Source organism: Nothobranchius furzeri, chromosome 2 (genome assembly GCF_043380555.1).
Source record: "Nothobranchius furzeri strain GRZ-AD chromosome 2, NfurGRZ-RIMD1, whole genome shotgun sequence".
Taxonomy (NCBI): domain Eukaryota; kingdom Metazoa; phylum Chordata; class Actinopteri; order Cyprinodontiformes; family Nothobranchiidae; genus Nothobranchius; species Nothobranchius furzeri.
This window is the reverse complement of record NC_091742.1, coordinates 58,843,349-58,911,645: the sequence shown is the minus strand read 5'-3', so window position 1 is coordinate 58,911,645 and position 68,297 is coordinate 58,843,349. Positions and strand designations below refer to the sequence as shown.

Below are 68,297 nucleotides of genomic sequence, written 5' to 3'. Positions count from 1 at the left end.
GTACTTGGGATAATTATTATTATGATCTTTATTAGATAATTATTTTCCTTTTTATGTGTTTTATATGTATTGTTATGATGGAAAAATAAATACAAATATAAATACAAATTCTGAGTTGTGGCATTTTGCACTTTTTTCTAATTACTTGCACAAATTATGCGAATCACAACATCAGAATCTCTGTAGGTTTTTCAAATGTTTGTCTTAACTTTTTCTTCAGAATGGGGACGTTTTGTAGTTTCACATGGACAGTGAGTGAAGCAATTAGTAATTAAGTCACCTATATTTAATAATAATAATAAAACAAAATAAACCACAAGAGCAATTAAGAGTTAATTTTTTTTCATGAAATCAGAAATGCTTCTCATGTACATGAAAAGAGAAGTCACTCACATGATTAAAAGTCAGTGCATGCATTTTAAATTTTTATTATTTTCACTGAAGAAACAAGTGAAACTAGAAAAATAATCAAAATCTACTGGACAGAAAAGGATATTTACTCTCAGCTATTACGGTTATAAGCGGACTGTCCCAGAACTATTTGCTTGCTACAATAACCACTGTTGGACCTGAACCTGCATCTGGAACATCTGTAGATGTGAACTAGATCCACTTCAGTGGTTTAATAATTAATGTCTGATTATGAAAATATAAAGTTTAATTGAACAAATGCAAAAATCCAAACAGGGCGGGCAAATCTGAAGTTGAGTTTAATCTCAGTCAAAGAGCTAAAAAAACAGAACTAATTATTTAAATAACTGACTGAGTTTATTACAAATGGGTTTAAATACAATAAACTGGCTGATGTATACATATATCTATCTTGTTCTGGTTTTATGTCCTTAAAAGAAAACATGAGAAACTAGGTCCAAACATATTTTGTTTTTTGTGACTTCAAATGGGGTTTTCCTTTTTGGGACTCATGCAGTTTGTTGTAAAGTTGAAGTGGTAGCAGACGACTGTTTCTCCTTCTCTGATATTATAGAGACACAAACCTCTCACACCAGTAGTGTTCTGCTGTTAAATACGTGAGTCTGTAATAAATGGAGAACTCATGGAAGTGAGGAGGTTTGGCGAGAGACCAACAACCGGATTGCTTACAGCCCAAAACGTGTTATTGGCATAGATTAGAAAAATGCAATAGAGCCACTTTATTTTTTTACTCCACAATATATTTGTAGCTATATTATTTAAAAGAGGCAAATAAAAATAAACAAATTTATTTTTTATTTTTTCAAATTTGCCGTTGCAGCTTTAAATTAGATGTAGAATCAGATTATATGTTAAAATGTATAGCAGTATGTCTTAATAGCATATAAGGTAAGCATATTATTATTTACCAGTTGATAATGATCGAATTTAGATAATAGTTTTATTTTGTCATTAAATAAAGTTAAATAAAAACGCTTTACGTTCATTATTGAGTATTCTGTCCCTTTGCCTTTTCCGTAGCTTCCTTCTCCTTTCCAACATGGCTGCCATCGGGAGAGGGGTGACACCAAGCTGTTTAGCAAGATGTTTTCTGAGACAGACTGGGAAAGTGAGCCGGGGCAGCTTTCCAATTTCCAACATTCGGAACCAGGTGTGCTAGGTGTACCGGTACACTCGTGTTACTTTGTTTCTGTATCTAAAACTCAGACGTAAACACCGGCTTTCGGCAGCTAGCGTGCTAGCCGGTTAGTATCCTCGCTGTCTAACGAGACTGACTTTGACATTCACTTTGAGGAAAAATAAGACTTCAGGTTCCTGAATAAAACTAACAAATAAGCAGGAAATCAGCTAAATATTTTAGGGAATATTTTGTGAAAGTTTTTAAGTAATTTTCTTGGGTTAATTTTAGTTTTGAGGGGTATTTTATAATAGTGTGGTTCTTGGGTTAGGTAATATTTGTCCTAAAACGATATTGGCCTTCGAGGGTCTCCATCCTGCCTATTTTAGAGAGTTCTCAGGTTCTACACACGGTTAGGTTAACAGGCTTCTGTGTAAGCTAATGACGTGCTGAATAAGTGATTTTAATCAATGAATTAGGTGTGTTGGAAGAGGAAACAGTACGGTAGCCTACGAAGACCAGGCTGGACTATTCTGTTCTAAAAGCGCAAACACACAGATTTTTTTTCTATTTGTGAAATTAACATTTAGTTGTTTCTGATCTGGACTAATGTAGTAGCACATGGTTTAAATAAACCAGCTAACATGTAGGAAAGATGAATCAAACATTAACATTTATGTTAAAACAAAATGTCAGTCATTACATCCTTCTCCTGCATTGGTGCATAAGGTGTTTTGCTTTGATTGTCATTTTAAGACAGAAACGGAACTAATTGTGACTTTATAAGGGGACAGGGAATTGTTTCAGGATATATTTTTATTGAATTGGTTGATTCTGTCAGTACCTTGATAAAATATAAATTTAAGGGCAAATTTAATATAATCATTATGCAGCTACCGCATGGATTAGTGCAATGGAGCCACTGTCTTTGTAATGCAGCTTATCACAATAGCTAAAATTTATATGTTTGTAATTTTTTTATCGATTAGGTGGAACAAAAGTGGAAACAGTTCTGGTGATCGTTTGGCCTAACCTGCAAAATTTAAAAGTTATGGCTAACTGTCGGTTGTCATTTAATTAATTAATTTTTTTTTCCACTTCATGGTCTCATGCAAACATTTGTTTATTTTTCATATTATTGGAGAAAATATGCTGATTATTAACTGTTTTTGCATGTATGCAGGTGCTGCTGCTGCAGAGGTCTCATCTTCACACGCTGTTTGGGTCCAGCAGGACCCAGCTGAGCCGCAGACACCACGGGAAGATCGTGTGGATGAACGCTGCAGCCGTCAGACACAGCAGCTTGCAGGTGGGTCGTGAGGTTTCAGGAATTACAAAAGTTTTAGTTTTCTTCGTTTAAATTTTAAAATAATGTGAAAATTTGCAACTACAAATCTAATTTAAGCTGCTTTTAGTTTTTTACACAAAATAATCTTTAAAGTTTACAATTTATCTTGAGAATTTTTTTGATTCTCATCTAATAGCTCATATCTTTTACTCTGCTCTCCTCCATAAGCTCAATAATAACTAATCACTGACTTCTGAGGGGCAATGGCGGTGATTCAGAAAAATCAACCAGGTTTTCACTTTTTACTTAAGAAGTTTCTTCTTAAATTAGATTTCCTAGCTTTAGTGGTTCTGTTTCAAACCAGTAAACAAGTCACTGATGAGCTGAATCAGTCCTGTTAATTCCAGATCCCTCCAGATGAAGCATCAATAGCAGCTCCTGCAGCAGAAGCCCCCAGCAGCCCTCCTGTCCTCGAGTCGTCCTCCGTGTCCCCCCCTGTTGACCCGAGTCCCGTCATCACACAGTCTGTCTCTGAACCGGTAACCGAGACGACATATTTAAAAGAAGATCCCCTTCGGCCTTCATGAACTCAGCTTTTATCATTAATGTTTCTAGACGCCCCCTGAAGCAGTTTCCATGGTGACGTCATCGCCAGACCTCTCGTCTCCTCTGACTCAGCCGCTCGTAGAGCAGGCAGCTGAAGCTGCTCCGGCTGCAGCTGATATCCTGCAGAGCGTGGCTGCAGACGCCAGACTGGTGGACCTGGGACTGGGCGCCCACACACCAGTGGGTCTGGTCCAGAACCTGCTAGACTTCTTCCACCTGGATCTGGGTCTGCCCTGGTGGGGGGCTATTGTAGCAGGTCAACACAAGTACAGATGTAATTTTGCGTTGCAGCTCATTTTTCATCTCAGACATTTGAATCTGCGTCTCCTGCCGGTACAGGGACGATTCTGGCCCGTTTGGCCGTGTTTCCCGTCATGGTGAAGGGTCAGAGAGAGGCAGCCAAACTCAACAACGTCATGCCGGAGATCACGAAGCTCACCACCAAGATGAACGAGGCCAAACTGAGTGGGAACAAATATGAATGTGAGTTTAAACTCGTCTGTGTGTCACGTTCTCCTTTTTGCTGCTCCGCTCATCCTGAGCTTTCTCCTGTAGTTGCTAAAGCGTACTCTGATCTGAACCTGTTCCAGAAGAAGCACGACGTCAATCCTATCCGGGGCTTCCTGGTCCCTATGGTGCAGGTCCGTCTACAAGTTCATACTCTACAAAATATTCTTAAAAACCAGCAGGATTTTTATTTAAACCTCAGTCATTTTCCTAAATACCTTCACTAGAGGCTTAGATGGTCATCTGCTGGTGCTTTTTATCCTTCTGTTCTGCTCATCACATGTAATTTTGCTCCTCAGACACCAGTCTTCCTCTCCTTCTTCGTGGCTCTGAGAAAGATGGCGTACCTGCCGGTTCCCAGCCTGCAGACTGGAGGAGCTCTGTGGTTTATGGACCTAACAGCTGCAGATCCATTCTACATCCTTCCTCTGGCTACCACGGGAACCATGTTCTTCATTCTGGAGGTGACGCGGCGCCTCTTCACTCAGCAGATTTAGTTTAGTAGTTTAATTAGCTGATTTAATCAACGTTTCTTTCATCCAGAAAACTTGTAGCTGCATGGTACTCCATATTTGTTCTGATAAAAGCACAAGCTCTAATCGACTCTATATAGCTCAAGTCTGCCACCTGCTGACATAAATCTGTGCTGCAGGCTCCTTAACATGTAAACTAAGCTTCTGCTGGTAAACTTTGTGCTTTAAAGATCAGGTTTATTAGTGATTTAAGTATTTGTATTATCAGTTATTCAATTATTTAAAAAAAATGTATTCCCCCCCCAGCTCGGTGCAGAGTCTGGCGTTGATAACCCAAACCTGCGAACCATGAAGACCGTGTTCAGGATCATGCCTTTTGTCATCTTCCCTCTAACCGTCAACTTCCCCACGGTCGGTGTCTCCAGCTGCCTCCGCCCCGGGTCCAGCTCGTACACCTCTGATTCTCATGGGTTCTGTTAATATCTTTCTTTTCTCAGGCAGTTTTTACCTACTGGTTAACCTCCAACTGCTTCTCTCTGTGCCAAGTGGCTCTGCTCAGACATCCTGCTGTCAGACAGAAGCTGAAGATCCCAGAGAGGATCAAACACCCGGAGTCGGCAATGCCAAAGACTGACGGAGTGATCGAAAGCATGAGGAAAGGTGTGCAGAGCAGAAGTGGAATGGTTTATTCGCTGGAAAACCTCTGAAAATGTCGAACCTCATTTGTGTTGTAACTGGTTTTAAGGGTGGAAGAACGCCCAGCTGGCTCAACAGCTGCAAGAGAGAGAGAAGAGAATAAAGAACCACCTGGACCTCGCTGCTAAAGGTCAGTCAGGTCAATGTTTGTGTTTTAATCATCGACATATATGTACAATTTTAACTACGCTTTTTCTGACCGGTACTGAGAAAATAGTTTTAAATGAGACTGAAACAGGACAGTAGAGCAGTGGTTCCCAAACTTATTTAGCCGCGCACCCCCTTCTATGTCCCGATCACGTTGACGCACCCCCCAGCCCCACATCAGGGCATGGCTATGTGTATATATATATATATATATATATATATATATATATATATATATATATATATATATATATATATATATATATATATATATATATATATATATATATATATATATGTATATATATATATATATATGTATATATATATATATATATATATATATATATATATATATATTATATGAGACTGAAACAGGACAGTAGACCAGTGGTTATATATATATATATATACATATATATATATATATATATATATACATATATATATACATACATCACGCTAAACCAGGAGTCAACAACCTGTTCCCATCAAAGAGCCATTATTACCCGTTTCCCACAGTAAAGAAAACACTGGGAGCCACAGCAGCCGCGGCGTTGTGGGCGGGGCCTACCCTCAGACAGCAGAGCGCTGCTCACATCAGGTGACAGCAGCCGGTACCGGTCGCTCGTGTACGTCAAAGCTATCTTTCATAAAAAGATAATCAATAAAACGATTTATATAAAATGGATCCAGAAGTTGTAGCCCGTCTCTGCCTACAATATTTTGATATTTTTCACCCTGCTGGTTGTTTTACTGAGCAGGTGCCACTTTTGTCATACGTTTCTTTTTAAAACATGTTTAGACTGTTCAGAATACATAATCCAGGCTCTGTCACGTTTGATTGTTGTAATTATACTTTGTAGGTGGGGAAGGTCAGAAAAGGATCCGATCATTTTGTTTTCCCTCATTTACAGTGCGCCTGGCTCTGGTGGTAATCAAGTTAAATTTGCAACAATGTTCACAAGAAAACAGAACAGTTAAAAGCAGGGCTTGTGCTGACCGGATAGTTCCCGTATTTGGCCGTTTATTTTGACGGAGAAAGAATAGAAAGAATTACCCCGACTCATGCAGACGAACTGACACTTTATTCGTTTCGCAAATCTTCTTCATCTTCGTCTTCGTCTTCCTCCGCTTATCCGGGTCCGGGTCGCGGGGGCAGCATACCAATTAGGGAGCTCCAGGCCGTCCTCTCCCCGGCCTTGTCCACCAGCTCCTCCGGCAGGACCCCAAGGCGTTCCCGGACCAGATTGGAGATGTAACCTCTCCAACGTGTCCTGGGTCGACCCGGGGGCCTTCTGCCGGCAGGACATGCCCGAAACACCTCCCCGGGGAGGCGTCCAGGAGGCATCCTGACCAGATGCCCAAACCACCTCAACTGGCTCCTTTCGATCCGGAGGAGCAGCGGTTCTACTCCGAGTCCCTCCCGAATGTCCGAGCTCCTCACCCTATCTCTAAGGCTGAGCCCGGCCACCCTACGGAGGAAACTCATTTCGGCCGCTTGTGTCCGCGATCTCGTTCTTTCGGTCATTACCCAAAGCTCATGACCATAGGTGAGGATTGGGACGTAGATCGACCGGTAAATCGAGAGCCTGGCTTTCTGGCTCAGCTCCCTCTTCCCCACGACAGATCGGCTCAGTGTCCGCATCACTGCAGACGCCGAACCAATCCGCCTGTCGATCTCCTGATCCCTCCTACCCTCACTCGTGAACAAGACCCCGAGATACTTAAACTCCTTCACTTGAGGTAGGACCTCTCCCCCGACCCGGAGGTGGCAAGCCACCCTTTTCCGGTCGAGAACCATGGTCTCAGATTTGGAGGTGCTGATCCTCATCCCAGCCGCTTCACATTCGGCCGCGAACCTACCCAGCAAGAGCTGAAGGTCAGAGCTGGATGAAGCTAGGAGGACCACATCATCCGCAAAAAGCAGAGACGAGATTCTCCTGCTACCAAACTCGACACACTCCACACCACGGCTGCGTCTAGAAATTCTGTCCATAAAAGTGATGAACAGAACCGGTGACAAAGGGCAGCCCTGGCGGAGTCCAACCCTCACTGGGAACAGGTCCGACTTACTACCGGCTATGCGGACCAAACTCACGCTCTTCTGGTAAAGGGACTGAATGGCCCTTAACAGAAAGCCACCCACCCCATAATCCTGGAGCGTCCCCCACAGGGTGCCCCTGGGGACACGGTCATAAGCCTTCTCCAAATCCACAAAGCACATGTGGATTGGTTGGGCAAACTCCCATGCCCCCTCCATCACCCTTGCAAGGGTATAGAGCTGGTCCACGCAAATCACAGATGTAATTCAATCACCCAAGAAAAGATTTCCTTCTGAACATCTGAGCTGGACACTGCTCAGCGCAGCTCACTGTCAGCGCGTACATAAGGTACACAGCGAGCTGAAGATGTGGAGAGGGGCTTGGAGCGCGTTGCAGAACCAGAGCGCATGCGGGAAGATTCCTTCCACTGAAGCGAGAGTTTTCCAAACCCGGTCTCTCAGAGAGAATTGTCACTTAGAAAATGTTCCCTGATGATGAAACTTTGGCTGAATTGTGCTTGTTCCTGTCTCCAATGTGGCGTCTGAGGAGAGTCCCAGAATCTCACATCGTCTTCAGCTCAGAAAGCGCCTATATGATTACGCACAAGCGTGACGCGTCAACCCGGTCACACAGTAGACCGGGTTGGACCTGTTCAGGTTTACGCAGACAATCTTTACATTTAGAATTAGCTTACAGATGTAAAATTAATGCAGTAAAATATAAAGCATTTTATTTAAATATCCATTCATTATTTTACAAGCACAGAGAGCCGCATCAGATGGATGGAAGAGCCGCATGCGGCTCCAGAGCCGCGGATTGCCGACCCCTGAGCTAGGGCATGTGCGGAGGACACACACACACAAGCAAAATATACTTGTTTTCAATTACGTTTATTGGGCCCACTTACATTTTCTTAGGCCCAGCCACAAATGAGTTTCTGGCTACGCTAATGGTGACTTTTGACAGACTTCTCTGAGCTCCGCAGCCATTTCACTTTTCACCTCGAGCACCCCCTAGCGGCAGCTCGCGCACCACACCTCCAGGGGTGCGCGCACCACACTTTGGGAATCCCTGCAGTAGATGGGTTTTGAGCCAGAAAAATGTAGCTGAAAATTATTCTCAGAAGTTTAACAACTTGAAAAGAGGAGAGATGATTACAGTTTTAACAAAAACTCTTATTTAGGAGGGAGTTTAAACATTTTAGAACATAATTAATAATTGAGAACACTATTTCACACAATCAGTAGGTTTTAGTTCATTGACTTAAAGAAAAGTAAGAAAAACTACAAAAATGGTGAGAAGTTGCGTGGTGAGGTGCTCCCTCTTGTGGCCATTTTGCCACATTGCATCTGAACTGGGAGTTTAAGCTGTTAATTTGACCAGTTGTAAAAATTCATTAGCAATAGTAAACAGAAGTAAAAACTTGATTATTATGCTTAAAATTAGTCTTAGTTTGCTTTTTTTATTGCGGCTTTTTGGACCTAACTGCCATCTGTATGTACACTTAACTGGATTCTGTTAATTCAAAAAGGTATTAAAAAAGTTGCTCAAAGTCTAATTTTGAAAGCATCTCTTTCTATTTACGGTCCTGTCTATCATCGTGTGATGATCGTAGGTTGTGAGTCGTGATGGATGGCTGCATATACTGAGCCAGGGTCCTCTGGAGGTTTCTTCCTGTTAAAAGGGAGTTTTCCTCTCCACTGTCGCTATATGCTTGCTTAGTATGAGAATTGCTGTGGCTCTGACACTAGTCAGTGACTCGAGTGCCTTATGTAGGAAACATTTTACTGATAGGCTTAATGACCAGGGGTCTCATTTATCAAACATTGCGTAGAATCCTTATTAAAACCATACTTAAGCAAAGCATAAAAAATTACTTACGCCAAGCAGGTTTGTGATCTATCAAACATGGAGTACGCACAGATGCACGCAGTCTCCGCTTCATAAATCAGAGACTATCTAGAAAGTTTCTCAACTGCATTTTAGTCACATCCTGCCCTCACCACGCCCACTTACTGCCATAAATAGTCAGTGTAAAGTGCCTTGTGGATCTCATGCATATACATGAGCGGCTGTGGCAGCGCTCCGCCAATGACATGGCGACCGTAGATCAAGGCAGATCAAGGAAGCGCAATTTCACAGAAGCAGAAATTCAGGTACCTGTGGGTGAGGTGGAGAAATGAAAGGAAGTACTTTTGCAAAACAAATAAGAGAAAATCCACGGAGTGGCACAGCGTTGCTGAAGCCGTCAATGTTGTGAATTCTTCAGAGAGATCTGTGGCGGATGTAAAAAAATGATCCAAACAGGAATCGATCCCCAGACTCCCGGGTGAAAGTCACGTGCACTAAACAGTCACCCAAACGGAGATCTCCCTTGTCCAAGTAGCCAGGGCGCATAATCAATCAGGTCACAGTGACGGGACACACACACACACTGTCAGAGATGCATGACATTCTGTCTCAATCTGTCTCCCAGCTGATATTCTGCATTCCGTATTCTGCGCTTCAGGCTGTGTGTGTGTGCGCGCACACGTGTGTGTGTACGCGCGCATGTGGGAGGTCTTGTTCTGTGTGAAAACGAAGCAGTACAAGTGATAAAGCTGCAGGATTTCATAATTGTATCTTCTCAGCAGCAGTACTGCGGGTGCTCTCCATGTCCAATATGTGTGTAAGCCAGGTCCTTAGTCAACTTAAAGTTGCACACATTTTTCTGCTAAGTTTTCTTTCATAAATCCCGAAGTTTGCGTGGAAAGTTGCTTACGCAGTTTTCCGACCCCGTTTTGTGCGTAAGCAAGCCTGATAAATGAGGCCCCTGAACCTGTATTGGAACGTTTACCATGTGAAGTGCCTTGAGACAACTCTTGTCGTGATTTGGCGCTTTATAAATAAACTGAATTGAATCATATTTTTCTAGATGTATCTGCTTCAAGTTCAGTTAAGAAAGCCTAATGGGTCATAATTAGTTCTCCTCTAATGACTAAAAAACCAGGTGGTTTATCAACTCCACCAGTGTGAGTTTTTTTAAAGTTTATGTGTTTTATTTTTAAATTTTACTTTATTTTGTCTTATTTGATCAGAGGAACAAACCCAACCATTACTTCATCACACGTCTAGTGACCTGAATAAACTCTGAACACCTCGTCATGAGTCAAAGCTGGAGTCACTTTGATCAGCTGGTGTTGTGTTTATGGTCTGAGAGGAAGTGAATCCATCACATGTTGTTTAATTAATAAAAAGCCATGAATTTAAATGACAGGGTATAGATAATGGACGGAAAAGAGTTATTGTTTTAAAACCTCTTTAGTGTTTAGGAGACTTTTTAGAGATGACGTTGGTGTGGATTTCATTGTTCTATTGCAATAGAATCAGGATTATTTAGGTATTTTTCATTCATTTGCATAATTAATTCTCAGATTTGGGGTCAGAACGAGTTCTACATGGTCTAAATAACCTTTTAACAAGATCGCCGATGGAAAATCTGCCCATAATTATTACAAATAGGTCAGAGCTGCACTTAAAAAGGACAAAATAATATAACAAAACTCACTCATAATTCAGTTTCAAGTCTAAAAACAATTTCTTTGCTTATTTAGGGTGTCTGCGGGTCCTTAAAAAGTCTTAAAAAGTCTTAAATTAGCTTTTCCAAATTTAAGGCCTTAAAAATTACAAATAATCCTTAAATACAGTTCCCAGAGGTCTTAAATTATCAAAGACCCAATAAACAAGATTCTTTTATTTCTATAAAATTTTCGTGAGTTTCTAGTTAGTGTTCCGCATTTTTTGTGTACGATGTTGGCGTAAGCGGAACCGTACACATCCAGTTGGTTGTGAAAGGGGCTATTTGGTTAAGCTAGTGGGAGCTTGCGCCATGGGGAAGTGCAAGTTTAATGAAAAGAAGTCTGAGTTTACTGTTCTTGACCCCCGCAACCACCGTGGCTCTCACCCTGTTTGTGACCTTTTAACCCTCGACCCCAAACAGTGTGTGTCAAGTCTCGGGGTCAAGCTGGATGCTGGACTCACAATGGCCCCACAGATAAACTCCGTAGTGAGGTCCGGCTTTTATCAGCTTCGCCGCCTGACTCGCCTCAGACGAATCCTGAAACGGAGGTATTTGGAGTCCGTCATCCATGCCTTCATTACCTCTCGCCTGGACTACGCATACACCCTACTCGTTTGTGTTCCGGTCGCTGCCCTGAATCGGCTGCAGGTCGTCCAGGACGCTGCTGCCAGGTTCTTGACGAGTACACACCAACGTAGCCATATTACCCCCGTCCTGGAACATCTTCACTGGCTCCCTGTCATTTTCAGAGTGCAGTTTGTTATTGACTTTTGTATTTAAAGCGCTCAACGACCTGGCACCTCCCTATCTCTCTGACCTGCTCACTCCATGTGTACCCACGCGCACGTTGAGGTCGGCTGACCTTTTGCTGCTGTGTACGCCGCGGACACGATACAAATCGCGGGGTGAACGAGCATTTGTGCATGCTGCCCCAAAGCTGTGGAACTCGTTGCCCGTTGGAGTTCGGCAGGCTCCATCACTGGCGGTTTTTAAATCTCGTTTAAAGACCCACTTTTACGATGTGGCTTTTAGACAGTGACTCGTTTTAGTGTTTTAATGTGTTCTTAGTATTTATCTGCTTTGACTGGTATTTTTATCCTGTTTTAGTTCCTTAGAATGGTCGTGTTTTGTTTTAGCCTGTGCAGCACTTTGGGCAGCTCCCACGCTGCGTTTTAAACGTGCTATGTAAATAAACTGTGGTATGGTATGATAACTGGATGGCTAATCCCACGTTTGCGACGTGGTTAGCACCGGTTCCAGGCAATAGCTGGAAGTTATAGCTTAAATTTCATTTTTAAAATAACTTAAAGTCAAAGTGGCCTTAAAAAAGGACTTAAAAAGTCTTCAATTTGGCTCCCTTAAACCTACAAATACCGTTATTACTAACGTTTTTATTTTTCAAGTGCCAGACTATTAATGCCTGGTTTCTATCAAGCGATTTACTTTTATTGTCTTATTTTTTTCTCTTTCGTCTAATAGGTCCACTCAGGCAGACATTTACCCACAATCCATTGCAGCAGTCGCCCCAGATGTCCACAGCGTCGGCTAAACAGAAGGAAGCCGAGGTGAAGGTGAAGCCGTGGAAGGAAACGATTGGCTGAGTCCTCGCAGCTTTTAGCTCCACAGTCACAGTCGTGTACATATTTACGGGTGAAGCAAAGCTGTGATTGTGTTGTTCTAATTCTAACATAAACTCTGCCCTACGAGCTTTGTGGTTGTTGTTATTGGAAAATACAAACGAGTCGTTTACACTTGTGAAGTGGTTTTATTATAAATACATTTAAAGATGGATTTTTTTAAACTCTTAAACGTTTAACAGTCAGAGCCCTTTGCTTCAGCAGCAGGAAATATAAAACCTTTAGAAACCTCCCGTCTCTCTGTGCAAACGAAGTCGGCAGCGATTCCAGTTTAAGGTGCTTCCACAATTTGAGAGTGGTTTCATACCTTCAGATCAAATTAACGAGGTTTTTACGTGTTCATTTCACACTAAATGTATAACTCCAGTCAGGTGTGAAACACAAACAAGTCCACGACTTCTGCGGTGCATCTCCATCTTCTCCCTGAGGGCGCACAAGTGCCAAAACAAGTTCAGAGTTGTGACTGACGGGGTCAGAGCCTCGGGTTCAGACGCTGACGTGTCTCCTCCGGGGTCGGGTGTGTCGGCAGCGGAGGGTCGAGGTAAGATCAGGAGACTTTGGTTTGTGTCGTTCTGTAAAACTAACCGTCTCTAATCTGCCTTGTCCACGTCCATCTCCGTCAGAACGGAGTAGCAAACCTTCTGAATCAGAATCCCAGATTTAGCTGAAAGAAGCAGAACATCTCATGGTTAGAAAAACGTCTTTAGGTGTTTGTTTTAGGAAATAAAAATTCAAATAAAAAACAATAAAAGTGTTAAAAGGGAGAAAATTACAAAAATCAATGATCTTCAAATCCTTTAAATTCCACAGTTACTGATTCCAGTTTTCCTTTTCAGATTGGATCAAATGTTTAACTCGATGCTAAAAAGGTTAAATAAAAAACATGAACTAAATCACCTTAAGGTTTGTAAAATGATTGAATCTTAAAACACCAACATGGTTAACAGTAAAGCGTCCAGGTAAACCAAATCTAATGATATACCTACAGTCGGAGGTGGAAAGAGTACTAACATTTCCTACTTAATACGAGTACCAATACTTTGATACATTTTTACTCGAGTACAAAACCGGGACAGGGTGGCTTGCCAACTCCGGGTCGGGGGAGAGGTCCTACCTCAAGAGGAGGAGTTTAAGTATCTCGGGGTCTTGTTCACGAGTGAGGGTAGGAGGGATCGGGAGGTCGACAGGCGGATTGGTTCGGCGTCTGCAGTGATGCGGACGCTGAGCCGATCTGTCGTGGGGAAGAGGGAGCTGAGCCAGAAAGCCAGGCTCTCGATTTACCGGTCGATCTACGTCCCAATCCTCACCTATGGTCATGAGCTTTGGGTAATGACCGAAAGAACGAGATCGCGGACACAAGCGGCCGAAATGAGTTTCCTCCGTAGGGTGGCCGGGCTCAGCCTTAGAGACAGGGTGAGGAGCTCGGACAATCGGGAGGGACTCGGAGTAGAACCGCTGCTCCTCCGGATCGAAAGGAGTCAGTTGAGGTGGTTTGGGCATCTGGTCAGGATGCCTCCTGGACGCCTCCCCGGGGAGGTGTTTCGGGCATGTCCTGCTGGCAGGAGGCCCCCGGGTCGACCCAGGACACGTTGGAGAGGTTACATCTCCAATCTGGTCCAGGAACGCCTTGGGGTCCTGCCGGAGGAGCTGGTGGAGGTGGCCGGGGAGAGGACGGTCTGGAGCTCCCTAGTTGGGATGCTGCCCCCGCGACCCGGATAAGCGGAGGAAAACGACGATGACGAAGTACAAGTAAAAAGTATCGTAAATACAATGTACTCAAAGTAAAAGTTACTTAGTTACATTTTTGTCAGCGTAAGGATGGCTACATCTTAGTAGCGCAACATCACAACGCCAGTTCGCAATTCGCTCGTGCGCACACACACACACACTGCAGCATGTTAGAATCATGTGAATGACTAATCTAACTACACTGAACTGCTTTTGTAATAATTTAATCTCTTATTCTGGAGTAAACTAAAGAAACAAGCTAAATCATCACATATCTGTGGCATCAAGGAGCATCTGAGTTCAAACAGGGATGGAGCACAATGTTTACACCTGAACAGTATCAGGATGTTTTAACTCACAGAGGCCTGCAGGTCTTCTGTTTTATGAGTAAAGCGCTGAGAATCCGCTTGTTATGAGCGCTACGTTTCAAACACTGAACCGAGTCTGGCTACCGAACCGAGCAGAATTCTGATGCCGTCACACCGGTAGTGCGACTCCGGTTGCGAATGACCACAGTCGCCAATTCTAGAGTTGTGTGTACTGAAACTCTAATTTCCCTCTGGGATTAATAAAGTATGTTTGAATTTAATTGAAGGCGCATGTTTCAACCCACAGTAGGAGGGAAGCAGCGAGTGGATCACAGGGGCTGAACTGATGTTTTTGAGCAAAACTGCGGTAAAAATGGCTGTTTGTCCTCATCATCAAGTGTAAACCCCCCCACCGGTTTAGACGCGGCGCTCATGCAGTATTTTTAATTTACTAAGCCTACAATTTATTTTTACTCAACAAAAATGATTTAAAATGTAGCAAATTACTATTCTTTTTTTAAAACATCCTCAAGTAAAAGTACAGATTTTCTAAACGACTTAAAAAGTATAAATACACAAAAAGCTACTCAATTTCAGTAACGTGACTAAATGTAATTCGTTACTTTCCACCTGTGCCTACAGCGGGTACAGAAAGTATTCAGACCCCTGTCAGTTTTGCACTCTGTTATATTGCAGCCATTTGCAATATAACTCATTCATTTTTTTTTCTCTCATTAATGTTCACAAACCACCCCATATGGACGGTAAAACACAGAATTTTAGACATTAATGAAACTGAAGTATCACATGGCCGTAAGTATTCAGACCCTTTGCTCAGTTTTCGGTAGAAGCACCTTTTTGAGCTAATACAGCCATGAGTCTTCTTGGTAAAGATGCAACAAGTTTCTTATACCTGGGTTTGGGGATCCTCTCCAGGTCTGGCAGGTTGGATGGTGAACGTTGGTGGTTTTAGGTCTCTCCAGAGATGCTCAGTTGGGTATAAGTCAGGGCTCTAGCTGTGTCGTTCATGCTTAGGGTCATGGTCGTGTTAGAAGGTAAACCTTCGGCCCAGTCTGAGGTCCTGAGCACTCTGGAGAAGGTTATAGTCCAGGATATTCCTGTACTTGGCTGCATTCAGTGTTCTCTCGATTACAACCAGTCGTCTTGTCCCTGCAGCTGAAAAACCACCACAGCGTGATGCTGCCACTGCCGTGCTTCACTGTGATGAAGCATGTGCCTGGTTTTCTCCACACATTGTGCTTAGAATTAAGGCCAAAATGTTCTATCTTGGCCTCATCAGACCAGAGAATCTTATTTCTCACCCTCTTGGGGTCCTTCAGGTGTCTTTTAGCAAACTCTATTCAGGCTTTCATGTGTCTTGCACTGAGGAGAGGCTTCCAACGGGCCACTCTGCCATAAAGCCCTGACTGGTGGAGGGCTGCAGTTATGGTTGACTTTCTACAACTTACTTCCATCTCCTGACTGCATCTCTCGAGCTTAGCCACAGTGCCTTCTTTACCTCTCTCACCAAGGTTCTCCCCCGGTAGATCAGTTTGGCCAGACAGCTGGCTCTAGGAAGGGTTCTGGTCATCCCAAACGTCTGCCGTTTATGTATTATAGAGGCCACTCTGCTTTTAGGAACCTTAAGTGCAGCAGAGATGTTTTTGTAACCTTGGCCAGATGCGTGCCTCTACAAGTCTCTGAGCTCTCCAGGCAGTTCCTTTGACCTCATGATTGTCATTTGCGCTGACGTGCATTGGGAGCTGTAAGGTCTTATATAGACAGGTGTGGCTCTCCTAATCAAGTCCAGTCAGCTTAATCAAACACAGCTGGACTCCAATGAAGGTGTAGGACCATCTCAAGGATGATCAGAAGAAATGGAAAGCACCTGAGTTGAATAGGAGTGCCACAGCAAAAGGTCTGAATGCTTAAGACCATGTGATATTTCAGTTTGTCTTTTTAATAAATCTGCAGAAATGTCTAAAATTCTGTGTTTTTCTATCAATACGGGGTGCTGCGTGTTCATTAATGAGGAACAAATAAATTTAACTGATTTTAGTAAATGGCTAAAAGCAAAGATTGAAAATTGGCAGGGGTCTGAATACTTTTCGTACCCGCTGTACCTTGTCGATGCTACAATCCATATTTGACTCAACTTCATAGTATTTACCTTTAAATGTGGGATGTTTGGTATTATCGGCTGATATTGGCATTAAAATGTAACATGGGAAATTATCAGTATTGATTTTACTATTAATTACGTAACCTTTGCATCCCATACACATACCAGACATCAGACTGTTGAGCTATGCTCTCTCTCTCAAAATGTCAAAATCTGACAGATCCAAGGTCTAGTTTTTGAGATTTCTTCAGCATACCTGCCTCCGGGGACTACCTGTACACACTGTACGCTATAAAAAAAAAAGGTCCCTGACTGAGGAATCAATTTGAAAAGTGCCAGTATTGCGTAGCAGCCCACTTAAGGTCCACCTAACGTCTCAAAGAGAGCCTTGAGTTTTACCGATGAAGCTGCGCAGCCACATGGGCCTCTTGTTGGCCGAAGTGTAGCAGCAGAGGAAGTAGACGGGCACTCCTGAGAGGGCGATGCCGATACCGATCAGGGAGTTTACGGTGTCGCTGTAGAGGGGCACCACCACCAGGAACACGGTGAGCAAGCAGAAAACGATGGGGAAGAACAAGCTCATCTGTGGGTGTAAGAAGAAGATGAGACAATATAATGGCGAGGGAACTTTTTAACCACATTTTCTAATTTAAATGACTTCACCTTTAGAGGTCTATCTCTGTCTGGCTGCTTCCAGCGCAGATACAGCTGCCCTAAAATGGACAAACCCACGAAGAACCAGTAGCTGAAGCTGTAGTAGTTGATGAGCCTGAAGACGTCCTCCACACACAGGTATATGAGAGCCATGAAACCCTGCAGAAAAGAGCAAACTTCAGTCAAACACAGGCGTGATGTCATCTAAATGAGACGGTTTAGATGAAGAGGACTGACGTTAAAGAGTAAAGCGGGGATGGGAGTGTAGCGATGGACATGGATCATACACAGGAAGTCTGGCAGGTGGCCTTCTCTAGAGCCCACGAAGAAGAGCCTTCAGAAGCACAAATAGAAGGTGATGATGATCCAGACGGTTGAGGTTTGATCCCTGTGGAAGGTAGAATCGCTCACCTGGAGGCAGCCACGATGGAGGCGTTGAGTCCGCCGAAGCACGACAGAGCCACAGCAAAGGGAATGGTCCAGTTCATCACCCCAAACACCTGGTCTGCAAACGTCTGCAGAGAAACAACCACAGATTTTAAAACGTCGATCATGTAAAGTTTTATTTATAGAATATCAGAGGAACGCACCACGGCGACGGCGTCACTGTCTAAGATGGCGTTGATGGGTAGGACGGTGTAGTACGCCACGTTGGTCAGGATGTAGATCACCGTCACGATGGGCATGGAGATGGCTATGGCTAGAGGCAGGTTCCTGTAGTTCACAAACACAACCAGCAGGGGGAGGCAGAGTGGAGACGCGTTAGGATGGGGATGATGGGAAGGTGAAGTTGTTTTTCATCGAATCCACCTGGGAACTTGGAGACTTGTGATCCAGTCGCACCTGATCAGTGTTTGTCTGACACAAACACACGGCTCTGTTTTCTACAGAGGAATCTTAATGTGTTTTTTTGATTAGAAATTCAAACTAAGGTAGGTTTAAAGAGATACTTGATCGAAGAATTGATTATTTTTTGTGAAACAGATTCTACTTCCCATCCGTATGGTGCCTGTAAGCACTTCCAGTTAATCTGAGCACTTTGTGCTTCCGGGTATAAGATAAATTAGGATTGAGAAACAAGGAAGTCACTGCTCACAGACTGCACATGCTTTGTCTCTTACACACATTGATAAAAAGTCAGCTTGTCAACAGAGATGAGATGATTTGTAAGGATGTCTCTAACTGATGCTGTTCTCACCCCCCACCCCCCCCACCCCCCCACAAAATAAGAAATCTGGAGAACTGAGAATATCCTTGATTTCTAAATCATGTCACTTTCCAAGATAGTGAAAAGATATAAAAGAAATCAAGAACATTTATTATTACAGTCCCATTACCCCTTTTCTTTCTGATATGCCTTAATTCTTCATCTCATGGTTCAAATAAGAAGTGTCTGGTCTGGGTTGACATGACGGCATCACACAGTCACATGTATGATGAGAATCCCCCGTTCCACCAAAGGTTCTGGACTGGACTGAGATCTGGTGACCGTGGAGGTGGTTGGGGTCCACTGAGCCCATCATCATAGTCTAGAAACCAGTTAGAGATGACCTGAGCTTTGGACCGTGCCACACCAGTGAGGTGAATGGATGATCTCCACAAGGGAGACTCACTCACTCACCCAGGTGTAGACCGATTTGTGAAACAACAACAGTGTGTACTTCTGTGGTGATTTCGCGAGTTTTTATTTGAGATTACACTTTCCGTCCCAGGGCCATGTGTCCTCTGCTGCTCACCTCTCGGGGTTTTTGATTTCTTCTGTGACGAAGTTTAGCGTGTCCCATCCAGAGTAGGAGAAAAGAGCAGAGTACAGAGCCAGAGCGATGTGTCCAGGATCCTGAGAGGAGCCTTCAAACAAGCTATCAAAGTTCTGAGTGTAACCTGGAAAACAGTAAAGGGGCAGTTTGGATCATTTGAAGTTTGTTTCTGTAGAAAACTTAAGCAACAACCGACATCCTAAACCTGTGGTGTCTAGTTTGGAGAACATTGCTTAGTAATGACAGGACTAGGGACAAAACAAAAAATTGATGCTTAAATATAATAATTCATGTTATGACACTGAGTTGATATTTAAAAGCACTACCAGAACTGCAGCTTCCTTTTCAATTTTCAAGAAACTCCTGAAGACCCTGCACTTCAGAGAGCATCTTCTTAACTAGCACCTTGCCTGCACCCGTCCCCCCTCTTTACTGTCCACTCCTTGTTCCCTACTCTCCACGACTGATGTCAATGTTGTTGTTATTGTTGTTGTTAGCCTCAAGGGCAACATGCCGATTATCACTTGTAAGTCGCTTTGGACAAAAGCGTCTGCTAAATACATAAACATAAAAGCAGTGTATTGATTTCTTATTGAAAATCACATGCAAACATTTACTGTGTTTGGTTTGCGTGGTGCAATTCCAACTCCGACTGCTAGGTGGCAGCAGTTTTCACTGCCTTCATTCTGACAGAACAACGAGATCTCGCAATAACACAGGATGTGACACGCAGGAGTTTTCCTGTTTCAGAATTTATGTATGATTTATCAGAAATCTGTAAAAGTGATTATCTCATCATGTATTGTGATATAATATAAGCAATACGTCTATTTTTTGCTAACCACGCCCCCTGCCCTGCAGAGCTCCGTGCAGTAGGAAACTGAGCGCCGACTAGAACTAACCAATAGCGTTAGACTACCGCTTACTTGCTTCACATTTAAGGAATACCTCGGCTGATGCAGAGTTGATGAATTTTTCACGGACAAGAAAATCTCTAAAATATAAATATATTAGAACACAACATGACATGAGAATAATACTCGTAAAACAACGTGTTTTAGCTGTTTGTCGGCTACAGAAGCATAAACAGACACGTGAAGTCGCCATCTTAAAAAAACAAAGGAACAGCGGTTTTGTGTGATACGCTTGTCAGCCCATGTGCATTGAATAAGAGAAATACTCCGGAAAGACGCTCTAAAGCCTGATTCATGCTTCTCCGTCAGCTCCATCAGGGAGAGACGCACGCACGGATGGTGACATTTTGCTCTCATACTTCTCCGTCTCCTGGAGAGTGTTGCAAAGCAATTCCCCGCCAGGACAACAGAGGGCGTAGCGCAATTCTGTGGTATCCTGTCATGTATCGGTCCAAGATAGTGTGTTTATATTGTGTTTTTGTATATAAGAGACTTTTTAACACGGACAAATTTGTCTCTCATTCTCCTCCACCTCTTCATGCGCTCACCACCTCTAAACCCACGTTTCCTGTCATTTCCGTCTGCAAATAAAACGCTTGCTGCGCATCTTTTCACTCCTCCAGTCACGGGGGAATGAAACGTTCATATTTTTAGAGTTTTTTCGCGAGGTATTCTTCAAGCTTCTCCGTGTCTGCCGCTAGTTATTCTCGGCTCTTGCTATATTTTTGAGGGCGCAATGGCGGCGGTGTGGACGACAGCCGTGCCCTGACCAATCACGCTTGCGTTCTCCATCTCGTTCGACGGATGTTTAAAAAAGTGGGCTCGACTCCGTACGTACTTGCGTGCCTGCCGGGGCCCGACGCAAGGACGGATAATGGCGTTGCGTGTCTCCGCACTGACGCAGACGGAGAAGCATGAATCCACCTTTAGAAGCATCCTGAGTTTGCCATTTAAATTCAGTCTTGCCTATATCTTCTGGCTTTTAGTATCGTAACATATAGTATAGTCTCTCCAGTATGTATATCATACCATCATCTCTGCATCGTGACACATATCGTGTTGTCTCCCATGCATTGTGATGTATCTCATATCGTCTCTCCTGAATGGTTATGAGTTGTTTCGCCAGATTTCTTCCAATTCACACACCTAAATGGGACTGAGAAGCTAACAGCTAGTTTTATGAATTACCTTGTTGTGATTGTTTTACAGAGACCCACACGTTTGGGACTCCCAACCTAATTTCAGAGCAATCCGTTTAATCATTTTAGTAAATGAATGCCTCTTAGTAGAGAGACTCTAGCAATCATTAAACGGTTTTAAATCAACAAACAGCTGACAATATGTATCAAAGTCTGATTATCAGCTAACTATTGACCCATAATGTTCACGGAAGTGGCTGGTTGAGCACCTTGTCCAATCTTCACCAGGCCCGTGATGATGACAGCGATGAGGGCGATGACTTTAGCGTAGGTGAAGAAGTCCTGAACCCTGGTGCCCCACTTCACATAGGCACAGTTCACAAAGGTCAGCAAACCTGTCGTCGGGGAAACAACCACATTAGTCACACACACACACACACCAGCTCCACCAACGTGTTTCCGTGTGGCTGATTTAAGGAAGCGCTGCTGCTGACTCAAGCGGACGAGGAAACAGCTGAGAGCAGCACATGTAGGAGCTACGCTGAAGCACGCAAAGGAAAGGAACGCAGTCGTGGAAGGGAGGCAGTTTCTGAAAGCTCTAAAGGAGTTTTCTCAATCTGAAACCAAAATGTGGGAGTATTTTTCATCTCACTGACTGACAATAAAGAGCCGATAAGAAGGGCGGTTTTGACCTCAACCAGAGTCGCTGTTAAAGGAAAACACGGTGTTCTCCTTTCATCATGTCAGCACATGAAAATCGCTCCAGGTGTACATGAAGTCAAAGGACTTGTTGAAGATCATTGTCTAATGTTGCATATTACGCTGACCTGGTTCTTCCTGTGTGTTACTCTCCTGATTTCACCAGTTTTATGAGTGCTGATAAAACAGATTCCCCAGGAAACGGGTCATATTTTATCTGGATTAGTCACAGCACTTATCACTTGTTGCTAGATGTTTGATAAAAGACTCTAAAACGTGACAGTGTTGCACCTCGCTGCTCAGCGCTGATGACTCATTGATTCAGTCACGTTTACTCGGACAGCAACAGAATGAGGTCTGAGCGCAGCTGGACGTCCCGTCGAGCACGATGAAACCCAAACAGGAGGAGGCACGGCCCCGCAATAACAGGCCGGCAAAGCCTCGAAGGCAGAAAACGTCCATTCTGGTGCAGATGTGAGACCTTTAAATATCAAAAACTCGCTAAATAAAAGCAGAAGTTCAGTGTGTACCAGGAGCTTAAAGGTTAGGATTGTTAAAAGAGTTGTTGAGCATTTTAATGCAGCCTTTTAAAATGATGAAACAACAGATTTGGTGGGAAAGGATGAGATCATCTCTAAGAAATGCATCCAAGAGACCTGATCTATGGGTCAAGTCTTTGCGACAAAAAGCCAAGTCAAGTTTTAAGTCTTGAAGAAAAAAATTCAAGTCAATTCTTGAGCCCTTAAGGGACAAGTCCAAGTCTCATGTCTTTCATGGACACGTTCAAGTTTAGTCTGAGAGAAGTCCAAGTCCAGTTCGCAGCCTGAGATGAAATACCAAGTCAAGCGTCAAGTCTGTGAGAGGCATGTCCAAATCATGCCTCAAGTCCCTAAGTGACAAGTCCATGTCTAGTCTAAAGTCTCTTAGGGACAAGTGCAAGTCAAGTATTGACTCTTTTGAGAGGAAAGTATGTCAAGTCTAAGGACTTTTTGCGCAAGTCCAACCCAAGTCTTGAGTCTTTGACCTTCTAAGTGGTCTAGTGGTTGAGTGTCCGCCTTGGGACTGGGAGAGCAGGTTTCAGACCCTGTTTGGTTCATACCAAAGACTTTAAAAATGGGACCCAATGCCTCCCCGTTTGACACGCAGCTTTAAGGGGTTGGATTGGGGGGTTGAACCTCCAAATAGTTCCCGAGCGCAGCCACTGCTGCAGCTCACCGCTCCCTATGGGGATGGGTCAAATGCGGAGATGAATTTCACCCGTGTGTGATGACCAATGGAACTTTAACTTTAGAAAGGTCCAATTCAAGTCTCAAGTCTTTGGAGAGCAAGTCCAAGTCCCATCTGTAGTCCTTAAGGAGCAAGTTCAAATTAAATATTAAGTTTTGAGAGTCGGGGTCACACCAAGTCAGTGTTTTGAGGGCAAATTCTAAGGCAACTCCCAAGTCCTTGAAGGACAAGTCTAAGTCAAATCTTGAGTATTTCATGGTGCAACCTTAGACCGAAGTCCCCATCTCCAGTAGGACTCTCACTAAAACACAGGAGGTCTAAAATGTATGACATGTGACCATTAATGTGGGGAGGAATTAAGATTTTGTCTTTGGATAAGGGAGTCTGTTTTCAGACACAGACTATATGCATGTTCAAGTCCCAGGCCAGGTTTGTACTTACCATTCTCTAAGCTGACACTGGTAACAACCAGAGCATGTTAAATGAACCAGTGATCATGGTAAATGAAAAAGGTTCTGGGCATGGATTTGACAACACATTCTCACACCCAAGGCTTCAAAATATGACGCGTGTGACCAAGCCTCAATATATGATGAATCGGGATTCCCCAGCGCGTCAGGATAAGACGATCAGGGACAAACTGGTGACGCAGCGTCCCAGAGCGTCGGTATCTGACGCTGGTGCTGAGACGGACATTAGAACTACATGTGAACTACTTAACCTTCCCCTCACCCCAATCCTCACCTTAAGGTCACAGTTACTGACCTTAAGGTGAGGATTGGGGTGAGGGGAAGGTTAAATAGTCGAATAATGTTCGTGTGACCGCGGGCGTCAAACACTGACGCCAGCGGAGCCACGTGTCCCAGCGTGTCCCTGATCGTCGTCTCCTGACGCGCTGGGGCATCCCGAATCGTCATATATTGACGCTTGGTCTCACGCATCGTATTTTGACGCTTTGGGTGTGAGAATGGATTTGAGCAAGTTGGGACGAGATTTGCAGATTCAAAACAGAACGTGATGTTTGAGTCTTACATTTCAGATTGTACATTATTGCACTCTGTGCTGATGGGACCTGAATCTGTCCATCAGAGATGAACGAGCACAGCTTCTCTTTCAAAACAGGAATGGTGGTGAACTCAGTCAGCACAGAACCAAACATGACCCCGAGGGTGAAATCACTATAATTTTATGCTATCGGTCTGTTAGTGCTGTCTTTGATTAACCAGATCAGGTTAACAACACGACAGATTCACACGGACAATGTCCCGGTTTGAGTGTCTCATTGAGACGGTCCCTGACAGGAAGCAGGTTTTTATGGTTGCCTTTGTGCTGAGCTGTCAGTAGCCTCTCAGGTCAGAGTCTCCCTGCAGGGAGAACTTTACCTCACAGCTATCAAACCCTCTGAACAATGCTAATTGGTGTGTGGCGCTAGTGTGTGAGGTTGATGAGTGGTACCAAGCCTAGACAAGCACACAGAACTCAGTTGATCTTGATTCTATGAGATGTTTTTAGAAGAAATGGTTACCGTATTTTCCGGACTATAAGCCGCTACTTTTTCCCCCACGCTTTGAACCATGCGGCTTATAATGAGGTGCGGCTTTACTGAAGATTTTCCTTCACCTGCCAGGGGGCGCTTTAGCAGAAAGTGAAACAGGTGGAAGTCAAAAGCGGAAATCGAAGAAAGTGCTCATTTTAATTTAGCACATGCAAGCAGCCGGCACGACGAAGAATTTTTTTCTAATCCATACCCCCTCATCATGGTAACTACACATATGAGTTCATATGTTGCCGCATTTAAGTTGAAGGCCATCGATCTGGCAGTAAAGGAGGGAAACAGTGCTGCCGCACGTAAGCTTGGCATGAATGAATCCATGGTTCGGCGCTGGAGACGGCAGCAGGAAGAACTCATTCAAGCCAGCTTCACCCGGGGATGATGACAGCAACACGGACATCGACACTGACATCGCCACAGAAAAGGTATGTGACGAAGCTCTTCTGAGGCTGTTCAACTCCGACACTGAAGAAGAGGACTTGAATGGCTTTAGTGCGCAAGATGAATAAACTAATCAATAACTTTTCTGTTTTGTTTGATACTGATCAGTTCAGTCACGTTCAGTTAAACCACGTTTTCAATTCAGTAGATATCTGCGGCTTTTAGCCCGGTGTAGCTTATATCGAGGTGCACTCTATAGTCCGGAAATTACGGTAATTAAGTGCTACGTTTGGCTTTTGAGCTAGATTAGGTTTTGGTTTGTTTCTTTCTGTACGTCTAGTTTCCATGACTTCACACAAGTCATCGCTCCCAAAATTACCTAAAACAGATTTTTCCCCTTCATCAATCCTCATCGAGCCTGCTTGGTTCCTCTTTCATCTCAAGTCAGCAAAAAGGGCAGCTGACTGCAGCCTTGGTGTCATCGTTTTTCACTTCTCCTGTCTCACAAAGCTCACATGCTTCATCTCAGACAAAAACTGCTGAGGCGAAAAGAACACTTTTTAACTCTTTCCAACACCCTCTAGACGTGGGAGACCGGCTGGGCTGGTGACCCTTTGTGTAGGTGTGGAATCCGTCTGCAACTTAACTCAACAGTAACGGGAACAGCAGTAAAAGCACGTTTTAATTAGAGATGCATTGATTCTGGTTTTGAGGATTGATCTTAAATTCTGCTTTTTGTACCGCTCAGACAGGCTCATGCAGATTTTGATGAACTTGTAAATCGTGATTCTGTAAATGTTAGCATGAATTGGCGCTTATCGCACATTCAGGTTTTTTTATTGCTATTCCACACTGGTGCATTTATGGGCCAATAAAAGTCATGGAACTGCTTGTTATTTATGTGAATCATTTATGTGGATAATTACCACAGAGTTTGCTACTTGATTTTATTTGTGGGTCTGATAATGATACTTAAAAGTGTACAATTGCTCACCGGTGTGACAAAAGATAGCCCAATAGGTGCCAGAATCCCACATGTAGGCAAGTCTGCTTACTACGCTGGATTTGCCTTGGAAATATGGTTGTCTTATGTGCACTTACATATACAAGCAGCAGCCAGGAGCCTGTTGGCCACATACGGGGCTATACAGGTGGGGAAGATGGGCTGCACCATGTAGTTGGAGAAGGTGATGGCGATCACAGCCTGGCTGGTCGGCTCAATGATCAACAGGGATGTCCACAGACGGATGAAGGCTAGAAAACCTCCAAAGGCCTCCAGGATGTAGGCGTAGGAGGCCCCGGACTTGGTGATGGTGGTCCCCAGCTCGGCGTAGCACAGCGCTCCAAACACGGAGAAGATCCCTCCGATGGTCCACACCACCAGAGAGAGTCCATAGGAGGCGCTGTGGATGAGGACGCCCTTGGGTGAGACGAAGATCCCTGAGCCGATCATGTTCCCCACAATCAGGCAGACCCCGTTCAGGAGGGAGATCTCCTTCTTAAGCTTCATGGACTCCTGCGAGCTCTCGGATTTGATGGACGGGAGGCCTCCATTGGTCTCCTCGTGTGTGGGAGCAGGGCTGTAGGACGCCATTGTTCAAGATTCTTCAGCAAACAGAAATTTTCTGTCCAATTTTCAGTCTTTTTGCCCCACTGAGGCGCTGATGATGAAATTTCCCCCTTCTAGTTATCTGCATTTATCTCCTGCCATCTGTGAAGTCAACACACAGGGTCACATCAGCAACGCCGTAACCATAGAAACCGGCTTCTCACACAGCCAACACACGTGTTCATCCAATCCTGGCACAAAATCAGTCAAATCTAAAAACATGAACATACAACAGGCTCTAGCCGATGATCAAACATTCAAAAGTATACAAAACAATGGTGATGAGGACGCTGCCGGGTTTGAGATTAGTTTGGTGGATCGGAGAGCCACTAGGCCACGTGGCAAATGGCCTTTTAAGGTTGAGTGTATTTACAGAGAGACGGAGAGGAGCAAACATGCCTGAAAACACCGGCTCCTCTTTAGAAACCAACGAAGAAAAACCAGACAGAGACGGAAACGCCACCGAGCCGATCTGGTTTAAGCGTGTCAGCAACGAGACGGGTCACATGTTTACCAAAGTTCATCATCCTTAGCATGTTTGATGATGAGGCAGTTATCTCCGACGGAGATGTGCGCTCAGCTTTCATTACGATCAGGAACTATACGTTATTATTAGGCTTCAGATTCCATAAATATATTTAAATTTGATTAAATCTGAATGGAGTTTGGGGCTTTAGTAAGCCAGCTTACACTGTAAATAAAGATATGTTAAATTAACTTAGTTATGTCAACTGGTTCTACTAGTTGCTTAAAAGTAAAAAGTACTACACATTGTTGCACATTATGTTAAAAGTAAATGTATTTTACTCTCTCCATTTAAGGAAATAGGTTTAGTGGAACCAGCTGACATAACCTGGTTAAGTTAATTCAACATTTTATTTCTCAGAGTGTACGTCCAAATGTTACCCTGGATAAAAAATGAAAATTTCATCCTGAGTTTAAATAAATTATCTCTCTTCTGGGGCTGCAAGCTTCCAATTTTACATTAAATTTGATTAAATTTCAATAAAGAAACAAGAAAAAACCAATAGTTTTAGCATTTGGACGACCTCTTGATTAAATAAAGCAAATCAAAATCAGTAAGATCGGCGTCTGTAAATATCCAGGATGACAGATAGGTGAAAACATCTCGTGACGTTTAAAAATTGATCCAAAGTTAGTAAACAAGACATTATTTAAGTAACTAATCTTGTGAGAAAATAGTAAAAGTCGTTGAAACACCTAATATCAGACTGACCTCACTCAATGTCACAAACTGTGGATGAAGATCAATACCAGCTGTCAAAGTGGAGCTTGTAGGATAAAAGAGTGATGCGAGTACCTCGAGGCAGCAGCAGCAGGTCGGCAGCACGTGGCTTCACGAAGGAGTCACTGCAAATAAGGACAGTAGAACGACTCAGAGAGGTGAGGTTCGTACACGAGAGCAAGGTCCAAGGGCAGCTGATAAGTCCTTCATCTTAAATTACTCAAGTTTACATCCTGGATCCATAAAAAATCCTCTCTGCGTAAATGATTCATCATTAAAAATCATTTAAATGGTGTAAATTTAACTAAATGAATCAAAAGGACATTAAAGTGATGATGAAACAGTTTCTTACAAGGCAGCTCTGAAGAATCACTGCCATCTGATACATGATGTCCTGTTTTTCTCCTCTGTTCAAAACTAAAATGACAAAAATCCCTAAATAAGAGCAGAAATGGTTGGAAAGGGGTGAGCTGAATTGGGTTTGTGGTGTAAGAAGGAAGGAAAACTCACCGACTTCTGCTCCTCCAGAGTGTTTAAAACTCCTGCAGCAGTCTTGATTTGATGCCTAAATCAGATTTTTATTCCTTCTCCTGCAGCTTGACACATCATAGTTCCTCCTGAGATCCAGGCAGAAATGAGAGCCTGCCGGCGTGTGTGTGTGTGTGATTCCTTTGTACTGCTGCTGTTTCCTCTTGTTTTGACATCCAGCCTCTCAGCTGATGATGCACTTGCAGCTTTTATGCACTTCTGGTTTGTAACAATTTACTACCGAGGAAGTGAGTGAGTGGAAGGAGGGAGCCTTCATCGGTTTCCTGATACCAGCCTGTAGTAAACATTTAACCAGTGTCAAACTGGTCTCATCACAAGTAAAGAAAACTGCTATCTGACGCATAAAATCTGTCCCAACAGACCAGACTGGTGACTCTGAAGTTGCAAGTGGAATTTTCTGGCCACAGGGGGCGATAAGGGCTGGGTGGCCTTTTATTAACCCAGTAAAGGGTCATTTTAGCACATACTGGCTCAAGAAAATGATTTAAAAATATGAAAAATGTGCAAACTATCATTTTAAAAGTGATGTTCTGTAACGTGTAATGCAAGTGAATGCCCTCATGTCAAATGTATAAACAGGAATTGGCATTTCCTATGAGACAGGATAATACATATACTTAAAATCAATCAGAAAAATGCCAACTAGCTATTAGCAAGTAGCATTCTTAACAATTTGCAATTAGCTGAGATGAAAACATTAAACTACACTATATATATATATATATATATATATATATATATATATATATATATATATATATATATATATATATATACCAATTGTCAGTGTTATATTTTTGTACGATATTACAATGAAAGCTTTAAAAATCATAATTTTACAGAACAAATTCTACCTGGTTTGCTGAAACAAAGATTCGGATAATGGCGCCCTCTTGTGGCTGGAAAATAAAATGACAGATATGGGACTTTAAACGGAAAGGTTCCTGTTTTCTTTTATGATTAGTGACTAATTTAATATAACCTTCGTGCTCCTTATTTGTTATGAATCGTGTATGGGTTTTTGGCATTTGATTGTGTTTTACAGATGTATGACATCAGAATGGTATTTCAAATACTAAAAATTATATAAAACTAGCAAATTCTTCAGATATTTGTGTTTTTAAAAAATACTTCACATGGATGCTAATGAGAATGTACCACATGAGCCTTGTGTGAGCTCATTATCAATTTGGGTTTTAAACTATTTTAGAGTGACAAGTCTGTAAAATCGATAAATAAAATTAAAAAAATAATCATTAATGCTAAAACACAAAACTCCTGGATCAACAGAAACTCATTTTAATGAAATAAGAAAACTTTTTTCTGTCCTTTTTTTAACAAGCTTTATTCCTCATACTTGATCACATTGTCAGCATTTCTTTTGCTTCCTTTCCCCAAATAATAAAGTGAAGTTATTCCTTAAATAGCCTGTTTGTTTGACATTTTACTAAAGAAAAACAATACCTACATGTTCACTTTCAGTGACTAAAAGGGAGCGTTTTTAATAAAGATTCCTGAATTAATGTTTAAATAAATGGAGCAGCATGCAGCCAAAGCCACGTTTTCCTTCAAGGACAATAAATGCTGTCATCTTCTGTTGTCTCGAAAACCACTGATTACCTACTCTGCAAATGTATAAAATAAAATCTGTTATTTTTGTATTACAAAGTGTTTTAAAGGCTTTGCCTAATTCTGAAACTGAAAAAGTTTTTTGTTAAACAAATAAGTATAAAATAAACACTTAAACGGTTAGTCTATTAGGAAGTCATAATGTTATTACAACCTTTTACTCACAGGTTAAAACGTGGCTGAAATTAAAACAAAGATGTGAACACTGATGTTTCTTATCAGCTAAACCAATGTGTGTGTGTGTGTGTGTGTGTGTGTGTGTGTGTGTGTGTGTGTGTGTGTGTGTGTGTGTGTGTGTGTGTGTGTGTGCGCGCATTGCCCTAACATGCAACATGTCCTTTGTTCAATAAAACCAAACGAAACTCCTCAACAGAGCTTGCAGATTGATGTTGATTTACTGCTATCAGATAAATGGAAAGCCACTCATTTCAAAGCTGTCTTCTGTCTCCCGGATGAAGGTTGAACAGACCCTAAATGTCCACGGAACAACTTCCTTTGGACACTTTTGACTGAACGTGACTGATGCTGACAGTGAGGTGAACGGTGGATCATCTCCATCACACACCTGTGGGCTTTCATCCCAGGAGTCCACTCTAACGACGGGAACTGTTAAAGTGACTTTCTCATGTTTAGCTGCTTTTGATTGAGACACATCTCTTGTCACTCATGAACGCATGTGGACAAACTTCTCACACATGGCTCCTTTCACTCCCTTTGTCCCTCTCTCTGCCCTCGGCCATTCTTTTACCGTGGTTACTGGTCGCCATGGTTTCTGGAGCCCTCAGTAGGCTAAAAACCAGAGGGGGGGGGGGGGGGGGGGGGAAGAGATTAAAGTCGGCCATTTTGGGGACAGCTGGACCAGGTTGGTCCCCTGTTGTCCTGCGCTCTCCCCCCTCCACTCCTGTCCCGCTTCCAGTCACTTTTTTGAGGGGGGGTGTCATTGTGTTGGGATTAGAGCTTCCTGTGTGTCAGCTCATTACATGGGGTAAAAGGGGGGAGTGATGGGGTGAAGAGAGAGAGAGAGAGAGAGAGAGAGACAAATGAAAGAGAAAATGAAAGAGACTGGGTATGAAAGAAAAGGGAAAGGCTGGGTGGAGGGAGGGAGCCTCTACAGCTGCAGCCTCAATAACACTCATACAAGCTCTGATTATCCTTTTCTCACACACACACACAGAGAGCTGGGGAACTGAAACATATTAAAAGACATTGTGAGAGCTTAAAGGACAGAGTTAGAAGACAACCAGTCCAGCTCCTCAAACAAAAGACACACACACACACACACACACACACACACACACACACACACACACACACACACACACACACACACACACACACACACACACACACACACACACACACACACACACACACACACACACACACACACACACACACACACACACACACACACACACACACACACACACACACACACACACACACACACACACACACACGAAAACTAACCAACAGAGAATACGAGTCACTCCGGCTGAATACTTAAACCGTTGCACAGACACTCTCCTCGTCACATCGTCATTGTTGTGTTTATTTTTGAAAAAAACATCACAAGGGAAGCGTGGGAACACATTCTGTCATCGCTACAGGGGGGGGGGGGGGGGGGGCATAGAACATACAGATACTACACCGAGCAAAGCTGGAGTCCAGCGAGTGCATACAGTTGCAGAGCACTCTCAAGTGCTGTGGGGGAACGAGGGGGAATAACGGACGGGGGACTCGTCTTCAGCAGCAGCTAAACCGGGAACACATTCAGAACCATCGTAGAAAAGTTTCTGTGCTGGGAGAGATGTTTCACAGCCAGCGGGAGACGTTTGGGCACAAAACACAGACTCAGCAGCAATTTGACAACAAGTATTCATATGTACACGTGTAGGCCACTGATAGCATGGCCTGTTTTGGTATGAAAAGTCTCAGTTGGTTGATGTAAACCAGCAAAAATAATTAAACCACAGCATTCGCTCTCATCGTGCTGCTAGGAGGGTCGGGTTAAGGCCTCTCTGTGGTCTCTGAGATACAAAAATAGAGAAAAACTACATTCACAAGTTTTCTTAATCTTACTAAAAATAATCTATCCGTCTTATACAAAAGCTAAATGTCATTAGAAATAAAGACTACAAAACGGCTACTATTGAAGAAAATACATTCCCCTGTCAGGACCTGTGAGGAACAGACCGCTGTGGTGCAGAAACTCTACGTGGCGTCCGTTTTCGCCGCCGTCACATCCGAGTCCGTGCTGTTAGGGAGAGGATCCGTGTCGTCGCCTTTCTCAGAAGCAGATCCCTGCTTTTCATCCGGCTTATTAGCTGAAAGGGAGCCGTGACCCTCGTCGCTTTCATTAGTTTGAGCCTTGCAGGGGGTGTTGGTGGACGCTCCAGGGTGGGTCTTCATGTGTCCCTGTTGATGAAGCAGAACACGACAAAATGAAATCTACAGAGCGAACAGAGCAATAAAAATACTTCAATATCTCTGGCTCAAACCTTGAGTCCACTCCGGCTGGCGTACGCCTTCCCACAGTGGGAGCAGCTGTAGGGCTTGTCCGGACGAGGAGGCTGAGGGGTTGGTGCTGCTGCAGACGTCTCAGGGACCTCAGAGGACTTCTCTATGCTGTGTCCCTCTTTCACCGGAGCATCCTTCTCCAGCTCAGGTTCAACCACAGACTCCCTGGATGTGGTTTCACTCTTCTCGTTAGACTTGGCAGCATCGCCTCCCTGCGGCTCCTGTGCTCCACAGGCCTCCTCTACCTTTGGGACGGCTTTGGGACTGGAAGGAGGTGTCAGCGCTGGTACCGGCTTTCCAGGGTCACCCTTGGGGCTAGCTGTGGGTTCTTTTGAGGAAGAGCTTTCATCATTGTTAGCCGATCGTTGGGAAACACAGAGGGAGAGAGGGACATCGTCACTTTCTACATTTCTGTTGTTTATGAGAGAGCTTGCTGAGGGAGCTTTGAACGGGCTGGTGATGCTCGGGTTCTTGTGGGTCTCCTCCTCTGAGTTCACGGGACTTCCATCTATTGGGATGTTGTCTTCAAGACACAGGAGACTCTCTGTTCCCGCCGGGGTGGGATTGCAGCCGAGTGGTGGGCTAACGCTGTGAGCAGAGCCTTCCGATTCCTCCATCTTCACAGAATCCACGTCGTTAGCTTTGGGCTGCTTAAACAAGCTGGAGGCCTCTGCTGAGGACCTGAACCCCGTCGTTAAAGCTAGAGGAAGGATCTGGTGTGGGTTGGACTGACAACCAACGGATTCGTGTTCCACCTGTTCAAAAGCAGCCCTTCCTGGTTCCATAGCATCTTCAGGTGGGACTTCCTCATCTGGTGGGATCTGTCCTCCAAGGTGCAAGCGAATGTGGTGCTGCAGAACCAAGGCGTTGGTGAACTTTCTTGGGCAGAGGGGGCAAGAGTTCAGTGCGCGGGCATTGGGCGGTCTTGAACGATGAGTGGCCAAGTGGGCCCTGAGGCTGCCCTTTGTCGAGAAGGAACGCCCGCAGAGTTTACATGGGAAGGGCCGCTCGCCCAGATGCGTGGCCTGGTGTAAACGGAGAGCTCTGGGGCAGCTGAGGACACGCAGACACACCCCACACTGGTTAGGCGTCTGCGCGATGGGCAGGGACAGAGATGAGGTGGTGGCGGTAGCCCCTGAACCTGTGATTCCCTGGCTGGTCACCGCAGCGCTAACACTAGGACTCAGTCCGAGCGCGGCCAACATCTCCCTGCGATACGCACTGGAGGTGGAGCTCATGTCGCGGGCGTTTGGATCGCCGTTCATCTCCGCAGCACTTTGTGAGGAGGTGGAGGGAGAGGAAGAGGAGGCACTGCCTTGTGGCTGCTTTTCCAGCTTCTGCACTAACCGCTGCAGCTTGGATGTGTCTGATGTCTGTGTGGAGGTGGTGGGAGAGGAAGAGGAGGAAGTGGATGGTTTAGGGAACGGGGGGAAGGGGAAGGGTAGCTGATGCGGCAGAGTGAGGTGGGAAGTGGACGGGTGGCCTGGGGGGCGGAGAAGTGCGAGGTGGTGGGGCGAGGCACCTCCAGGAAACAGAATCTTGGGCAGATGAGCCAGCTGGGAGTATGGCGACGAGGAATGGAGAGAAGAATGAGGAGGAGTGTTCTCGTCAAACCGCTGCTGCTTTGCTCCTTTAAACTGACTAGAGGAGGAGGAGGAGGAAGGAGAAGAGGAAGGCAGCGCAGAGCTGGACGTGCTAGCAGCAGCTGCCGCTGAGGCTCGGTTCAGCTGCAGCAGTGAGTGAGCCGTAGACAGGAGTGCCATGTCCACTGAGGGGGGCAGAGGTAGTGAGGAAGGTGAAGGCCGACCCGCAGCACCAGACAACAATCCCAAAGCCATTCCCTCAGTCATCCCGGTGACACTTCCTTTCACTCCGTGATAGGTCTCGTCATCATCAACTCTCCGTTTCCTCCTCCTCTGAGCAGACCCCGGAGCCGATCCGCTCTGGGACTGCTCCGACAGCGCCGGGGGCAACAGAGACAGGGACAGCTCTGGGTTCTGCTCTCTGTGCCGCAGGAAGTGGGCTTTGAGGTTCCCCCTGGTCGTGAAGCGGCTCAGGCACACCGGACACTGGTACGGCCTTTCACCCGTATGCGATCTTAGGTGAATCTGGAGTGACGAGTCGCTGCTCAGGACTTTCCCACAGAACCGGCAGACGTGCTGAGGTCGTCCCGACGAGGAGGCAGACGTGAGGGAGGAGCTGGACTGCAGGTCCTGTGGATGGCTGGTTGTCGGGAGAGGAGGAGTCGGGAAGCCGACGCCGTTGCTGTGACCGAATGAGGAGGTGTTGGAGGATTTCTCATGGAGGTAGCGTGGCGACAGACCCAGAGAGAGGGAGAGAGGGTGGAGGGAAGCAACAGAAGAGCTGATAGTGGCTGAGAGGGCTGAGGAAGATGAGGTTAACGAGTTGGGAGTTGAGGAGGAAGATCTGCCTCCATTAATAACAGAAGTGCCTGATTTGGAGATGGTCGGTTGGGGAAAAAGGGAAGGAGGAAGTCCAGTCAGAAGTGATGGTGCAGTAGAGATTGGAGTAGCAGTGGAAGGGTGTGTTGGAGATGAAGATGCCACTCCTGTGGACTTTTGGGTGCTGTCTGTACCACTAGTCTGTGCATTTTCCTGACCAAACACAGCCCCTCCGAGCCTGAGGACGTGCCTACAAATCTCCTCTGTTATCTGCATCTGGTGGATCTGCCGCTGTTGTAGGACCCTCAGCTCCTCCAGAAGCACAGCCAAGGTCGGAGGTACCTGCCCCTGCTCCCCTGCCGAGGTGGAGGCCTGCTGCTGACCTGGACTGGAGCTGTCTGGTTGAAGCTGCTGAGAGGAGGAAGAGGAGGAGGTAGCGGTGGTGGCAGAGCTGCCCATCGGTGGGGACGTCATGGTGGAGTGGGAGTTCCCTTGGTTGGAACCAGAGGTTTGATCCAGTGGAGGAGTGTGAGTTTGGGAAGACAAGGATGGGTGAGGAAAGTCCGGAGAGAGGGAGGAGTGTGTGTTAGGGAGGGATGTGGTGAAGGGAGCAATGTGGCTGGGCCAATGGGGAGGAGGCGAGCTCTCGCTGGGCAAGGAGGGCGCGTGGAGCCCTCCGGGGGACGGGCGAGGGGCCAGAGGCGGCTGGCAGTCCTGGAGAGAAGTGGGCGATGAGGTGGAGGAGCCCGATGAGGTCACGTCAGAACCCAGAGATGTGGATGGCGACTTTAAGCTCAGGTGGTCATCTAAAGAGGGACAAAAAAACAAAGAATGCTTTATGAAACCAGCACCCTTCGTGTTCATTTGCAAGGAAACCAAACTTTTTTACCTCAGCAACAAAAGTGTGTTTGTCTCATCGAACCCAGTTATGGTTTACAAAAAAATCCGTTTGCATACCAACAGATACGGTTACAGCTTCACAAAAGAGAACTTCTGCCTGGAAGTGACCTCCAACGGGCAAACAAACGAGTGGAAGAAACACCCAATCCACTGGTCTTTGTCAGGTCTCGTCTCAATCTGCGTTCTCTGGAGCAAAACTCTTCAAACATCACACACACACAGCACACAGACCACCTTGCTGCTATGGCAACACATTTCAGAGGACAATGGACATCACCAAGACAACCCATAACCCCTCTTAACCCACCCCCTTCCCAAAAGCAGCAACGTCTTTCATCTCCTCGCTCACCCTTCCCCCTTACGTCACAGCGGAGGTCGAGGGTCAGGCCACGCTAAGGGTCCTGGGTACTGTCCACACGCTCTGATTGGTCAACTAATCTGACCTCTGCCGCCCACAGGTCAAATTCTTTCAAAATCTTGAGCACGGAGTGAGAAAGGGTAAAAAGAAAAAGGGGGAGGGTAACAACAATGGAGAAACAAACTACTCCCTCCCGGAGAGGTATAGTGATGGAATGAAAGACTGTACCTCGGTGAAATTCCTTCCCTGGGATTTCAGAAGCAAACCTGCGCCTGCGGCAAACACGAAAATAACTCCAAATCCTGCTCGTCTGTTTACAAACTTCTACCTGCATGCTACAGAAAGTCCCCTTACAGCAAGGCACGGATGTGAGAAACTTTATATTCTTTCCTCATTCCACCCAGCTGTGCAGGAGTATACAGTCAATAGAGCTGGGAATGAAAGGGAGGGAGAGGGTATTGTGAGGGTGGAACATGGGTAAAGAGGGATGCGCGAGGAAGAGGAGCATGGAAGAGCCGAAAGAGGAGAAAACAATAGAAGAGTGGAAGATTAATCTTTACAAAAAAAAAACCAAGGCTCTCCCTTCCCCCTGCACCTTAGGAGAGCTCTGTAGTCATCAAAGACCTCCAGCAGTCACCACTAAAGGGATGGTGGCTCATGGAAATAGCCACAGGCGCGTGCTAGTCAACCCTGCTCTTTTCACCATGTTTATTAGAGAGTTAAACCAAATGACAAGTTTAGTTTTCTTAAAAAATCGACCCGTTAAAACATTAAAAATGAAGTATTTTATGCTAAACCTAAGGTTTCTTCAGTTTTACAAGTGAAATCGACAATAGCAAGGTAGGTGTGAAGGTCTCTAAAAAAAAGCATCACGCTGATAGGAAAGGTGTTTTCTCACCGTGAGAGAGCAGCTTTGGGCCCCCCGGATCTGAGTTGACGTGTTGCTGTGGTCTCTTCTGTTTCCGGCGTGACATGATTCACGAGTCCAACAGAAGGGGGGGGGGGCATCGGTTGGATGAATGGCACCAGGCACTTCTGGGGTTTTTTTCCACGCTCTTTAATGAGCTCCTGTAGACATCCAAAGGTCAAAAATATTGAGCAGTTGTGGGAAATTTCCTTCAGTAAAATCCTAAATCAGGATGGGGGGGAAGTGTCTAGGAGCAGGTTTGGTGGCTTTCATGGAGGAAAGTTAAGGAGGAGGAAAAAAAAGAGGTGTTTGGAAATCCGCCTGGCAGCAGCACCGTGTCATATGGAGCTGCGGTGTGTGTGGCTGTTTTCTAAAGTCCCTGCTCCCCCCGCTTCCCAAAAAACTTGTCCAATTTGTGCCCCTCCTCTCTTACTGCTGAGAACATGCACACACACACACACACACAGAACCACTCCTTGTTCTATGATATTTGCATTTCAATGGTGTGTAACACACAACCTCCCTGGGTCTTTTTCCCTAAAGCTTGATTTTTTCCTTCACAAGCAGAAGCTAAAAACTTTTTTCCTTAAATAGCACGACATCAAAGTTTTTTCAGGCACAAAAACACTAAACTTCAGAAGTCACAATTAACTTTTGAGAGATAAATTTACATTTTACAACAACGCCGACATGAATAAGGCTTGAAATGAGACAAACTCAACAGGTGACATCACAAACACACCTGTCCAGCTCCTGTCAGAGTAACGAAGGAGTGAGACTGGTGTCTTTAATTGCTTGGCAGGTGGTTTCTATTATGAGAAGTGAAAAATCAGCCCACTCCGCCACCCCCGGGTGTTGTTATTGTGCCAGAGGACTGTACAGGCAATATTTCTAGCTTTAGGTTTCCAAAGCGCCAATTAACAGCAGCAGCATGTGTAAGTGGGGCCATTTCACATGCATGCATGTAATTAATGTGCTGTAGTGCATAATCCCCCCCAACACCACCACCAAACTTCTACTCCCTCCAAAATAAAAGCATCTTACACTGGGGCTCTATTTAAAAGGGAGAGAATAGATGGGAGTGATCGACAAAAGGCGAGCTGGACACAGTTGAGTGAGCATCTCCCCTCTCGCCATATGAACCCCCCGGATCCACAGCAGCACAGCACAATGCCCCTCTTTCACTCCCCCTGCTCTTACTCCTGTACCACGTGGAGAGAAGGATAAAAAGCAAATAAAGGAGTAGCTGAAGGTGCGATAATTAAGTGTCTAACATGATTATATATTAATAGGACCTCTAATGTCCCGTTAGAGGGTATGGAGAACTGTGTGGGATCATTTTTTTAAAGTTTGGATGCTAACATCCAAAAACAAAAAACTTCTGTTGAGCTATTTAACCTGCAGAAATAGTTTGAGGCCTGTGAGTGTGAAGTGAAGCCGAGCATGAAGCCAAACCTGTTTTAAAGATGCAGTTCAAAGGGCAGAGATAAGCCAGGCTTTAAAAGTGCACACACTGGTTGTCTCTGATAAAGTGACTGTGATAGGCTAATGATGCTTTCCCCTTAGGAAAATTATGTTTAATTGTTAAATGCTGATTGCAAAATAAAATAGATTCTCACCTTTTAAAGGGTGCAATGCAGGAAAAACACATCATGTTATTCAATATCTTCTATTTTCAGTTCAATTAAGCAAAAACAGGAAACAACATATTTAAGTCACCTTTAAAATGGAGACAAGTTTAATTAGGTTTGAATAAATATAGATAGCAGTAACAACAGAGCAAACTTGTTAGGTGCGAACGCTTAGAGGTTACTGACTCAATCCCAGCGTTCCCACCAACACATCTGCCTTCAGGACTTCCTGAAACACAAGTCACTAACCGGGTCCTTCCTGCCTAAACAAAGGTTAAAGCAATAAAAATGTGTTAAAATTTACTAAAAAAGACCTTTTAAAAAACCTAATTTGTCTTCGGCAGACCCTGCATTACACTGAGTGTGCAGAACTATTTGAGTCTTAGTGATGAGGTAAATTTATGACATTGTGAATTTTTATATTCTTTTATTTAGTTAGTTGCCATTGGTCTATGTGTGCTATTAGATAATTGAAATACCCTAAATTGTACATTGTTCACCTGTTTTGTAACTTTATATGTATAACCCAGAAATCCTGTTTAGCTTTGTTCACATTTTACATTAGGGTACTTATTTTTGGTCACACAGGCTAATTGTAATTAGAGGCTGACCGATATATCGGACCGATATATTAAATTTTTTCTACATCTGTCATCGGCCGAAGTTATTTTTAAAAGATGATTAAAAACATAATAAAATCAGGCACCTGTGTGGTAGTGATGGGAATTCCGGCTCTTTTTAGAGAGCCGGCTCTTTCGGCTCCCAAGTGGCTTCTCAGATTTTCTGTTGCGTAGAGTATATTTATCACCAAAAATAATGCAAAACTATACGTAAAATTATTTTATAATGTAAAAAAAGCAATATACCAAATAATTATCATTTATACGGATTTATTAACTAAACACCAAGAAATCTCAACTTTCCGACTGCTGTCGCTCATTTTCTCACCGTCTTCGTCGCACTTTCCTCTCTCTCGCTCGCCTTTTTCCTCCTCCTCATTCCCTCTCATCTCCCTCCGCCCGCATGTGCTCTGCTGTGTGTCTAAAGCCTGGTTTATGCTTCTCCGTCAGCTCCGCAAGGGACAGACACGCATGGATTGACGGAAGCGTTTTGCTTTCATACTTCTCCGTCTCCTGGAGAGTGTTGCAAAGCAATTGCCCGGCAGGACAACAGAGGGCGTAGCGCTGTTCTGTGGTATCCTGTCATGTATCGGTCCAAGATCGTGTGTTTATATTGTGTTTTTGTGTATATAAGAGACTTTTAACACGGACATATTTGTCTCTCATTCTCCCACCTCTTCATGCGCTCCCCACCTCTAAACCCACGTTTCCTGTCATTTCCGTCCACAAATAAAATGCTTGCTGCGCATCTTTTCACTCCTCCAGTCACGGGAGAATTAAACGTTCATATTTTTAGAGTTTTTTCGCGAGGTATTCTTCAAGCTTCTCCGTGTCTGCCGCTAGTTATCCTCGGCTCTCTTTGCAATGGCGGCGCTGTAAACAACAGCTGCGTCCTGACCAATCACAAGCTTGCGTAATCCGTCTCGTTCGACGGATGTTTAAAAAAGTAGGCTCGACTCCGTACGTACTTGCGTGCCCTACGCAAGGACGGATAATGGCGTTGCGTGTCTCCGCACTGACGCAGACGGAGAAGCATAAATCAGGCTTGAGTCTGATCCTCCCTCTTCCCCGCCCCTACTGCTCTGTAGCACACAAGGGGGTGTGTGTGACAGCTCCCAATGACGAGCCGGCTCCCGTCATTCACTTGATAGAGCCGGCTCTTAGAGCCAGTTCGTTAGCAACCGACACATCACTACTGTGTGGCCAACTTCCGCCACTACTAGACTGAAGAAAGGCCCCAAAGGACCCCAACCAGGGCTGGACTGGCCTATCTGGCATTCTGACACTGTCCCAGCGGGCCGCTTAGCCAAGTGGGCTGCTTGTGATCTGCAGAACATTAGCTACATGCATGGACGTAATTTTCACTTTAGAAGTGGGGGGGACACGGGGGTGGGGGTATCTTTACTGTATGTTCTAATGGGAAACAGGCTTAAACACAAACGGTTGTTTTCTGCTTGGTCCTAGAGCTCAACCAGTGTCAATTTAATATAAAGTAATATTGTTTTTGGATGGTAAAAAAAGCAGGGGTCAAAACTTCACTTTGGAAAAAGTGGGGGGGACATGTCCCCCCTGTCCCCCCCCAAAATTACGTCCATGGCTACATGGTAACCCGAAGCTAACAGTTTTTCCTGGCGTTTTTAGCAAGAAAAGCACGGTAGAGCGATGACGTAGGAGTTGTTTTACCACGTTAGCGTGTAGCTAATGTCCAGCTGATCTCCGCCCATGGCGAGCGAGCTGATCTGGAAGGCCAGGTCTCCCGGCCGCAGCGGTCTGGCCCTGCTTGTAATTTAACAGTCCCAGTCCATATTAGATCTCACATTCCGCCTAGAGACGAGTCCGCGGGGGCAACACCCCCCACCCCCACCGCTCTCCCAATTCGGAGGGCCGACGATTCGTAAAAATGCCAGGGCCGAATTTTGGTCCCAGTCCACCCCTGGCCCCAACACGCAGTTTTTTTAATGTTTTGAGTTTGTTTAATATTTGAAGTTTAATATTTTTAGATGTCGGCCATCAACAACAAAATTCTTTAAAAATCAGTATTGGCATCAGTCTAAAAAAAAAAAGAAATATCGGTCGGCCTCTAATTGGATTGTTAAGTGTCATTGTTGCATGTAGAGCGGCCACTGCAAAAATATAACTCAATTGATATCACGTAATAATGTGATAATTCATTCATTTATCAAGCACCTTCCTGCCACCAATCAAGACAGCCTGAAGTGCTGAACATGCTAAAATACATTTAAAAACAATTTAAAAAGACGTAAGAAGAGTAATGGAACCTAATTATAAAAGTGCAATACATGAGCAACCACAAAATAAGGCAGTAAGATGTTATGATCATTAAGCTCTGATACAGATAAAACCTAAAACTAATAAAATGAGAAACAATAAAACTGTAGAAATTTTACAATATAGGGCAAGTTAAAGCATCGACCAGATAAGAACAATAGTAAGGCCTATATGATGCTATGAATCTGTAGTGCAGTTTCAGGTTTGTCTAGCAGAAGGCTTAGTTTTTTTACAGTGTTTGGGGCTAACAACATAATTTTCATGTTCTTACAATATAATATCAAGTTTTTGCAATATACATGTTTATCACACGTGCACATTATAATGATATGAAGTGCAATATGCTTATATGAAACAAATATACATTATCACATTTCTGGGTTAGGTTACAACATATTATTTTCCAAATGTGAAGACTGTAATGTTAAATTAATGATAACATCGTTCAAATTTTATTTTGCGTGGGTGGTAGTTCTACTTTACTTTACATTAATAAGGAAAATGTTTTCTAGTGCAGAGATTTGGGACTGTAATCAGCCAATCACATTACAGGAATGATAACATGTGATTTGCTGCCAAGCCGCGCGCGAGAGAAGTACAACTGGTAAATTGTCTAAATAAATTATTTTTAATGCCAAAGTAATGACTGTAACTAAAATATACTTTTATATATACCATGTTCAACCGAATAAACATGATATTTAAACAAAACTAGTTTAGCTCCAGTTAGTGCTGAAGAGTCTGGCTAAATGCTGTTAGCTCACATGCTAATGTTAGCATCTTTTAGCTGGGTTTTAGTTAGCGTGACTAAATAAATATCTTATGTTTTATTTTTAAAAAGCTAACATAAAAAACACCAAAAATTTGTGTGTTTTTACTTTTTATTTTGTTTACAAATGTATTCATCATGAGCAGTTTAGTATTTTAACTGAAAATGTGTCCGGTAACAGAAGTTATCATTCGCAGCTAAAGCCGATGGAAAACAAATACTTAAAATAGAGGATAAAACCGAAAGAACATTACATTGTTTTATATGTGAAATTCAAGTAATTGTATTTAAATCATATTATTACTAAATGTAACTTTTCCACAAAGGACAATAATTTTATAATACAAATTGAAATATTGAGTCAGTTTGGGTCAAATATTGTAGTCACAGACCTCTGATAAGCACATTATTGCAGTTGTGTCTAAACCTGGTCCTCTAGGGTCCCTATCCAGTGTGTTTTAGTTGTTTACAGGTTGCATCACCTGTTCAGCAAGCTTTTTAATTACCCACTGATTAAAATCAGGTGTGTTAAGGCCGAAAACCCCTCTAAAACATGCTGATAGGACCCTCAAGGGGAAGAACTGGAGTTTAATTCATTGTAATTTACCTAAATAATTTAATCTTAAATTAAAACAGTAAAATTTAAATATTTTGTTATGAATCCTTCAAATTAAACAAGTTCAAGCACCAATGTGTGTGCTTCTATAAAGCAAAGTAACAGTAATGTATGCTTTGATTTATAGTTTTTGTACTTGTTCCAGTCTTGAACATGTCCGTCTGTGATGACGCACTTCTGTGCAATTACCCCAAGTGTCGGGCCAAGCTGAGCGGCTTTGCCTGGGCCACGGCCTGCTCCCATGTTTTCTGTGACCAGCATGGGTCTGGTGAGTTCAGCCGCTCCCCAGCCATCTGCCCAGCCTGCTCCTCCACGCTGTCCGGGAAGCTGGACATTATTAGGACAGAGCTGTCCCCGTCTGAGGAGTACAAAGCCATGGTGCTGGCGGGTCTGAGACCAGACATAGTTATGGACATCAGTACCCGTGCTCTAGCCTTCTGGAGCTATCAGGTCTGGAAATCTCAGTCAAGTAGTCAGACTCCTAATACCGTGATGCTTATTCTCTATAAATAATTAAAACATCAGTTTTATTTGTGCTTACAGGTCTACCAAGAGCGTTTGTACCAGGAGTACAGTCTTTCACGCGCTGACTCGCAGCTGAAGCAGATGGAGAAGGTTTTGACTCAGCATAACCAGAGCAGAGAGCTGGAGCTCACCGCCATGAGGGGAGAGATTGCCTCTCTAAAGAAAGTAAGTCACATTTGCATGGTTATCTGTGTTAAAAACAGCCTTTCTGATTAATAAAACGTATTGTTTTTGTTGGTTTTCAGATTGTACTAAAGGTTTTTTCCTAAATCTTGTGTGTTCAGGTGATGGAGGAGTATAAAAGGAAGTACAGCGACGTGTCTGAGAGGCTGATGGAGAGGAACAGGCAGTACCAGAAGTTGCTGGGGCTGTATGATTCTCTGAGGCTGCGCAACATGGTGGTGGGTGCGGGGGAAAGAGAAACGCAACCGCAACCAGGATACCAAGACGTAAACCCAGGTAACAAACATCAGCTCGTTGTTCTTTAAAGTTTGTTTAGCAAGACGCTAAATCCACGCATGAACCTACCATTTCTCCCAGTGATGGCGAAGCAGCTGGCCCCTCAGAGAAGTCCTCAGTTCCTCTCTATGGGCACAGACAGGGATGGTCACTTCTTCTCCGGCTTGGAGGCCGACGGCTCAAACAACTTCTTCCAGTTCAACTCCCCAGCCAAAGAGAAGGTCAGGCCCTTCATCAACAAGCGCTGACATCATTTCCTGTTGTTTTCTGAGCCACTGCAGCTAAATTTTAATGGTTTAGAGTCGGTTTAGTTAAAAATGTGCTTTTTAAATGTGTTATTACAGTATTTATTATTTATTAAAACAATATTTAAATGAAATTAGACATATTTTCTGCAATGTTACGTGCGTTACCCTATGTGTTTCTCAACCTTTGAATATTGTGTCATATTCAGCAGATTAAAAAATAGATTTTGCTTATTTTGGACAGATTATTTAATCTACCACTGCGGTCATGCACTTTTAACAGTGGTGCTAAATGTCTATGCATTTTTCCTACACATTAATAAACTAACATTTGTCCAAATTAGGCATCAAGTGTTTTTGTTTCCACTTTTATTGTGTGAAAATGAACAGATTGTTAAAAACTTTGATGTTCAACACAAGAAAGCTAATCCAAAACCTAAAATTTAAGTATGTTTCACTTTCTGGGTCTCGGTTCTTTGTTTCTGTCAGCTGAAAATTGGGACATGCAGAAATTATTTTATAGCTATACCACAAAATCCCCCCTCTTTACAACTGGAGTCAAAACTCCAAAATAAACATTTAATTATGAAATAACTCCAAAATGGAACCAGCAGTAACAAAATTCATGAACAATAAACAATATTTACAAAAGAACCTAAAACAGGAACAAACTTTGGGACTTTCAAAAATCTGAAAAATAAAGGTGGCGCCCAGCTTCAGGCGTTGGTCAGGCTCATTCACCCTTGAGCTTGTAGCTGACTGAAACAGGAATCTGACTGTGGACGTTTTGCTTCTTCCCGTTAACGATGAGTAGCAGAGGAGAGTCCACTCGTATGCTTTTGAAATCAAACGTCTGCCGTGGAGAGGACGCGGAAAAGTTAGCGACCCAAGCGTTGTGCAAATGGTAAACAAAGAGCAGATACTGACCTTATCTTTGTGTTCGATACTGTGTCGCTTAACGTTGGGTTCAGGTATGACCACAGAGTCTCCTATCAGGACGCCCCAGCTGTCCGCCGTGTTGTACACCATCACCACTATGCACGTCTCTTCGCTATCAACCATCCCAAACGTACTAGAAACACAAGCAGCAGGATTTTACATCACCGTTATAGCAGGTATGAACCCGTTCACTGCTAATGTTTGACACTTACAAAGCCATGCGCCCTTCAGGGGCCAGGCTGAACACCACCTTGCCCACAGCAGCCACCCCAGACATGTGGCCGTGCGTGAGGGAGGAGAAGGATCGTGGCTCCAGGCTGCCGATCCGACCGGAGGGGGAGCGGAACTGTGGAGACGAGCAGGGGCCCAGCGGGGACATGCTGAGGCCTGAGAGCATCATCTTCAGTCGACGGGCTTTAACTTTCCCCTGGACAAGAAAAGAAAAACGAGCATCAAGACACAATCTAGATTCAAGGCTGCACTCTGCTGCCCCCATGTGGTCAAAAATAAGCACGCATCAACTTTAAAGAAGTTTAGGATCTGTAACCGCCACATATTTTAGTCTTATTTTGTAAAAGAAAAATGTAAGAAATAAAATAGAAATTTCAAATAAAACATTTAACAAAATAAATAAAAACATCAAATAAGATAAGACTTACTAAATAAAAATAAAAATGGATAGAATAAAATTTAAACATCAAATTGTTCTGAAACCTGAGCTGTACTTTCTTCTTACAGTTAAATTATTGTGCAAATAAAGTCAAACAATTGTTTTGCTCATTAAATCAAATCAAACTTTATTTATAAAGCACCTTTCATAGGAAGCAACACAAAGTGCTTAACAGATTAAAATGACCCATAAAACCCACATTCCCTCCCTTTCCCACACTTAAAAAAATTGTGACAGTTTCACCCCCAATCCACAAACCATTCCCAGGCACGTGCACGCACGCACACACACACACGTCCACATAACATTAAAAGACCACAGAAAACACTAGGCTGAGCTCAGACTGGACAGGTAATGAAAGACACGCCATCAAGGGAGCCATCTGCCTCGACAGCAGCTGATCGACGGCAGCAGCCAAGACACCAATCCAGGGCGCCCTGGGAGTGAGGGTGGCAACTCCCACCACTACCTGAGCACTACCCAAGGAGTGCCCCAGCCGCCGCCACCGACCACCGGTCCCGAGTCAGAGAGCTCCACAGAGGAAACACTGGAAGGTTTCTTTATTAGTCTAAAGAATTCCCCAAACCCATCAAAGTTAGCATAAACCATGCTCCAGAACACAGAGGTGTGTGGTTTCCCCCACCTTGTTCTGGGCCAGTTGTGTCACTTTCTCCAGATACTCTAGCAGCTGCCTCTCTCTCTCTGGTGGCTCGTCCCAGTTCGGGTCCAACGCCGCCGCTCGGCTGTAGCCGGTGAGCGCGCACCCGAACATCTCCTCATATTGGAACAGGGTGGCTCTGTTGTAATGCATCTCAGGGCTGCAGGCTGCGATTTTATCTGCCGCCTCCTGCAGAGGGATACAACGTGATTCCCTAAAACGTAACTACGATTATGAATGCGTTTACAGAGACGGCACATGTGGACTCACAGATTTAGCGTAGGCACTTAATGCTTGTTGAGAGAACTGAGGATTCTGTCCACAGGTGAAGAACAGGGACAAATAGGCGTTTCCCAGAATGTCTGTAAAGGTGATGACAATATGTTTTTTTTTTTTATGAGCTGTGCAAGCTAGGTGTTCTTTTTAAATGGATTCAGGGGTCAGTATTATTAAGGACTTCCTGAACGGCATCAGAGTTGAGAAATAGCTTTTATATCACAGAGAACTGATAAGCTAAAGGCTAGTCAGGCAAAACCAAGATTAATGTGGATTTTTTTTTCTCTTCAGCAAAACAGCTTCAATATTCTAAATTTCATAGCCATTTATGTGAAGTTACATCACCTTACATGGTTATTTACGTAGAAATCTGCTTATTTTCAAGCATAAATGTAAGCGACGGGAGCTAAATCTACAACTGCTTTTGGATCTAGGAGTCGATTTCAGCAGGAATTTTCTATTCAAGAAACTAAAAAGTCAAGAGTAACACACGCTCCTGGTGAGAAGACGTTAAATTACAAATGGAAATTAATCAATTAACAAATAATGATTAATGCTGATCATTACACCGTGCTTTGATTTTGGCAGCTTTAGAAATTGAACAAAATTTAAACGACTTAAAAAGCAGCAGAAATGAGCTTCAGAGACAGTTTTTTTGCTCTGCAGATTAGCTGGTGTGTATAAAATGAAAATAAAATATTAGCTCGTCAGTACTGACAGATGTAAAAGCTATTTCACTACACAGAGGCTGTTCAGGACCTTTAATGGGTCAAACGTTGGTTGTTTACTACTTTTACACAAAATAACAAGTAGAAATGGCTCAAAGATAGTTTTTATAGTAGAGTTGTGCAATATTTTACAGATTCATCATTAATTATATTCCAACGATACACTTAGCCTAATTTTTGAAGTAGACACTCGATTTAGATGTTAAAACACAACACTCTGTGTTGTGAGAGTGTTGGGAGCATCATCAGAAAAGTGTGTGTATTATACAAGTTATTAAACAATATACAAGAATAAAATTATAGCTGCACATTCTCCTGATTTAACACCGCTCTTTTACAAAGATAGTTTGATTCTCCACTCACACCAGGAAGTCCCATCGTCCACATCCAGTTGGACGGCCTGCCGGGCTACGTCCACACTCTCCAGCACCCGTTTGCCGTGCTCGTCCCCGCTGGCTGCTGGCAGCTGCCTCAGCACCATGGAGAGTTTGCGCAGAGACACTTTATTCTTGTTCTAGAAACACAACAAATAAGTTACTGAGTAAAGTTGAAAACTCTTGCTGCTCATCCTCTAACCATCCCACCTGCTGCAAGGCACCCGTGAAGCAGTTCTTGGCAGCGGCTATGTCTCCTTTTTTCCAGTACTGCTCCCCCAGTAAGTTCCAGGCCTCGACAAGACTGGGCTCCAGCTTCACGGTGCGGGAGAGGCACTCCTCTGCTACGGCGCTGAAGTCCGGAGTCACGTTCAAACACCTGCCCTTCTGCAGCAGAAACTCAGCCTTGTGTTTGCAGCTCTCTGTTGGAGGTCAGAGCCGCACAAGAACTAACGATTTGGATGATGGTCCACAGATTAAAATCTGTTAAAAAAACACAGAAGCACCCACCTTCCTTCTCCTCCAGCTTCTTCAGGGTTCGTTCCATCTCCTGCGTCACATCACTTTGTTTACGTCCAGCTTCCTCCAAACTGTGAGTCTCGAAGTACGAATCTCTGAAATGATACAGCTCATCCACAAGCTCCTGCAGGGGGAAATAGGATTCAGTAAAGGTTAAAAAATTACAATAATATCACTTTTGTTACAATAAAACGTTAAAAATAATATCATTTTATGCAAAGCTGTGATACTTTGTTTTAAATTGTCTTATATTTTGCCGTAGTAGCAATTTACGTTGGAATTTTAATAAATGATCCTTTTTGTTAGTTAAAACTTGTGTTTGTTACCTCAGTTTAATAGCAGCGATGCAAGAAATGAACTGATAACATCCCTGAGCAGATCAGAGCAAAACGTGGATGAAAACTACAAAAAGCAACGTGCAGAAGTATTGAATCGTCTCAGTTTTGAACTATTTATCTTAAAATTTGCCAGAGTATCATGTAATCTGTAAATATTTCCTGGTCAGTAGTTCTCCTGGCTCTTTTTTGAGCGTTTACTTTCCATTTTAAGTGTTTTTGACTGTCCGATAATTGACTAAACCGGATAGGAAAAAACTGCCAATTTGAGTAAAACAATTAGCTCGATGCTTAAACTGACTACATAAACAAAAATGCGTGAGATTTAGATGATAAAAAAGTACACCAGTCACATCAAACAGCATATTAAATGCACTACCAGTCTGTCAAGATGAACTACTTCCTGAAGAAAAACAAAACATAAAACTGAGACATGTAATTAACCAGGCTATGCTGTTACTGAAGCTTGCCTCTATCAGTTGCAGGTCGTTTTTGTCTTTTCCAGGATCTCCACTGTCCTCTTTCTCCGCCATCTTCGCTTCAACAGGAGCACACAAAAATAAAGATTAGCAACAACCGGAACGCAACAAAGTCTTCACGGAAGACGCCAAATAACCGCTAAAGGTTGAATCTTGATGCGATGAGAAACTGACATACTCAATACAGTCGCGAATGCGATCTGGTTTTGGCACAAAGAATGGGAAAATTTTTAATTTCGGTCACGCCGGAAACTGCGGTGGTCCGTCCTTTAAATTCATCCGACATATTATTTCAGTTAATGCTGTATCAAATTAATGAAATGCTTTCGTTACGTTTGTTAACTCCAGCTTAGTATAGAGTTATCAATTTATTATCCTAATAATTTTAGTAAACTGTAAAGACAACCGATAAAGCACCACTTATATTTTTTCCGGAACGTTTAATTTCACTCAAGACGCTCGTCCGGAATGTTCTCGCCGCGTACCATATATAGTTTGTTCCTGAGAGCGCGGATATTTTTCATCTCGTCGTTCTGCGGTGAACTGTGACTGTTTCTGTGAGTGCGCTGCTGTTTTACCCAGCTCGCCATGTCGGACACATGGAGCAATATCCAGGCCCACAAGAAGCAGCTGGACTCTCTGCGGGAGAGGCTGCAGCGGCGACGCAAGGACCCGGCGCAGCTGTCCGCAGCGGGTGTGTACAGGCCGGACACTCGGCAAAGACCGTCGGTGCTATGTCAAAATGTGTTACATCCCGTTGGAATTGGGTTTTATACGTGTTGACAGTGTTTTCGTTATAAACTGAAAATTTGTCTAGAAGAACAAAAATTAGCATGAAATTAATATGTGCGTTAGCTTTTTCCCTGCTGAGCAGTGGGGGAGTAAACGGAAATTGTTTTGTGTTTCCGTGCTGAAAAGAACAAACAATTATTAAATTAACAATAATTCTTTTCTCTTGCAGTTTTCTTAAAATGTATTGGTTTAAGCAACAGTTGTAGTTGGAAATGCATTGAAACAGAATGAGTGGTAATCGTTTTTGACGACACGACACTTCCACTGCTTGTGTTGGTACCAATAAATGATTTAACGTATTATATCAATGGCGTTTACCATATATGAAGTGCAGATTTGATGCGTATGTTTGCTTCAAAGAAGTAATACATTTAAAATACCAATCGGGTGAGCAACAAGAGTTGTGACGTACTGAGCTCTGAAGCTATTTTATCCGAACTAATGTTCTAACCGATCTTCTCAGACGTTGCAGGCAGTGCTGACACTTCCACAGCCAGGAGTGACAGTCCAGCTCCCTCGGCTCCGTTCAGCTCCCAGGAGGAGACGGAAAAACCACCAGACCCAGAACTAGAGAAGAGGCTGCTGGGATATCTGTCCGATCTGAGTCTTTCCCTCCCGACAGACTCCCTCACCATCACAAATCAACTCGGCAGTGTAAGTTTGTCCCCCGTCAACAATAGGACTGTTAAAGCAGTTGTTTTGCATTTTACATCATGTTGATTTCTTATCCCAGTCTGAAGGTGCCGTTAGTCATGGATGCATCCAGAGTCTGCTGCTTAAATTCTCTGCTCAGGAGCTCATTGAGGTCCGACAGCCGTCCTCTTCATCAGCTTCCTCCTGCACAGTCGTCATAGCCGTGGACCACACAAAACTCTGGGCTATGATCGGGTCTGTAGGAGGAGCTCAAAGGACTGGAGTCAAGAGAAAAGCGGAGGAGCAGAAAAGCTTTTCACCTTCACTTCAAAGCTCTGCTTCTCCTCCACATTTGCCCACTTCCTCCCTGACTCCAGCCTCTTCGTCCCTGGTGGCGGGGGCTTCGTTTTCGGGGTGTGGAGCCGAGAAGAAGGGCAGGAGCAGCAAGAGCCAGTCGTCTCATTTGGACATGGAGATTGAAAGCCTCCTGAACCAGCAGTCCACCAAGGAGCAGCAGAGCAAGAAGGTTTACGGATTAACACGTCTAAGCGTGCAGAACTCTGGCGGAGGGAGCGTTGTGTGAATGTTGTTTATATTTCATTTCCAGATGAGTCAGGAGATTCTGGAGCTGCTCAACACCAGCACAGCCAAGGAGCAGTCCATCGTGGAAAAGTTCCGCTCTCGTGGTCGAGCTCAAGTCCAGGAGTTCTGTGATCACGGGACTAAAGAAGAGTGTTTGCGCTCTGGAGACACGCCTCAGCCGTGCACTAAGCTGCACTTCCGGTACACATCCCATCCCATTTTTGAACATCCCACCATTAAATCAACACTTCACACAAAATAGCTCCAATAAAAGGATGTAACCAGTAGAGTACTATAATCACATTTGAACTAGGGCTGGGCAATAAATAAAAAATGTATCTTTATCCAAATTTCTTATTGTAATAATTTTTTCCACGTCAATAAATTTGATAATAAAAAATGAAAAGATGTGTGTAGGTTGGCAGCGTTTGTGTCCCTTTAAGAAGCTGAACCACCTCCAGTCGCATAAAAATGTGACTCAACGTAACACGTGACAGCCCCCTCTAGTGGACAACTGTTGTTTCTGAGCACACCCGTAGTTATCGTCCATTTATCGTTATCGAGATGAAATCCTCAATATATCGTGATGTTGATTTTAGGCCATATCGCCGAGCCCTATTATGAACTGTTAGATGACATTCTGAGAGAATCAGCTCCTCTAAATCTGAGACCAGGGTCTTGAGTCGGAAAAGGGTAGAATGCCTTCTCCATATGAGGTCCTGCCCCAAGTGGAGGAGTTTAAGTATCTCGGGGTCTTGTTCACGAGTGAGGGAAAGATGGAGCGTGAGATCGATAGGCGGATTGGTGCTGCATCTGCAGTGATGCGGGCGTTGTACCGGTCTGTCGTGGTGAAGAGAGAGCTGAGTCAGAAGGCGAAGCTCTCGATTTACCGGTCGATCTACATTCCTACCCTCACCTATGGTCACGAGCTTTGGGTAGTGACAGAAAGAGAGATCGCGGATACAAGCGGCCGAAATGAGTTTTCTCCAAAGAGTGGCTGGCCTCTTCCTTAGAGATAGGGTGAGAAGCTCAGTCATCCGGGAGGGGCTCGGAGTAGACCCGCTGAAAAAGAAGCAAAAATAGGATTCAGAGAAACAAGCTGATTCCTGGAATATTTCAATGCAGCTTTTTCTCTCTTTTTTCCCACATATTTTAGTGTTTGTTTAATTTTGTTCTTGCTACAGGATTGTATTTCTGTCAAAAACAGCAAAAATGCTTGGAGTGCTTCTTAGGTGAAAGATTATAAATACCTCCGGTGCTCTTCAGTTAGAAGATCCTGGCATCGCCTCAGGAAAATGCGGACTGAGGCACTCGGGTGGATGAACATAGTTACGAAGCTTTTATTGTTCCATGGTCAAGCGAATAAAATCGTGTCAGCTAGGGTGTTTCTCAATGTCAAGGCGCCTTACTTACGAGGTCCTTTGGTCAAAGAAAACGGTTAAATGGAACAGACTTGCATCACGTGACCGCGGCTTCCACGGCGGTCACGTAACGTCACGTGACACGGGAGATAAAGTTATATTTTATATGTATTAGTTTCAATATAAATATATAATGAGCTAAATTGTGTATATGTTTATTAAATTAAATATATAAGCGAGTTACTACCCGCTAGCCACCAAAGCTGCAACTACTAAGCAACTAACCAACCATAGATAACTTCTTTGGATCTAAATAAACATTTTAAATAGTTGACTTACTTTTAAACTTGAAAATTGTCCCCGAAGTAGCTGCCGGCTTCTGATCCGCCGTCCTTTTGAAAATACTGCAGTGTATTGTGGGTAGTTTTTGACCAAGCCTAGGCTACAAGACACCTCCCGTGTGTCCTTGCTCTGCTAGCTAAACAGCTAACAAACGGAGAACACACGCCTCGGTAGAACATGAACATTGGAACCGATTGGAACACGTCTTGGCGGCTCCTGATGACGTATCTCCTAGACAACCGGGGCGGGGCCAAGACATCAAGGCAAGGCTCCTTGACATTGAGAAGCACCCCTAGTTTAAGCCACTTTGGCCTTCGTCAGGACAAGAAATTTCAGGACTGTAATTATGCCACAAAATCAACAAAGGGATAAGAAACCTCTTTTAGGTTTACCAAAAATCTTTAACATCTGTTTAAACTTTTTAAAATTTCTATAAAGCTTTTGAAATAAACCTATAAATACGTAAATCTGCTGCTTCGTCATCCAGACGGATCATCAACAAGCACACGGACGAGAGCCTCGGCGACTGCTCCTTCCTCAACACGTGCTTCCACATGGACACCTGTAAATACGTGCACTATGAGATCGACAGCCCCCCGGAGGCCGAGAGCGGCCTGCTGGGACCCCAGGCGGGGGCCACCGAGCTCGGCCTCCACGCTGCAGACGCTGACAGCAACGTGGGCAAACTCTTCCCCTCACAGGTCAGAGGGAGGAAACGAGACGCCAAACTGATTTTCATTGGGTGGGTGAGTGATTTTCTTCTTTGGCTCTCAGTGGATCTGCTGTGACATCCGCTACCTGGACGTGTCCATCCTGGGAAAGTTTGCTGTAGTGATGGCCGACCCTCCCTGGGACATCCACATGGAGCTGCCGTACGGAACTCTGACGGACGACGAGATGAGAAAACTTAGCATTCCCGCCCTGCAGGACGACGGTTTCCTCTTCCTCTGGGTCACGGGAAGGTGCACGACCGTTGTCCTTCAGTACAAATGTGGCTCATTCCTGTGATTTCAATAATTGACCCTCTGTTTCTGTCAGGGCGATGGAGCTGGGCAGGGAGTGTCTCAGCCTGTGGGGGTACGTTTCCCCTCGCTGTTAAAAACCGCACCTGTTTGTGTTCTTTCTCATTCGGCTGCGTTTTCTCTCTCCAGCTATGAGCGTGTTGATGAAATCATTTGGGTAAAAACCAACCAGCTCCAGAGAATCATCCGCACGGGCAGGACAGGCCACTGGCTGAACCACGGGAAGGAACACTGTCTGGTAGATTCCAGGTTTCTTCCTCTCCTCATGAAGCAGCTGGAGATGCTACGTTCTTATTGGCTCGTGTGTGTTTTGTCTTCAGGTGGGTGTGAAGGGGAACACTCAGGGCTTCAACAGAGGTTTGGACTGCGACGTGATCGTGGCAGAAGTAACTCCTTGGTTTTATTCAGTAAAACGCATCGTCAGTGATGTTTACCAGCTGCTAAGGGTCTCTTCCCGTTGGTTCAGGTCCGCTCCACCAGTCACAAACCAGATGAGATCTATGGAATGATAGAGCGGCTCTCACCGGGTACCAGGAAGATCGAGCTCTTCGGGCGACCCCACAATGTCCAGCCCAACTGGTGACGCCCTGTTTTAATTTTCTTTTTTAAAAAACCGCTTAAAGCAACAATAACAAGTTTCCTGCTTCTGCCTCTTACTGGTTTAAAGCAGAATTACAACATTCCTTAACCCTGCCACAGCCTAATGTCGCTAGCGCTAACAGTGAGCTAACGCTAACGTGAGCCAACTGATATTAAGCCACAAAGTAAAAATATTCACAAAGGACTTCATAGCCTCCCTTAACTCCCTCAAACTAGTGTAGGCCTCACCTATGTTCACTCTGGTTTTAGCTCTCATCTTTGCCTCCAAAGACGTTACTCTTACTTTTACTTCCTGTCTCCACCATGATGCCAACAAAGAAGCAAATTCTTTTTCTTGTGCTTTTTACTGACAGTCTGCAAATTGAAAAAGCTAACTGCTAGACAGTGTTGGGAATAACGCCGTTTAAAATAACGGCGTTACTAACTTCGTTCTTTTTTAGGTAACGGAATAATCTAATTAATTACTTTTCCCACTGTTGCAACGCCGTTACCGTTACTGGGGACGGAAGGTTGTGCGTTACTGTGTGCTTGTCGAACGTTGAGCAACAGTGTGAGGCTTTCTGACCGCCACACTGCAGCTGCAGCCAGGGAGAGAGAGGTGTCGGTAACACACTTACAAACACGATGATGATTGGCCGGGTGGGCGGAGACCCTCACGGTCTCAGTCACTGCCTGCTGTAGACACAACAGAGCAGTGATGAGAATAACGCAGTTTAAAATAACCGCGTTACTAAAACAGTATATATATATATATTTTGCTGTAACGAGCAAACGAATTAATTACCGTCTTCTTTTATCAAAACGTCGTTTCTGTTACTGATGAGTAAAAGCGTGCGTTAAGCAGCACGGTGTGTTGAAGCTGTCATCAGCTGATCAGGAGCTAAAGAGGCAGATGTTTTCATCAGGAAGACGTGATGAATAGTCTACGGCTGCAGGTGCAGATCTGCAGTCATGCCCTTCTTAGCGTGACAGCAGGACGTCCTGAAGGTCCGCTCACCTGTTCACCGCTCAGACGTCCTGATCTTCTACTTTCCTAGATCATCCAGCTGTAACCTGTTTCTGATCATGTCTTTAGTCCCGCTGTAACACTGATGCATCAGTCTCAGACGTCATGGAGCTCAGGTGTTATTAGAACTACCTGTGTGTGTTTACCACCCAGCTTCAGCTCTTCTGTGTTTGGGTCTGACCCAAGTTAGTAAATGTAAGTCCTCCATCAGGCTTGTGCCTCTTCTAGTGTCATTTTAAAGGATTTTATTTATTTATTTAACCGTTACTAGATTACCAGCAACAGAAAGGCTGCTAAAAACACAATTATGTGAAGCAGGAAAAATTAAAATGCTGTACAAAATTACATTCATTTCTGTAATGTAACTAGACTGAGAGACCATTTAAAGGCTCAGGAACCTTTACAGGTGTTTCTATTTGCAATTTTAAATGTTAGCTGATTGGGGTCTTGTTAAATATCACACAGTGACCTTCTAATAGTCTAGATAAGTGTAATGTTCTTTAGGGCTGCAACAACGAATCGATAAATTCGATGAAAATCGATTACTAAAAGCGTTGGCAACGAATTGCGTCATCGATTCGTTGTGTTGCGCAACTCTTCCAAAAGCCCCCCCCCGGCCGCCAGACCGGAAGCAAGTCAGATCAGCGCAAGGGAGAGCCGGCAGGTGTTCGGAAGAGGAACATGGCTGAAGCAGCGAGACCCAAAAAAAGTAAAAACTTCTAAAGTTTGGGAGCATTTTCAGTTAAATCAGGCGAAGACATTCGTTACCTGCAACATTTGTAGGTCAGACTTAGCATGGCACAGGAGTACAACGGTGATGATGCAGCATCTTAAACGCAAGCATGCCGAATCATCAGCGAGGAGGGAGAGAGCTCTGTGTCTGGGTAAGTTAAAAACTTTTCAAAAGTGATTCACCCAAATCCCGGATTATTACACAGGCTAGACATGCCCTCAGCTCGTAAAAAAAAGTCTATAAAATCGTAAGCGCGACGCTATTAGATAAAGGGGGGGGGGGACTCGCGCTGCTGCAAACCGGTTCCGCCGTCACATTCCCGCAGAAACTGGTTGATCACACCGGGGCCAGACTACTAGCATGTGGTTTTACAACCACAATGTCCTCGGAAGCGAAAACGCTTTTAAAAGGGAGGGAGGAGTCCTAACTGTTGCTGCAGGCGTGCTGTGTGAGAGTGCAGTTATATACTGGTTAATATATTTTTGGGTTCAGTTGCTTTCATGTGGCCTAATGTGAGTCTATTTGGGATCATTGGAATGATCAGCAGCATTTCTTGATGTGACTTTATGGCAGTTGCCCAGGGCATCATCGCAAGGAGAGTGGCATTCATTTACTTTTGTTTTATTTGGTATTTTTTCAGTCATTTTTGGAAATAGTGATTAATTTTGATTAATTCGCAGCCTATGTTTAATTACATTTAAAAATTAGTTGTTTGACATCCCCAATTATAATAAATGTCTACAGATGAGATCAAACAAAACAGATGAGAATTCCCCTTAAAGAGCAAGTCACCCCCAAATAAACTTTTTTTTGCTGATAAGCTAAATAAACGAGTGTCTAATCGTGCTGCAGACACGTATCGTCAATAATTTGGCACTTCAGTGCATCTTAGTTAAAATTTAAATATTCTGCCTAAAACTGGCAGTGTTGTGCCGTTGTCAGGTAAAAACTCTGCACTGTATTTTAATTTAAATCTGCTACCGCTATTGGCTAAGAAGTATGCTATGATGTAAACTGGTACATTGTGATGTCACAATGCTGTCGTGAGCCTGAGTGTGTGTATATTTGTTAGCGGCTCCGCCCTCTCGGTCTGCCAGGCAACAGCATGTGTTGCATTTTTCAAACATGAAGTGGGAGTGGAGTTAGACTCTGGTAGGGGTTGACTTGCTCTTTAAGCTGTTTAACTTGGACCAAGCATTTTAGGTCACAGATAGGTGTAGCTTAGGGTCTCTGTCTATACACCTTATAAGACAATTTAGGTGGTGGCATGTTGTTTTTCTGCTATTGAACTGTTTTCTAATAATGTTGTGTTTAATAAAGTGAAGGAAGGAGAGAAATAACGTTTCCCTAGCAGTTTTTAAAAATGTCCCCATGTAATCCGATTAATCGATTAATCGTGTCGAGACCCCATCCGATTCATCGATTATCCAAATAATCGTTTGTTGCAGCCCTAATGTTCTTGTTAGTAGGTCCTCCTGTTAAGTGCTTATTTATTAAAATTATTCAGGTGTATTAAAAACATTTGGACATTTTATTATGTTCCTGTCATTAGTCATTTATATTTCAATATTGTAGTCATTTATAGTAAATTAAGTAAGTTCAATTAACCCATTTTTCTTGCATTCTTTAATGAAAAAGTAACTAAGTAGTTATTTTTCTTGGTAATTAGTTACTTTTATAATCTTGTAACACAGTTTGTAACTGTTACTTTTTTGACAAAGTAATTAGTAACTATAACTAATGACTTTTTAAAAGTAACTTTCCCAACACTGCTGCTAGATGAGCTATCATCACAGAAAAGTAAACGTTGTTCCTACCTAAACTGATAAGTGCTGTTTGCGGTCAGCAGAGGGCAGCAGAGTGCCGTCCAATGTGAAGTGGTTCTCACGCCTGGTCCCGGAGGACCGGTTTCCAGCACTTAACCCTGCTTCTTCACACCTGATTTCTATCAGCAGGTGATTAACAAGCTTGATGAGCTGCTGCACAGGTGATTCAACCACTGAATCAAGTGTGTTGGAGCAGAGAAACCACTGAAACATGCTGGATGCCGGCCCACCAGGCCCAGAATTTAACCCTAACCACTGACACCAGTTTGACAGCAATGGCTCAAAGTGATAAAAACTCTTTAGCGTTGCTTTAATACTTTAGTATTTTTAAACAACCTCTCTTTCATGTAGGATAACTCTGGGAAACCAGCTGGACGGGATCCACCTCCTGGATCCAGAGGTTGTCGCCCGGTTCAAGGACCGTTATCCTGATGGAGTCATCTCCAAACCTTGAGTCGCACAGTGGTGACATGAGTGGTCACATGTGGAGCTTCTACTCTGGACTGCTTTTTATACCTGTGAATATTTTTTTATAAATATTTTGATCAAAATCTCAGTCTCAGACTTTTAATTTGCTTAAAAAAAGTGTGTATTTTTGTGGAGTTTCTACGCAAATAATTCACAAAAAATAAAGTCACAGGAGAATTTTTATTACAAGTTCTGTTATTTACTTAAGAATGAAACTTTTACACAATATTTTATCAGTTGTGTATTAGTCCTTCCTTAATTATCGCTATAAATCACAAATCTGGAGATGAGAACAATACAGTTAAGCAGCAGTGTGGCTTAGTTTAATTCAACCATTTCAATAAGCTCGTCTACAATAAAGCATCTTAAAACGTCCTGAATCCAGTGTCTTATGACACTTATAAAGCAATATTAAAGTAATGCAATATTAACGTGCAACTTTACAAGATTTAAGCCAACGCTGCATTAGTTCTGGTGACTCATCATGATTTAATGATGACTGTTAGAAAATAATTACGAGGGTTATCTCAGATTAGCTCTATTTATCACCAGTTCTTACAAATTTAGTCCAAAAATGTAAAAAAAAACAACAAAAAAACAAAGCAAAACTTAAAAGTAATGCACTTGTTGGTAGTAAACGCTGTAAACATCCTTCTCCTCTCCCATCACTTGGTCACTTTCCCAGATCTTCCAGTCTGTGTACAAGTCTCTCAGCTGGTTAATCTCTACCTTCTTGAACCTGATAAAACGTCGAGAGTTCTGTGTGTTCAGCAGGGAACTGGGCCCGTCTGAAGCTGACAGATTCCTTTTCTTCACCCAAAGTCTCATGAGCTTGTAGACTCAGTACGTGGCATCCACCGCGTTGATGTTGCTGTCCAGCTGGTGCCTGAACGATAGCCGGGCCTTGGTGGAGAAATAGATCTGGGAGCCCCGGCTGGGGGTCAACGCACCTTCGCTGTCACTGCCCCACGACGTGGTGGAGGACAGACGTGGCTTCGTCTCTACAGGAACTGGGAGGGCAAAGATAGTCAAAATTACAACAGCACATTAGGGCCACTGAGAAAAGGGAGAAGAGAAATGGAAGGAAGTGTTACTGATATATCAAAATGTTGAGGTAAGGTGTTTTTTTTTTCTTTTCATATTCTTATTTTATTTATTTTAAATTTTTAGATCCTCACCTGGTGCTGGTGGGCACTGTCGGCTTTTGCAGCGCTCTTTGCAGCGTCTGTAGAAAGGAAAGCACTGCAGCATCTTCACACCCATGATGGAGCTGACTGAAACCAGAGGAAAATGGAGAAAGAATAAATTAACTTTTAAAAGCACCAAAAAACAAAACAGCAAAATATTGCCCCTTCCAGTAGGTGCCACCCATGCACAAACAAGTGCCCCACTTGGGCCACCCCATTTTAATGGGCTTGGACACACCACTGGAAAAGTGACTTAAAAAGATAATGGTTCAGGTCAGGGGCAGATACACACACAGGCATGTAGGGGCAACTGCCCCAGCGCTTGCCCCCCAGCTGCCCCCCTACTTAAAGAGCAAGTAACGCCTAAATTAACTGTTTTGCGGATAACCCGTATAGATGAGTGTCTAATGGTGCTGCACACATGTGTAATCATTAGTGTGGCAGTTTAGTGCAGCTTACTCTTAATATTTCGGCCCAAAACTACAATTCTATCTCCATCTTCAGGTTAAAAACTGCTCCACATTTATGTAGAACCAGCTGTGGTTGATGGCTAAGCTGAAAAACGTGACGTCAGCAAAGTACTACATGGCTGCACCACACTTGTCTCCAGGTGAGGCAACCACACCTTCAGCTGGCTCAGCCGCTCATCTGCTGATTTGACACATTAGCGCTCGGAGCCGCTCGCCTCCTTGAAAAAAATGCCGTTCTCCCCTTTTCATCTAATGATCGCGTTTAACAGGAAATCCTCCAGAATGCTGCAGAATCTGTCTGCTCTTCTCCTGAGCGGTAAGTCTTGTGTGCGTGCCTGCACAACTCTATTTTAGATTGAGAAACTCTGACGGCGCACGTGGGGGGGTTGAGGGGGGTGCGGTCTATCACTGCCTCAGTGCCGCTCTCTCGGTCCGCCAGGCAACGCCTCTTTCAGAAGCGTTTTTTTCTAACCGGACGTGTGGATGAAATACGTCTCCAGTTCATTGACCCTCACTTTAAAATACATAGGAGCAGTGATGGCTGAAAACATTTTTCTAGTTGCTTTTCTTTATAACCCTTTACACTTCCATGAGTTTTGTGTTATGTTATTTTCATTGAATCTTGTGAAATTTTTTCCCCCTTTTTTTGTTTGGGAGAAAATGAGTAACAGCAGCTATGGCTAGCTGTAGCACTTCCTGTTTAGCTCTTTCAGTCAGAATTTAATAATATTTCTGCCCAAAATAGTCAAGTGGAGCTAAATCTATGGCAAAGTAAAGGTTTATAAAACTGTGTTTATTATTTTTATTAGAGTTGTTTTAAGGTGGCAGCTTTCCGCTTTGTTGCTGGCTCTGCTTGTGCTAGCCGTTAGCTAGCTCACACCATTTGAACGACCGACTCCAGCATGAGTTTCACCTGCTTCACCAGACTGCAGGTCACAGTCTGTTGGGTTTATGATGCACCTTGACAGCTTAATGTGAGCTGACAGTATCGCTGAATGGCACGGTGGCCCAGCAACCAGCCACTCAGTTAGTGTTTACCAAGCCATCATCTCATCGTTGTCATCCTTCCTAATCCCACAGAGGGACGTCAGTGTGCTAACGCAGACCAAAGGAAGGGATCGACTCTGTTCTAACAATCAGCTACAGCTTATACACGTGGCATGATGTAGACATGTCCACATCCAGACTGGTCCACATCTCAGGAAATTACACAGAAACTCTCAAAACGGTGTGTTATTTGCCGTCACACCATCATAATGTGACCCTTTCTGTTCTTGATCCGGGTATCAGATTCAGCACACCCATGAGGATTTTTCTGTCTCACTGGAATTGCTCTGAGAGGGGAAAAGAGGTTTTTATTTTAGTCTAATCCGGTTAAGAAATGGGTCGTTTAAAATGGCGCGCATGGAGGTGACAGGCTTTGGCGTCTTCTGTTGAGATTTCTCTGAGAAGTTCTGACAGGGGCTGTAAAATCATTGTAAACCGTCCTGCTGCAAATTATCTTTAAATGTGACATGTCATTTTATTAGCGAGTTATCAGTTTATTGTAGCAAAATGCTGCAGATATTATTTTATTTTTCCATCATGGAGAAGTAAAGTAGGTTTTAAAGTGTTTGATAAGCATGCATCAGTACTAGATTAGAACTGTTCAAATCTCGATTGACCTATTTAAGACTTTTTTTTCATGTAAAATTTCTGCAAAGTTACAAAAGTCAAATCTTGCATTTTGTTACACATTACTCTAAAGGTAGGAAATCGCAGCAAAGATTTCTTCTTCATTGTGTAAGATGTTTGCATTGATTGGCCAGTGTTTTGGCAGCTGACCAATCAGGAACTAAGAGGTCTAAAACGGACAGGAGCTAATACCGGGTGTTTGTGTTTATTATTACCAAACAACACCATCACTACATTTATTTAGTTTGCAAACTAAATTAGCACAGCATTGCTTCTGCTTCTGACAGAAATCTAAAGTCCAACTTTTGTCTGCCCCCTTGTGGTGACTGACAGACTTGGCAACTTCACTCAACAGTAGCTTTATTCAAAAATCAACCAAGACTACATTTAAAAGCTGAGATGTTAACAAAATCACTGTTAGCTGTTGCATTCATATAGATGAGGACAGAAACGTTGTTTTCCCTGCTTACATTAAAGCTACCGTTAGCGCTGGAGCACAGTTAGGAAAGTAGTAAGTAAGTAAGACAATGTCTGAGCAGCGGCACCAAATTAATAGATTGTATTATTTTGCTTTATTTCTCCGAAGCTTTCAGATGAGTTCTGAGTGATTTTCTGTTTGAGTGTGACATTTTAGTGAGTGTGTGACAAAGCCACCATGGTATGCTGTTTGCTTGTTGATGATAAAACTAAGTGGGAATCTTAAAGCATTTGGACAGAATCCAGTTCCCCCAAATGTCTGCCATAAAGAACAAAGAGTTTGAAAAAGATAAAGACGCAAAAGAGCTAAAAGTATTTGACATCAACAGAGGAAAGTCCTCAGAAAAATCCACAACAAACATTCAGAGCCCTGTTTCTATATTTGGACCGGCGGAAAGAATTTCACATGTCCACGTCCTGCTACAACCTCTATGATCTGTAAACACTTCTCAGAGGGGAAATTTCTTGGTACCATATTAAATAATACTCAAGTATGTGTTTACCCTAAATAGATCGTGCACGACACATCTTTAAAAAACTCAGTAAATGTGCGCTATTCAAAATGGGAATTCGTCTCTCCCAGTTCAGAGTGGAATAAAATCCTCACCTGAGTGTGGTTCTGATGGGAAAACCCTTGGAGTGTGTAAATCTGCTGAGCCTCTTGTTCAGTCAACTGATTACAACATAAAGGAGGCCAGTGTTGGACTAGTTGATTTTTTTCCCTTTTCCTTGCTGTTTGTCTGCTTGCCTTAGTGAGATACGTGACAGATCGCACACACGCACACACACACCAGCTGCTGCTGCTGCACATTACAGCCATGCCTCGGAAGGACTCACATGTCCAAACTCTTCATTTAGAAAAAAAATTCAACTAACAGAAGCAATCGTTTTGTCCTTGATTTCTTGCAAATCAATGTCCGTCGTGTCTGTTTCACTCAGGTGTGTCTCTGTAACTTTATATGTTCGTTACAGACAGAGGATCCACTATGTTTTGCTCCCTTTAGAGATCCTGCCTGCAGCATAAAAACTCATTGTAAAGGACAGAACAGACTAGAGTGAGTTTTTGTTTTAACACACAATGCTAAGGCCGTGGTCAGTGGTGAGGAATTCTGGGCACAGGCCATGATCGGCCCGTAAGGGGGGGCTTTGGCAGCGGGTTGAGAATCAGAAGAGAAAAACAACCTCAGATGGTAAACACACACACACTCTCAATGGGAGAGAGGGGTGGTGGGGAGGATAAACACAAAATATGAAAGCCAAATGAGTCAAATTTGATGTTCAAGTTAGCAATCACATACTGTGATAAACTTCTAGTGACTGTTGTGGTTTTACTTGTGCAGTCAGTACTTGATTGGCACTGGGAGGTTAACCATGTAAAGAGTCATATGTTGCCTTTCTGGTTTCGACTGCATGTTCCTGCATGTGTGCACCTTACAACAAGAGCCTAGCAGTGTTTCAAATTCAAATCCTCACTTAATGTGTTGCTCTTTTCTAACTTGGTCCAAACTTTCGCCCAGCGGACCTTATCGTACCTCTCAGTCCGCACTCTGGCGCGTTTCCTAAACAGGGCTTTTGAAAAGATAACAATCTAAATGTCCTCTCAACCTTTCCTCCCTCAGTCTGGAGCTTTTTAGGAAATCGACATGAAGTCTCACACTGGCTTAAACTGGGGTGGATGACGCACGCACGATGTGCTTAGGGGCGTGCGTTTGTTATTAATTTAAAGAGCAAGTCACCCCCCAAATAAACTTTTTTTTTGCTGATAAACTAAATAAACGAGTGTCTAATCATGCTGCGGACACGTGTGGTCAATAATTTGGCACTTCAGTGCATCTTAGTTAAAATTTAAATATTCTGCCTAAAACTGGTAGTGTTGTGCCGTTGTCAGGTAAAAACTCTGCACTGTATTCTAATTTAAATCTGCCACCGCTATTGGCTATGAGGTATGCTATGATGTAAACTGGTACATTATGATGTCTCAATGCTGTCGTGAGCCTGTGTGTGTGTATTTGTTAGCGGCTCCGCCCTCTCGGTCTGCCAGGCAACAGCATTTGTTGCATTTTTCAAACATGAAGTGGGAGTGGAGTTAGAATCTGGTAGGGGTTGACTTGCTCTTTAACTAAATCGACTGTTGAATGTGGATCAGGCTATTATTAAAAATGATGCAGATTTAGGGAAAATGAACATAACGTCACAAAATATTGCAAAATCCTAAACAAACACTCAGCTGTCACGGTAAAACTTTGTCAGTTTGTACAAAATTCACTGAGTCATGGCCTTTTTGTGTTGCTAATGTTAATTAGCTGTGATGGGTATTGAACTGGATCGACTCCAAAAGTTAGTCGGTTGTAGATGAACATCTAATGACTTTTTCATTTCACTGAAATCTATTAAAATATTGATGAGATATTCACAAGGTTTGTAAGAAAGTATCAGCACACTGAAATTATGCAATATGTCATGTTCTGATTCTGATCTATCTATCTATCTATCTATCTATCTATCTATCTATCTATCTATCTATCTATCTATCTATCTATCTATCTATCTATCTATCTATCTATCTATCTATCTATCTATCTATCTATCTATCTATCTATCTATCTATCTATCTATCTATCTATCTATCAACATTGCATTCAGACACATTTTACATCTTTTTTTTTTGCATTTAAATTCAGTCCAGGAGTCCACATAAAACATTTACGGGTTAATGTTAGGGATTAACGTGTTTCTCAGAGCTATAGCAGACAGATCAATAGTTTTTAATATCAACATTATACATTTCTGATCAGTATCATTTTGCAAATCAAGCCCATTAATCCACATTTTCAAATGTGTGCTTTCTCTTTATTTCTGAAAAGGTGTGTTTTATTCAAATGTCACACTCCAGATGAAATCTACACCAAATAATTAAGTAGATCTTGAAGGACACATACACCAGAATACAAATGGTATGTTTTTGGTTCTTTTAGCCATAATGAAGTCCTGTTTTCTGTCCTCTCCACTCCTCTCACCAGTCTTCCTGGTAAGTACTTTAAAGATAACACTGTGGTGTAATACTTTTGTAAATAAACTTCTTTCTTCTTTTAACTCAATAAATTTAGCTTTATGCAAACGTGTCTCATCTTTACAGCCGGTGGTTGCCATGCACAGGTGTTGGTGACATTATTCATGTCTACGGGTTCAGGATGGCCTCCTGCTTGAGGTTGGTGCATGTCAGAAGGCTGAATGGAGAACTGTGCCAGACAAGATAATCCACTACACCCTGTAATCTCTTCATGTTTGTGAATAAACAATACAAGACTTGTCTATATTTAACGGATCTGTCGAGAAGAGGAAGTAAACTCATGTTTAATCATTTAGGAGTGAGTTAGTGACTGATGATTAGGTTAAACACGAGTGAATCACAATCTGTGTCAAAGAAGAGGTGACGCTATTAATAAGTGACCTGTTCAAGCGTAAAAGATAACACCTGACAGCTGGTTTTCAATAACAGTAGCCAACATAATGGTTAAATAATACTAAAGCAGAAACACGCCCACGATACACCTCCGACTTTTGAAAAATGCTCACATAACTAAAACCTAAAATTAAAAGATTTTTTTATACCTCGCTGTGCATAAAATGTGAGAGGCAATCGCATAACATCCAGAAAACTACATCATGATGAAGAATAAACCTTGTGATAAGCTGCGTTACCTACCTGGTGAAGTAAAGGTGCAGAAAGGATTAAAGAGAGATGCTAGGAGGACAGTTTTCCAGCAGAAACGCCTTTATTCACCCTCCGCTTGTCTTCTCTTTTGTTTTATTTTAAAAAGCTGTCGTGTCTGTGCGCCTCGTCCTTGTCCTGAAGTCTGTCTACTGTCCTGACAGCACGGGGAGACTGAACTTTAAATAGGCTTCTCTAATCCCTGGAGCATGTTGAATGGGCACGCCTGCTCTCTGTCACCCTCCCCCTCTGTCAAACTCCCAGCCTCCTTCCTCCTGCATGCTTTGCAGTGTTTTGCCCTCATGTGATTAGAAATAGCATGTATAAATAGTAGCTGGTTGTCAAATATGACCACCTTTTTAAATGACGCATGATCCAAAGGACTTATGGTTTAACTCTAGGCTCTTTGCAGCCCGTTATCAAAGTTTGATCTCATAAAAAAACACAACAATCTGCCTCGACTGCAAACTTTTAAAAGGAATTTTCTGTCATTTTAAAGTGTGTTTCTGTGTAAAAAGACAAATTATCACTATATTACGAATAGAATAGCCTTAGTTTGGAGAAAGAGTGGATATTCTTCAAGACTGATGAGCTAACTGCTAGTTAAAGTGCAACCAAAACCAGAGTTTACTGCTGTCATAATTTGCATAATTGGCTGTGTAAAACTTTAAAATGCTGTAAAAAAAGATGAGTCCTGCGAGAGCAAAAGGAAATGAGCAGAGACTCTTTTTGTGTTCAGCCAAGCCAACTTTATTTATAAAGCACTAAATAAACAAATTAAAATGTTTCTCTCAAGTCAGTGTCTTCAGAAACTTCCAATAACGCCAGTAAAAGTGACCAGTTGCTTGTTGTTTTTTAAAAAGAGTGCTTTTGGGGTCTAAGACCTCGCTATATGTGGCAATAAAGTGGCTAAGTTAGCAACACTTAACAGTAGTTTACAAAAATAATTGTTAAAGCTGCTTTAGCAAATTTACAGAACAAGCTAGGGTTTGAACGCAACCACGGTCACAGACACCCCCCCCCCCCCCCCCCCCCGTATCTTCCTTGAGATGCTTCTGCCGGTATCGGTACCAGATCTGTTCGGGCTGCCAGAACGGCTCGGGGTCCTGCGCCTGCTGATGACGTCACATTACGGCAAATCCACTCGGCTTTTACACATAAGTGGTTTTGTTAATAAATTCTTGTTTGTCACCACCTACATGTTTTCTTTATAATTGTAATTTGTTAATAAAACACCATATTATCTTTGTTTTGTCAAGAATGTGAAACTACATAAAACCAACATCAGCCTGCCAAAAACAGCAGTTCTTATTTGTGAAGCCATATCTGTTTGTATTAATGTGGAGTTCATCTATATTTCCTTAGTTGTTATGTAAATACATTCATTCATTCATTCAAAATGTTGCTTGCTGTTTTTCAGTAAAGTTCTTATATTTTATTTTGCCCCATTTCATCAAAATCAAGAGCTTTTGAGGGTCACTGTTTATCAGTGGATATTTTTGCTTTGATTTTACACTTCCATTGAAAATTCAAACATATTTTCTTCGATAAGTGTTGATTTTTGGACTACAGGACTACAACCGCTAAGACTACAACCGTAAATTCGTTCTGACCAATCAAAATCTTCATTGTCAACGTGCTAACGTAATTTTTACGAACGCGGTATCGTAACTTCCATAAGTCTTGCGTTCAGCCAATCATCTACTGTGACGTAATTGGCAGATGCAGGACCCCGAGCCGATCTGGCTGCCCGAGCAGATCTGGTACCGACACCGGAACCGCAAACCCACAAGATAGCCCCAAAACACCAGTCGCTGTTTTCTATGTCCAATCATCTATTTGTTGTCCGTGACTTTAAATGGTGCTTTTCTTTTTGGGACTCGGGTAGTTTGTCCTAAAGTAGAAGTGGTAGCAGCCGGCTGTTTCTCCTTCTCTGATGTTATTGAGCGGAGAACCTCTCACACCAGTGACCAGTGGTGTTCTGTTTCTAAATACATGAGTGTGTAATGAGTGGAAGACCCAGGGAAGTGTGGAGGTTCAGCATGACCAACAACTGGATGGTTGAATTGCTGCTTTTGATCTGAAGCGTGTTATTGGTGGAGAGAATTCATTCATTCATTCATTCATTCATTCATTCATTCATTCATTCATTTTGTTTTCTCCACAATAAAT

General features: G+C 43.4%; 7 protein-coding genes across 15 annotated transcripts in view; 3 read left to right on the top strand and 4 right to left on the bottom strand.

Annotated features, from left to right (window-relative positions):
* The window catches only part of oxa1l (OXA1L mitochondrial inner membrane protein), a 17,456-nt gene extending 4,880 nt beyond the window's left edge, over positions 1-12,576 (top strand). The window contains exons 2-12 of one of the 2 annotated variants that reach the window (XM_015946824.3): positions 1,453-1,582; positions 2,733-2,858; positions 3,245-3,376; positions 3,453-3,699; positions 3,783-3,926; positions 3,999-4,084; positions 4,250-4,414; positions 4,730-4,834; positions 4,921-5,083; positions 5,169-5,249; positions 12,350-12,576. In XM_015946824.3, the coding sequence (XP_015802310.3) occupies positions 1,472-1,582; positions 2,733-2,858; positions 3,245-3,376; positions 3,453-3,699; positions 3,783-3,926; positions 3,999-4,084; positions 4,250-4,414; positions 4,730-4,834; positions 4,921-5,083; positions 5,169-5,249; positions 12,350-12,471 (1,482 nt within the window). In that variant the 5' untranslated portion in view covers positions 1,453-1,471 and the 3' untranslated portion in view covers positions 12,472-12,576. Of the gene's footprint in view, positions 1-1,452; positions 1,677-2,732; positions 2,859-3,244; positions 3,377-3,452; positions 3,700-3,782; positions 3,927-3,998; positions 4,085-4,249; positions 4,415-4,729; positions 4,835-4,920; positions 5,084-5,168; positions 5,250-12,349 lie in introns of those variants that run through there. The other variant, XM_054747734.2, reaches the window with a different exon arrangement.
* A 39-nt stretch (positions 12,577-12,615) lies between these two features.
* On the bottom strand, positions 12,616-28,552 carry slc7a7 (solute carrier family 7 member 7). Of its 5 annotated transcripts, none has more exons than XM_015946817.3 (12): positions 28,354-28,552; positions 28,196-28,278; positions 27,835-27,968; positions 26,090-26,699; positions 21,399-21,524; positions 19,056-19,200; positions 17,910-18,033; positions 17,731-17,834; positions 17,557-17,653; positions 17,329-17,478; positions 17,065-17,248; positions 12,616-13,171 (listed from the first exon to the last, which is right to left on the bottom strand). In XM_015946817.3, exons 4-12 carry the CDS (start codon positions 26,580-26,582, stop codon positions 13,098-13,100), a joined length of 1,497 nt encoding a protein of 498 aa, XP_015802303.3. In that variant the 5' UTR covers positions 26,583-26,699; positions 27,835-27,968; positions 28,196-28,278; positions 28,354-28,552; the 3' UTR covers positions 12,616-13,097. The 5 variants fall into 5 exon arrangements, with proteins under 5 accessions (XP_015802303.3, XP_015802307.3, XP_015802304.3 ...); XM_015946821.3 differs by having other exon boundaries at positions 27,919-27,968; XM_015946818.3 differs by having other exon boundaries at positions 28,196-28,260.
* Positions 28,553-31,552: 3,000 nt separating this feature from the next.
* si:ch211-212k18.5 (sal-like protein 2) lies at positions 31,553-37,649 on the bottom strand. The gene is made up of 3 exons (XM_015946825.3): positions 37,100-37,649; positions 32,523-35,749; positions 31,553-32,439 (listed from the first exon to the last, which is right to left on the bottom strand). Exons 1-3 carry the CDS (start codon positions 37,173-37,175, stop codon positions 32,236-32,238), a joined length of 3,507 nt encoding a protein of 1,168 aa, XP_015802311.3. The 5' UTR covers positions 37,176-37,649; the 3' UTR covers positions 31,553-32,235.
* Positions 37,650-40,307: 2,658 nt separating this feature from the next.
* LOC107377302 (E3 ubiquitin-protein ligase CCNB1IP1) lies at positions 40,308-44,602 on the top strand. Of its 2 annotated transcripts, XM_015946829.3 has the most exons (5): positions 40,308-42,252; positions 43,179-43,483; positions 43,577-43,723; positions 43,843-44,017; positions 44,099-44,602. In XM_015946829.3, the coding sequence occupies exons 2-5, from the start codon at positions 43,187-43,189 to the stop codon at positions 44,263-44,265; spliced, it is 786 nt and encodes a 261-aa protein (XP_015802315.1). In that variant the 5' UTR covers positions 40,308-42,252; positions 43,179-43,186; the 3' UTR covers positions 44,266-44,602. The 2 variants fall into 2 exon arrangements, with proteins under 2 accessions (XP_015802315.1, XP_015802313.1); XM_015946827.3 differs by lacking the exon at positions 40,308-42,252 and having other exon boundaries at positions 42,283-43,483.
* A 12-nt stretch (positions 44,603-44,614) lies between these two features.
* Positions 44,615-49,845, bottom strand: ttc5 (tetratricopeptide repeat domain 5). 3 transcript variants are annotated; one of them, XM_054747736.2, is made up of 10 exons: positions 49,726-49,845; positions 49,232-49,294; positions 48,418-48,550; positions 48,118-48,329; positions 47,897-48,047; positions 46,800-46,891; positions 46,515-46,718; positions 45,414-45,628; positions 45,190-45,334; positions 44,615-45,115 (listed from the first exon to the last, which is right to left on the bottom strand). In XM_054747736.2, the coding sequence occupies exons 1-10, from the start codon at positions 49,828-49,830 to the stop codon at positions 44,996-44,998; spliced, it is 1,440 nt and encodes a 479-aa protein (XP_054603711.2). In that variant the 5' UTR covers positions 49,831-49,845; the 3' UTR covers positions 44,615-44,995. The 3 variants fall into 3 exon arrangements, with proteins under 3 accessions (XP_054603711.2, XP_054603712.1, XP_054603713.1); XM_054747737.2 differs by lacking the exon at positions 49,726-49,845 and adding an exon at positions 49,419-49,714 and having other exon boundaries at positions 49,232-49,299; XM_054747738.2 differs by lacking the exon at positions 49,726-49,845 and adding an exon at positions 49,419-49,714.
* mettl3 (methyltransferase like 3) lies at positions 49,802-58,688 on the top strand. The gene is made up of 11 exons (XM_015946831.3): positions 49,802-49,934; positions 50,496-50,686; positions 50,766-51,191; positions 51,273-51,448; positions 53,438-53,651; positions 53,725-53,912; positions 53,989-54,027; positions 54,102-54,210; positions 54,293-54,358; positions 54,439-54,551; positions 58,489-58,688. Exons 1-11 carry the CDS (start codon positions 49,829-49,831, stop codon positions 58,589-58,591), a joined length of 1,731 nt encoding a protein of 576 aa, XP_015802317.1. The 5' UTR covers positions 49,802-49,828; the 3' UTR covers positions 58,592-58,688.
* A 78-nt stretch (positions 58,689-58,766) lies between these two features.
* Positions 58,767-66,366, bottom strand: LOC107377304 (uncharacterized protein C17orf114). Its single transcript, XM_054747740.2, has 3 exons — positions 66,120-66,366; positions 59,784-59,879; positions 58,767-59,615 (listed from the first exon to the last, which is right to left on the bottom strand). Exons 2-3 carry the CDS (start codon positions 59,866-59,868, stop codon positions 59,446-59,448), a joined length of 255 nt encoding a protein of 84 aa, XP_054603715.1. The 5' UTR covers positions 59,869-59,879; positions 66,120-66,366; the 3' UTR covers positions 58,767-59,445.
* Positions 66,367-68,297: the final 1,931 nt, after the last annotated feature.

Bases quoted from the DNA above. Each gene is read 5' to 3' on its own strand.
- si:ch211-212k18.5 (XM_015946825.3), bottom strand. From the start codon at position 37,175: ATGTCACGCCGGAAACAGAAGAGACCACAGCAACACGTCAACTCAGAT. The intron at 35,750-37,099 runs GTGAGAAAACAC...GTCCCTCTTTAG, and splicing joins CCCAAAGCTGCTCTCTCACG to ATGACCACCTGAGCTTAAAG. The intron at 32,440-32,522 runs GTTTGAGCCAGA...CTTCATCAACAG, and splicing joins CCAGCCGGAGTGGACTCAAG to GGACACATGAAGACCCACCC.
- ttc5 (XM_054747736.2), bottom strand. From the start codon at position 49,830: ATGGCGAGCTGGGTAAAACAGCAGCGCACTCACAGAAACAGTCACAGT. The intron at 49,295-49,725 runs GTACGCGGCGAG...GTTGAAGCGAAG, and splicing joins TCAGGAACAAACTATATATG to ATGGCGGAGAAAGAGGACAG. The intron at 46,892-47,896 runs GTGAGTGGAGAA...TCACCTTTACAG, and splicing joins GGACGATGGGACTTCCTGGT to ACATTCTGGGAAACGCCTAT.
- mettl3 (XM_015946831.3), top strand. From the start codon at position 49,829: ATGTCGGACACATGGAGCAATATCCAGGCCCACAAGAAGCAGCTGGAC. The intron at 49,935-50,495 runs GTGTGTACAGGC...CGATCTTCTCAG, and splicing joins GGCGCAGCTGTCCGCAGCGG to ACGTTGCAGGCAGTGCTGAC. The intron at 51,449-53,437 runs GTACACATCCCA...TTCGTCATCCAG, and splicing joins TGCACTAAGCTGCACTTCCG to ACGGATCATCAACAAGCACA.
- LOC107377304 (XM_054747740.2), bottom strand. From the start codon at position 59,868: ATGGGTGTGAAGATGCTGCAGTGCTTTCCTTTCTACAGACGCTGCAAA. The intron at 59,616-59,783 runs GTGAGGATCTAA...TTGCCCTCCCAG, and splicing joins ACAGTGCCCACCAGCACCAG to TTCCTGTAGAGACGAAGCCA.
- slc7a7 (XM_015946817.3), bottom strand. From the start codon at position 26,582: ATGGCGTCCTACAGCCCTGCTCCCACACACGAGGAGACCAATGGAGGC. The intron at 21,525-26,089 runs GTAAGTGCACAT...CCCCGACGACAG, and splicing joins CCTGGCTGCTGCTTGTATAT to GTTTGCTGACCTTTGTGAAC. The intron at 17,654-17,730 runs GTGAGCGATTCT...GTGCTTCTGAAG, and splicing joins TCCATCGTGGCTGCCTCCAG to GCTCTTCTTCGTGGGCTCTA.
- LOC107377302 (XM_015946829.3), top strand. From the start codon at position 43,187: ATGTCCGTCTGTGATGACGCACTTCTGTGCAATTACCCCAAGTGTCGG. The intron at 43,484-43,576 runs GTCTGGAAATCT...TTGTGCTTACAG, and splicing joins TAGCCTTCTGGAGCTATCAG to GTCTACCAAGAGCGTTTGTA. The intron at 44,018-44,098 runs GTAACAAACATC...CATTTCTCCCAG, and splicing joins ATACCAAGACGTAAACCCAG to TGATGGCGAAGCAGCTGGCC.